The 72,089-nt window shown below is 35.2% G+C and overlaps 1 protein-coding gene across 4 annotated transcripts; it reads right to left on the bottom strand.

The window, feature by feature from the left end:
- Window positions 1–14,546: 14,546 nt before the first annotated feature.
- Window positions 14,547–40,962, bottom strand: LOC129872354 (uncharacterized). 4 transcript variants are annotated; one of them, XR_008762552.1, is made up of 9 exons: window positions 40,623–40,962; window positions 39,394–39,541; window positions 38,736–38,927; window positions 26,061–26,189; window positions 25,693–25,862; window positions 23,040–23,170; window positions 19,891–20,139; window positions 19,756–19,816; window positions 14,835–14,922 (listed from the first exon to the last, which is right to left on the bottom strand). XR_008762552.1 is itself a non-coding variant. In XM_055947334.1 (7 exons), the coding sequence occupies exons 1-7, from the start codon at window positions 40,795–40,797 to the stop codon at window positions 14,845–14,847; spliced, it is 1,023 nt and encodes a 340-aa protein (XP_055803309.1). In that variant the 5' UTR covers window positions 40,798–40,959; the 3' UTR covers window positions 14,547–14,844. The 4 variants fall into 4 exon arrangements, 1 of the variants encoding a protein (XP_055803309.1); XR_008762551.1 differs by having other exon boundaries at window positions 14,837–14,922; window positions 19,751–19,816; XR_008762550.1 differs by lacking the exons at window positions 19,756–19,816; window positions 19,891–20,139 and adding an exon at window positions 14,547–14,626 and having other exon boundaries at window positions 14,703–14,922; window positions 40,623–40,959.
- Window positions 40,963–72,089: the final 31,127 nt, after the last annotated feature.

Raw genomic sequence — 72,089 nt, 5'->3', positions numbered from 1 at the left:
TGTGATTCGGTAAAGATTCAAAGTAGAGGTGGAAAGAAATATATACTAGTTATTGTGGATGATTATTCAAGATATACTTGGACTATGTTTCTAAGGTCCAAAGATGAAACATATGATGTGTTGATGATATATGCCAAAATGATTCAGACGAAGCTAAATTACAAAATTACAGGGATCAGGTATGATCATGAGACTGAGTTTGAAAATGCCAAGCTTGATAACTTTGGTGCTGAAAATGCCATTTATCATAAATTTTCAACTGCAAGAATACCTCAGCAAAATGGTGTTGTTGAGAGGAAGAATAGAAAACTGATTGATATTGCCAGAAGTATGCTTATTGATTTAAATCTTCCAAAGAATTTCTAGGCTCAAGCAGTTAACAAAACCTATTATGTGAATAATAGGTATTTTATCAGGTCTATTCTAAACAAAACTCTTTATGACCTTCTCAACAATGGAAAGCCTAAATTGAGTTATTTAAGGGCTTTTGTATGCAAATGCTTTGTTCTAAACAATGAAAAAGATTATCTTGGAAAGTTTGATCTTATAAGTGATGAAGGAGTGTTTGTGGGATACTTCTCCTCGAGTAAAGCTTACAGAGTTTACAATAAGAAGACATTGTGCATTGAAGAAAGTGTTCATGTGATCTTTGATGAAAATGACAATATCAAAGATCTAAGGAACATGGATGATGATGAGCTTGAAGAGCTAATTTAGATTCAGGGAGATAGTCTGAATGAAACACAAGATGAAAGAACTCAAGATCTAGATGTTGTTGAACCAGAACAAGTCGAAGGAGTCAGTAAAGATGCTGAACCTGAAGAGGGATCTAGTTTGTTAGATAATTCTACACCAGGGGATGATGTTCACCTTGAGAATAAAGATTTTGAGAATAAAGATGAAGAAGCAGATCAACAGCCTCAACCCTCGATATCTCAATCAGGGTGGAAACATAGGTCTTCTCGATGCCATAAACCTGTCTGCCATTATTTTGGAATACATGGACAAGATTGTTTTAGTCAAGGATGGAAAGCACTATATGGAATATGGCTAATTTCTTACGTGAGTGTTCAATCATTTGGATATTTCTCTAGGTGTAGGTGTTAGAGGAATTGTGAAGAAATATTTCTCGATGAACACTCTAATGGAATATGAGTGTGTGGAAGGGAAAATAGGGCAGGTTAGCAAGATGTCAGAATTGATGAATTAAATAGACTCAGTTAAAGCATGAATTGGAAGAAATGACAGCCTTGTTGAGTGCCAAAGATGCTGAAATTGTTCATCTCAAGGCTTAGTTGGTGAAGGCACAATATAAGGGACCAAGTTCTGCCCAATTTCAAGACCTCAAGACTCAAAATGCAAGTCTTTCTACATATTCAAGAATAAAATGCTTCAACACCATGAAAGTTCTGTTTATCGTCTTTTCCTTAAGACCCTCACTCAGCAACCCCCATCTTCTTGATTTCCTCCCCTTTGCAAAGCTTGTTCCCTTTACATTTCTTTTGCCATTTATGTCACAATGATTCTTGTTTGTAGTTTTTATGTACTGTTATGGATACTATCTTGTTTAACTTGTTGAAAGGAATTACCCTATTTCTATTGATCTTTTATGTATTCATTTGCTTGTTGATTTATGCTTGTGTTGTCCAAAGTGGCCATGAATTTTCTAAAAACTTGCTTGCATTGATCTTAGTTTACTACTGTCCTTTTTTATGATGTCAAAAGGGAAAATATTATTGTGTGTCTGCAAGATGTTTCAGTTTAGTTGCAGGGGATTGGTGATAGGGGAAAGGTGATATAATGATTAATGGAATATTGTGATAGGGGGAATACTGTTGAAAGGGGGAACCATGCATATTGGTTTGTCATCATCAAAAATGTGGGAAATGTTATTATGTAGTTTTGATGATTTAGCAAACCATGAAAATTCGTAAGGGATTTGATCCCATGCGAGAGCTCGGTTGACCTGAAAGAGATAGCCGATAAAAAGTACACTACATACCCTGCCAAAACTGCTGGTCAGTAGTGCGCTGGCGCGAGTCATTTTGCAGGGTGACAGGTGTCCAACCAATAACATGGCTCCAACTACTGTGTCTAGCATATTTATAACACAATGGCAATTTTTGCATCTAATCGTTATACATAACAGAAGCTTTATTCTCTAAAAGTAGTATTGAAGAACATAAGGACCTGATAGAGCTATCAAAGTTCTTATTTGTTTTAAGAGTCTTTTTTCTTTTCGTATTATTTTAGATCTATTCCTAATATATAAAGGAATCAGTTCAACTTAAGTTTTCTGTAAATCTGTGCCAATATAGCTAGAGTTAGCTATGAAGGCATATTGAAGTCTAAGTCGACTAGGATTTGTTGATTTAGTGGCAATAGAGTTATTGTTTTGAATAAGCATAACAGGGGTATTATAGTGAGAAGGAAGGGATTGTGAGTTCAATTCCTAGATTAAAAGAGGTTGTACTCTTTGATTAGTAGAGTTTGTTGGTAAAATCCTGTGAGGCAAGTCATGGTTTTTCCTCCATTGAGCAAGGAGGTTTCCACATAAAATATTATGTTTGATTTTACTACCTGTTATTTATATTTCCGCTATTTTTATTTTGTTAAGGGACCTATTCCTAACTTGTAGTGGATGCATACATTCTATCACATATCTTGAGAGCACATACCACTACCACTAACTTGCGATCATGAGTCGGATAATTCCTCTCGTTAAGCTGTCTGGAGGCATATGATATAACCTTATCATTCTGCATCAAAACACAACCAAGTCCTACTCTAGAGGCATCACAATAGACAATGAAGTCTCTGTGCCCTATCTCAAATTCAACACCAAAGCAGTAGACAAACGAGTTTTCAAATCCTGAAAGCTTTTCTCACAAGTTTCATATCATTGAAACTTAGTCTTCTTTAGGGTCAACTTAGTCAACAGAGATAATATGGGTGAAAACCCTTCTACAAACTTTTTATAGTAGCTGGGCAAACCTAAGAAACTCTTTATATTAGCTGGAGATGTGGATTTGAGCCAATTTTTCACTGTCTCTATTTTCTTTGTATCCACTCAGATACCTTTCCTGGATACTATGTGGCTTAGGAATGCCACAGATGGTAGCCAAAACTCACCCTTTGAAAACTAGCAAATAACGTCTTTTTCTTGAGAGTCTGGAGAACAATTTTAGGTGATTTATATGATCCTCCTTGTTTCTAAAGTGGATCAATATTTTGTCAATGAACATAATAACGAACATATCCAGGTACTACTTAAATACTCTATTCATGAGATCCATAAAGGTTGCAGGAGGGTTAGTCAAACCATAGGACATAACAAGTAATTCATAATGACCATAACGAGTCTAAAGGTTATCTTTGGAATGTTACTTTTTCTCACTTTCAACTGATGATAGACGGATCTAAGGTCTATCTTAGAGAAATAAGTGCCACCCTGAAGTTGGTCGAATAGGTCATCGATTCTAGAAAGGGAATACTTGTTCTTTATGGTGACCTTGTTCAACTGATGATAGTAAATACATATTGTAAATGAATCATCTTTCTTTCACACTAATAGGATAGGAGCGCCCCAAGGTGAGACACTCAGTCTGATGAAACCCTAATCAATGAGGTCTTTTAACTCCTTCAACTCAGCAAGAGCCATTTTATATGGCGGAATAGAGATAGTTTGAGTATCTGAAAGGACATATATCCCAAAGTCTATCTCCCTATCAGAAAAGACTCCAGGAAGATCATTTGGAAAGGCCTCCGAAAACTCATTCACAACTGGAACTGACCAGAGCGATGGTGTCTCAATAGTAGAGTCTTTAACTCTTAAAATGTGATAGATACATCTCTTGGAAAGTAACTTTATAGCCTTAAGGTATGAGAAACGATTCTTAGGCATTGCTGGACTATTCTTCCACTTTAAGACCGGCTCATTTGGAAACTAATATTTAACTACCCGAGTTCTATGATCAACTCAGACATAACAAACATAAAATCGATAAGCTTGTTGTTGTGGGCTAATACTGCACCAGTTCCTTCACTAGATACATCAATCTACATCACAATTTCTCTGGAGAAATAAGGCAGGGCAAGGACAAGGGTTGAAGTAATGACTATCAGTAGATCTTCAAATGTTGTTGTGACATCATGGTTCCATAAAAGATTATCTTTCTTTAGTAAATTGTTTAAAGGTTTTGCAATGACTCCATAGCGTTTAATAAACCTTTTATAATACCTTATTAGGCCCAAAAGTTCTCTCAAGCTTTTGATGGTGATGGGGTTAAGCCAATTGAGGACAAACTCCACTTTCTGCTTGACCGTATCCACTTTTTGATTAGATATCACATGATCAAGAAAAGTAAATATTAAGGACAAACTCCACTTTCTGCTTGACCATGTCCACTCTTTTTTAGATATCACATGGTCAAGGTAGTCAATTAGTGTCACAACTAAAGAATATTTAATTTTCTTGACAAGAAGTACTTTAACCTTCAGAGTCTTGAAAACGACCTCTAAATGGACTAAATGATCAGGCCAGCTTGGGTTATTAATTAGTATGTCATAAAAAATTACCAAGATCAACTTTCTGATTTGATTATGAGAAATATGACTCATGAGACTCTAAACTGTGGAGGGGAATTTTTTATACCAAATGAAATTTTCAAGAACTCATAATGACTATGATGTATCCTAAAAGCAGTTTTAGATATATTAGCCTCAAACATTATGATTTAATGGTATGTTGACCTTAACTCCAACTTAGAAAAGTACTTTGTCACATGCAATTCATCCAGTAATTCCTCAATAACAAGGATATAAAACTTATCCTTCATGGTTGTATTGTTTAACTCCCTATACTTCTTACAAAGCTCCATGAGCCATCATTTCCATTCTCCACTATAATAGGAGAAAAACAAAGACTAGTATTGTTTCTGATTACCCCACTGCTAAGCATCTCATCAATCATTTTCTCAATTTCATTTTTTGTATTGATGGATATCTATAAGGCCTAATATTGATTGGAGAAGTTCCTCCCTTCAAAATGATCTTGTGATTATGCAGTATGGAGGGGTAATTATGTGGAAACCTTAAACAAATTTTATAACTTTGGAGTATCAACTACAACTCTCCTTTCTTAAAAAAGGGCAGTCCGGTGCATTAAAGCTCCCGCTATGTTTCTTATCATGTAAAATAATGCATAAAATTAATCTGTCTTATATATACACTCCCTCTGTCCCATTTTATGTTGCATTTTTTTCTTTTTAATCCATCCCAAATAGATTATCACCTCACTATAATTAGAAATCATTTAACTTTAAAATTTCTTTTTACCTTTGATGAAACGATTTACAACCACACAAATATTTATGGATTATTTGAGACCACAAGTTTTAAAAGTTTTCTTCCTTTTCTTTTTTTTAATATTGTGTCAGGTCAAACAATAACACATAAAATGAAACAGAGAGAAAACTGCTAACTTGTAAGTTAAATTATGAAAATAATTTTTTAATCTTACAAAATACCTTAGTTTATTTTAAAAAAAACTAATACACACACAAACTAAGCTACCATTTTGTACTTCTTCTTACTCCCTAAATAAGATATAATTATACAAAAGAAGTTTGATCTCTACCCTTTAATGTAAAAAGTAGGAATGACAATAGAGTGGTGAGGATGATGGATGGTGCGGGTTTAAATATATGTGGGGTGGGGAGAATTTAGACATATGTGGATGCAAAGTGAGGCCGGGCGGGTTGAAATTTAAATTTTTTAGCTTTATGAGGATGCGGATGAGGGTGCGGGTTAGGGAGCTTGCAATATTTACAAGGGTATAGGTTCAACATTTCAGGCTATTTTAATATTCTTTGCCTTGTTCTTTTCCTCTCTCGGCTCTGTGTTTCTTTTGCTTGAAGAGTGAAACACTGAAACTTATTATCGCTTGCTTTGTTTTATTTTTGTTGGTAAAATCACTTACTCTCTGGTGTTCTCATTTTTATCAAATTTATGTGCTTAACACCTTTGGCCCAAATTTAAGTGGCATTGTTGAAATTTTGAGATTTAAATTTTGACCGTGAATTCATAAATAGAACCTATAAGTTTTTTAAAATAAAATTTTAAATTTGAAAAGTACATAAATACTACTAGAAATCACAATAATTAACAATTTAAAATATTTTTAAAATATATAAGGAAATTTCGATAAAATCTATAAATGATACATTATTGACTCTAAAAATTTCAACTGTATCACCTAAATTGGGACAAAGAGTATAATATTTATAATCCAAAAAAAATATATTTATTGTTGTAAAATTAAGTTCAGGACAATATAAGTATAAAGAGAAGAAGGCAAGAAATATAGATGAAGGAGAAAAACTTTCTTCTATTCAAGTGTCTCTTACAATGGTGAATAATCTCTCTATTTATTAGTTTAGAAATAACTCCAAAGGTCACCAGGTGAATGCCAAATTAGTAGATACATTGTTATTCCAAAAAGGTTCATATCACCAAGGGAATACACATATCACCAAGGAATACACATACATGAATGTAATAGTTCATGAATAAACTAAATGGACAATCCACTTAGTTCAATTGATTTATAACACTCTCTCTTGGATGTCCATATATAATGTGTCTCGTTAAAACTTTACTAGAAAAAAGCTCATTTATAATATGTCATGTTAAAACCTTACTAGAAAAACTTCAGTGGAAAAAAGCCTAGTGAAGAAAAAAAGTACACACATCTCATAATATGCTTTAAGTGTTGCCTCATTGAAAACCTTACAAAAAAAATCAACTGGTACAAAATCATGGTTAAGGAAAAGAATACAACGCGTATTTCACTCCCCTGATGAAAGCTTCGCTTGATATCTCAGGGACGACGCATTCCAATCTTATATCTCAACTTCTCAAATATTGATATTGGCAATGCCTTAGTGAATAAATCAGCAAGATTATCACTTAAACAGATCTGTTGAACTTCTATCTCGCCATTTTGTTGAATATCATGTGTAAAAGAGAAACTTTGGTGAAATATGCTTTGTCCGGTCTCCTTTGATATATTCTCCCTTCAATTGAAATGCACATGCAACATTATTTTAGTACATTGTGGTCGGTATATTTTTTTCAAAGGAAAGTCACATATTTTCTGAATATGGTGGGTCATTGATCTCAACCAAACGCACTTCCCACTTGCTTTATGGATGGCTATTAGTTCTGCATGATTTGAAGAAGTGGTTAGTAGTGTTTGCTTCATTGAACTCCACGATATTATTGTGCTTTCACATGTAAACAAATAGCTCATTTAAGACTGAGTTTCATGCAGATCAGATGGATATCCTATATCTGCTTAATCAATCATTTCTGCATGGATTCATTGGAATAAAATAAACTCATGTCCATGACTCTTCGAAGATATGTCCTTGACTCCATCTTAATATCTTTTTATTCGGGGAAGAGATGAATCTTGCCAATAAACTCACTATAAAATATTTGATCATGTATAGCAAGGTTCATCGGTGCCCAATTGACTAATATATGGAGTTTCATCACCAAGAAACTATTCATCCTTATTTTGAAATGGATCTTTATTTATGTCAAGCAGCCTCACAATCATTGAGGTACTCAATGAATGTCATTTATCCATGTAAAATCGCTTTAAATTTTTTCTGTATATGTTGATGGATGGACAAATATTCCATTTGTCAAATCTATAGGTTAAGACAAAATTTTGTCTTACCAAAATCTCTCATTTCAAATTCCTTTTTCAAACATTCAATAACTTTTTAAACCTCTTTAAGAGCTATATGATGTTCAAATCATCAACATACACAACTATCCTAACAAATTTAGATTCGATCTTCTTATAAAAATGCAAGGACAATAGGGTCATTTTGTACCCTTTCTTCTCTAATTATTTCAATCCATATAAAGATTTTTGAAGCTTTAATGAACAAGTTTCATTCAAAATTTTATATGCTTCAAACACTTTGAATGCTTCAAGTATTTTCATACAACCTTCATCGTCTAGCTAGAAATGACAATCATTCATAACACATATTCAAGTATCTATTGTCAGACTAAAACAAGTCCCATTGCATCCACCACTTGAGAATATATCTATATTTTAAAATGTCAGGACTTTTGCGAAAAATTCTTTATGCCCCGAGGCACAAACCGTACTTATACTTTCGCATAATGATTCATTTGTATGCCCATTGACATTATATCTTGAATTATGAACGATAAGTCCAAAAATATCACTTTTCTAAGTGAAATAAAATATACTTGAATAGTGCATTTTATTTGGCCAATTATTTATCTGTCCAGATTATATGACAAATTTAAATTCAAGAACCACGTCACCATCTATTACATTAAGCACTACTTGGTATTAAAGATACCATCGGCGTTCATTTGACTCGATTCTAATATGACATAACTTATTGAGATATCTTCATTTTCCCATCATGTCAGGTACCTGAACCTTTGCCAAGATTTTATGAAATGTTATGTCATTGTGCTCCTTTAAAGCACTTGCCTCATTATCCTGACCATCTTGTTCATTTGCTCCTCTTCTTCCTCAAGGAGTATTATATTTGGAATCGATTGGTCTATCACGCTTCAGGCGTACCATAGACTCTATTCTTCAAGGACTTCTCATTGGAGCATTTGCAGATGAATTATAACATAGGTTCTTCAAATTCATTTGGCAATTAATTTGCAATATTATGCAAATGAATTATCTCTTGAACTTCAAGTTCACATTTTCAAACGAGGATCTAGATAATTCATCTCACTCATAATTATCAGTTGCTAATCATCTCTCCCCCTAATGTTAGAAAATTTAATATTCACTCAATCTCATTTGGGGATCCATATTTATGTGTGGTGGAGCAATTAAATCAGATATCACACATTTAACTTTTAGATGAAAATTATTTGGTCTCCGATCTTTAATCAATTATGATAGGAAAACATTGTTCGCTTGATGCGTACATGTGTTGCTACATGTTAAATAAACTCATCTCATACCAAATCTTATTTGGGAGTTGTGCTATCATATCTATGATTTAGCTATAATTGGAGGCCTATAATTTCTGCTAAACCAATCAAGATTATCAACACACTTTCATAGTTTGGAATTGTGTTCTTAATTTAACAATTCGAGCAAACAACCTTACAAAACTCAATTTGTAAATTGACAACAAAGCATATGTGACCATTTCATAGATATAACTATTATATAGTTGTAAGCAGTCCATATGGCAGGTGAACGAACCCACATTCACCCTTTTATAAGTTCTAAAATCTCAGGGAATACAATCTCAATCTTAGTTGGTACAATGATACAATGGTCATTTTATCATAAGAACAAGCAACACAAGAGAATTCTTGAAGAATCTTTTATATTTTCATCATATAGTCAATTCTCAATTACTTTTGCATCACATTTGAATCGGAATGGCCAACCGGTCATACCAAAAAGGGGCAGCCCGTGACCGCTTTGTCACAAAGGTATATTGTACGCAGCCTTATCTTGTATTTCTGCCGGATGCTGTTTCCAAGGCTTAAACCCGTGACCTCTTTGTCACATGACAACAACTTTACTAGTTACTCCAAAGCTCCCCTTTTAAACCGGTCATGCCAACTTTTCTTTATTTAAGTAAACTTCTAGTTTTACCTTTGCATGTGATTCTATCATCATACCCAAGTTTATATACAACAAACAAGAGGAAAATGAAGGTGACCTTTTACATAAATATTTATAACTCATTTCGATTGTAGTAATCTGCAGATATTAAATCTTTTCATAATTTATAGTCTCAATTATAATAATTTTTTATTTTAAATTCCTTCGAAACTTAAAAAGATTCTTTTGAAACTTACTACAACCCCAATATTATTCCTCTAATAGTACAATAGCTTTTTTGAAGCTCACAATTCATTTTGTTTACTATCTCATGACACCATCCGTATGATGAACATTTTCTTTAAGGAGAAAATTATATTATTATTATTATTATTATTATCATGGTCAAAATTATTACAGACAAGACATGTTTTTTGCTTTATTTTTGTTGTACCATAGTTACACAATCACTGACTATTTATGTCAAAATAAAATTTATTTATTTCTCTCAAACTTCCCGTAGAGTTGAGTTGTGGCATATATCCATATTATTTTTATTTTTTTTATCTCAAACCTCCTGTAGAGGTGACTTGTGGCATATATCCAACCTATAATATTTTTTATCACATCTTGACTCATTCACTTTTAGAATGGTCGAACATTCATGATGCTTATCACAAGTCACATTCTCTTCAGGGAATGGACTAATCATGTGTATATGCTTCATAAATTTGCATTATAACTTATTGTCATGCCTTTAAAATTTATTATTTTTGCATGACCCACCTCAACATCATTTTGAAAGGTCAACTGTACCACCAATTTATCTTCCTTTCTTTTGATGGATGATTTATAAATTTATCAAATTATTAGATCGTACAACGACCACGGATCCAATGATCTTTCATGCCATTATGATGATAAATATTACTTTAACATTTTGAAGGACTATTTGGAGAACCCATATTGTTCTTCCTTTTATAATGGTATAATACATAAATATGACCCTTAATTTGGCTTCAGCTGGCAACTATAACCTCTAACTTTACTAATGCACAAGTAGGCACTTTAACTATTCAAAACTTGAACAAATAGACACATTCGTCTTACATGGCATCCTACATGCTATTTTTTGTCCTACGTGGTGTCCTACGTGTATTGTGTCATGTAGGACGTGTGTGTATACTTGTTTAATTTTATACAAGTTTAAGTGTCTACTTGTGCACACTCAAAGTTAGAGTGCATAAATGTGAAATGAGGCCAAATTAAAGGGCATATTTATGTATTATGCCTTTTATAATTACCACAATGATGACTATTATAATTTTGTCCCTCCACACCCTTATTCATATATTCAAGCACTTGTCATATTTCAGACTTATTATTTCACTGTTACCATATTCATGCAATAGAATAAAAAAAATCAATTGGGCGGATTTCAAACTTATCATGTACTGCTACCAAATTCTCTTCAGGAAATGGAGAAAATTCAATGGGTTGAATTTCATGACTTTTCATTAAACATATATTATTTTTGCCTTAGTCATCATTGTATCATCATTATGATGCATTGACACTCAAACTCAATGTCTTACCCATATAAGATGCATTAGGTCATAATTATACGAAATTCGAACCCAATACCTTATCATCATGGTGCATCAAAACTCAAATTGATATCTTACCCTCTTGGTGTGATAGAACTTGAATCTATAGTCTTACCATCAAACATTTTTCATTAGGGTGCATCCATATTTTATCTGATGGCTTATCCTTTAGGTGCGATGGGACTTGAATCCGCCGTCTTACCCTCAACCAATGGTATAATAGACCGAACTACAACATGACTCTCCCTTTGAGTCTTGCAAAATATTTAAATAAAATTCGTAAAATATAATCACTTATGTGTACTAATGCCTTCGACAATATAAATAATTGTAATAAGATAAATATGAAACTTACTCTAAAGATTAGCGTAATGAAAATAATACTCAAACTCATGCTACCAAAATTTTATACCTTCTTCCATTTAAGAAATTTTGTGGAGCAGAGAATATTCAACTAGTAGGAGTATATGTCTTTGGTTCCTGGTCAGTGTTAGTGACATAACACTATTGTATTGTCAGGTATTGATTGAAACTTATTTCTAAATCATAAAAAGATTCTTGAAAAATATGTACACTTGATTTTATGCATATAATATTCTTGATTGCAGTAATTATCATTTTCCTTCTCGATTCTCATAAAACGAGATAAACCAAAACATAAGTTAAAAGAAAACCTAAAACTCAATCTCAGTTGGTTAGAGCCTCCTGCTGATAACGTTTTATAAAATTAAGCTCAGAACAATATAAGTATAAAGAGCAGAAGGCAAAAAATGTAGATGAAGAAAAAAACTTTTCTTCTATTCAAGTGTCTTTTAAAATGGTGAATGATCTCTCTATTTATATGTTGAGAAATCGCTCCAAAGGTCATTATGTGAATGCCAAATTAGTAGATACATTATTATCCCAAAAAGATTTATATCACCTGTAATAGTTCACGAATAAACTAAATGGACAATCCACTTTGTTCAATGAATTTATAACAATTATTTAATACCCTCAAGGGTACAATAAATGTCATATAATCAAGTGGTTTTATATTTTAACATTAGCTCAGTAGCTCCTTACACAGTGAAATGAATAATATGACAGAACAATTTCACTCTATAGTTTTAGTCATTTGCTAATTTAAGCAATCAAAAGTTTGACCTTCAACAAATTTTATAATGTAATTATATCCAAAATAACGCAACACCATATATATCCAGGGAATATCTCATATAAAATGCATTTCATAGCAGGATCAAACTTAAAATAATTTAAAATTTAAATGGAACTTTGGCGGAAATAGTAAAAAGAAACTTTTTACTTACCGGGCGGCGGGGCAGGTGGACGCAGGCTGGAGGGTGGAAGTGCTTATGCAGTGTGCGATAGGGCGGGCTAAAATTTTACTAGTGAAAGAAAAAATCCGCCCTGCTTCATTACCATCCCTAGTAAAAAGAGGTTGTCATCATCTTCCGATACGAAGCGTAAAACATGTTCACATAAATTTTCACTTCATCAGTCTTACTTATTTACATTTTGTTAGGTGAATCAATTGAATTCATTTTATGACTAATTTCAAGTTGATGACAAGAATGTTGAGTCATCAGAAAAGTCGATACCCTTGAAAGAATTAGGGGATAATTTTAAATATATATAATAAACTAATTAGTTCACAGCAAATATATTCATGTTTTATTTACATAGAAAATAGCCAAAATCATAGAAAATACACAATGATTATACAATATAGCTTGTCAAAAGTCATTGAAAGTATACATTGATCATACAATATAGATTACTTATACATGAGCTATACACTGAATATACATTATGATACCTTCAAAAACTGAATATAGCTTGACTATACATGGAATATAGACTGACTATACATGCTTATACAACAAATGACTATTTTTTTGATAATTACTTTTGCTAAATGGCCATGTGGCGTAATTATCCCAAGAACTAGGAGTGACAAAATCAAACTCAACTTGCCCAATTCAATCCAATCCGTTTAAGTTTGATCTGTCCATTCATTAGCTTAACCCATTTCAACCCATAAAAATTGGGTTGATTGTAACTCAAATTGACTCATGAGAAATCTTATTAAAAAACTTTTTTTTTAATTTGATATGTTATATATAGCCATAATAATAATAAAAAATTATTAGGTACTAGAATAGGTTAAAAGAACAAATAAAACAATTAAACTTAGTTAAAATTAGGTTAAATTGAGTCTTGACCCGTTATATAATTCATTTTGATCCAAACTAATTTGAGTTAGAGTGAATCTTGACTCAATAATTATTTTAATAAATTATGATCCGTCTAAACTTGACCAAAATTGAATTGCCGCACCTAAAAACAAGGAAATGATTTATATACGTTCCACTGACTTTTCAGAATTTGACACTGAAGACATGACCAATAAAAATATTGACAACTCACCTTAATTTTTTGACATCACACATGTCACAGAAGGAATGTGTTTTAGTTACTTTCTTTTTTTATGTTGTTGAAACGTCCTCCATTTTTTTTTACTATAGTACTAATTATATACTTTGATCTTAATCAATACGCGGGGAGTCATTCATTTTTTTTTTCAATCAATTATTTGAATTTCACAAGTACCACCTGGTATAGGAAATAAGCTTAGGTAGATTTTCTTCTTTTCGCACTTGAGGGCAAGGGATATATTGATGCAAGATGCTAAGCTGGCAAGTTATTTATAAGTTCTAGTCAGTTAGTTACACAGAGAAGACCTTCAGAATTAGATAGAACAAATTCCTTTTTTTTAGGGTACTCCCGGGAACAGATCCAGTGGAGACGGGGTGGGGCCTGTAGCTCAAAGGATTAGAGCACGTGGCTACGAACCACGGTGTCGGGGAAGACCAAATCACATAATTTCATTATCTCCCCTCTAAGCCTTCTATTTCACTTCTATTTCATTTGCCATTTTTTAGGAATAAAAAAGGATACACAGATAGAGTAGATATAGTTGTCATTCAGTGTATTATTATTAGCATATAAGATCCCAATTGTAATAGTTCATATTCATTGATTTTCATAGTAAGATCTCTCTCCTCTTTCTCATACTTCTCTCAGCTAAACAGTTTCCATTTTCGATTCCTGTTTAGTAAATGTAAACATTTTTCTTATGGATGTGATCTATGTGATAGTAAGTTGTTTCAGGAACATATATAATTAATTTGCATAGAATGGGAGGGACTTTTTCCTTCCAATCTTTAAGCATGATTGGAGAAGAGAGTTTCTACAACCAAACTTCCAAAACACACGGCCACGATTGGAGAAGAGAGTTTCTTTCTCAAGGAGGAGAATGCCGTAAATGATATTATTGTAAGATATTGGTATGACCAAACAATCTCCTTCCAGTTTCCTAGCATCAAAAGACTGCCAACCTTAGCAAACAAAGATATGTTACAACAATATGGTGCTAAGGATCAATTGAATACCTTATCACATTTAGCAGTCGGCATATGCAGTGCAAAGAGAGGAAAGTACATTATATAATCCACTAATTTATTGCATGCACGCCCGGAGTTGGAATCAATGGTTATACAGTTAAAACCACTTTTAGATCTGTACAATCAGGTTTCAACTGTGTCCATTCGCTACTGTTTCTTTCATCAGAAAATTTAATGCAAGTAAAGCAGCTCCTACTGCAGGCTCCACCTGAAGAATTGTGTGACACAAGCATTAAACGTGGTAGAAAAGTAATCATGAAAAATTAAGACGATAACAGTTCCCTGGAAGAAAACAAAGCTCATTCAAGAAGAATTGCAAAAAGGAGAGAAAAAGAAACTTGTATCCTGATTACTTTGTTATTCTTCTGCCTAAGAAACCGTTGATAGATAATGCAGCTATCACAGAGATCAAAGGACAAGAAAAAGTCAAAAGGATTCACAAGATAGGAATTTTAGCTTTTACCCATTAGCTTACAAGAATTCAAGGAATCTCACACACCTAGAGAAAAATCTCATATTTGGGTAATCATATAACAGCACTTTGCAGGAGGCCAAAATAAGCACTGAGTACACAGGCCTGGGTATTGAAAGAATGAGCTCGCCCTTCTTGTTTAGGTTATATTACTAGAGGCACTGTAATATACAAAATTATCAGACAATAGACAAGAAGCAAAGGACAATTCAATAGAGTCTGTCATCTACTAGAATTGTATTGATTACAGTCAAACAAGATATGTCTAACATACGGACAATGATCAAATACACACTAATGGTACATCCTCAACAGCTCATGGAAATTAAAACACCAAAACTCGAAGCAATGCCATCACAGCTTGTGAAATTTGAGAAGCATGCTCCGATGGAGCCAAAGTGAATATTTCAATTTATAAAGAAAAATCAAACAGAGTTGCTTTCAAGGCATTCTGAAAATTAAAAGATTTCATTTTAAAAAGCAATGACTTGGAAAAAGAAAAGAACATTTTTTACATTGTTGAAAACCAAAGGGGCACAAGAAGTTTCAATCATGGTTGCTTTGATATAAAAAAAATACGTCCATAATTCTTAGTATGTTATGTGATGAAAGGGGTTTTAATGCACAGTATATATGCATGAAATCCTATTCGATAGATTGAATCTCTACAATAGGAACTAGTTTTAGCTTATACCTATCTTCTTTTTTTCGAAACAGGTACCAACTTTGTATTCTAAGCCAGTTACTTGGGAGGGATGTACTGAAAACCCCTTTTGACAAAAGTAAGTTTAAAGAGAAACAACAAAAACAAAATGAAACAAGATACAATCTTAACATGAATCAAAACATCTAGGATTGTCTCTGTATATACAGGATATGACTTTGTACACCAAAAACAAAATAGAAAAACACAATTGAGCTTGATCTTCTGTATAATGCTACTTCTATTCTCAAAACATCTGGCATTCCTTTTTCTCCAAATGGTCCGCCAAATACAGGCTGGTATGATCCTCCAGTTTCTTCTGCTCTTAGCCCCAATCCCAGCTAAAAAAGAGTGTCAACAATCTTACTAGGCATTGTCCAAGAGATGCCCCTGAGATTGAGAAAAATCTTCCATAGCTGGCATGTGACCTCACAATGCAAAAATAAGGGTCTTACAGTTTCAGCTTCAGTCCCAAATAGACAACAGTTTGAGGCTAAGGAAATGTCTCTCTTCATCAATTTCTCATGCATTAACACATAGTTCTTAGCCAACAACAAAGTAAAGCAAGCAACCTTATGAGGTAACTTTACTTTCCAGATAAGTTCCCAAGGCTAGATAAAGGTCTGTGGCTCTGCAGAAATCATAATTTTACATCTCAAGTTCACCTTATACTGCCCCTTGGTGTGTCCAGGTCCACCACAAACAATCCTCCTCCTCCTGCAACACTTGAAAAGTTTTGAGATTGTTATAAAGTTCAGTCAGTCTGGGTATTTCCTAGTCATTCCTTAGTCTCTTGAAAGTTAGCTCCCAAAATTGAGGTGACCACATTTTAGCCATTGTCTTATTTGGTGTTGGGCCAGAAGAAATAGATTAGGAAATAAGTCTTGCAAACTCCTACAACCCACCACTTCTCTTTCCAAGAAAGTGCTTTGTTCCCATTATGAACTTTAATAACAGTGTGTCTCTTTATGGAAGGCCACCAAGTTTTGATACACCTCCATAAGGTTACTCCTTAAGTATTTTCGGCTTTGTAACTCAGCAGTCTAGGTCCCCATATTCCATCTTGATCAGACTGCCCCATAGAGATTAAGATTCCTTAGAATACATGTCCACTATCAAGTTCTCCATACTCATCAATGGTGTTCCTGAGGGTTTCTTTGATGCTCACAGAGGGATTAGACAGATTCCTTGCCCCTTGGCTATTCATCCTAGCCATGGAAGGTCTAAAAACCATGATCAAAATAGCAAAAGAAAATGAGTGGACTACAGGTTTTGAGGTAGCCAGAAGTGGTGAAAGGAGTTTGGAAGAGTGTCACCTTCAATATGAAGACGACACTTTCTTTTGTGAAGCAGAGGAGGAGCAGGTTAAGTATCTGAGACTCATTCTAATTTTCTTTGAAGGAATCTCAGGTCTTCATATCAATGGGAGGAAAAACCAAATTTATCCCATTAATTTTGTTCCTAACTTGGAGCTGTTAGTTTCAATTTTAGGAGGTCAAGTGGGTCAGCTGCCCACTCTCTATCTTGGGATTCCATTGGGTTCAAAATCTGGATCCAAAGAGATATGGATGTTATTTTAAAGAAGTGTGAGAGGAAGTTGTTCTGATGAATATCTCAGTATGTCTCTGGGAGGCAAGCTTACTTTGATCAATGTAGTGCTTGATGCTCTACCAACCTACATGCTATCTTTATTCCCTATTCCTTCTGGAGTGGTTCAAAGACTGGATAAAAATAAAAGATCCTTCTTCTGGCAAAGGAACAAGTATAAAGGAAAGTTCAACTTAGTTAAGTGGAAAGGACTGATCAACAACAAAAAACAGGGTGGTCTTGGCATAAAAATCTAAAGAACCAAAGGCTTTAACGCTAAAGTGATCCATTTCTCCCCAAAGCCCATTTGTCGAAGGATTCTGAGAAGAAGCTCCCAATTAACATGATCATATGCTTTTCCAATATCCAATTTGTACAAAACGCCATGCTTGTTTTATGATATTCTTTAATCTACTGCTTAATTTGCAATACGCACAGCATCCATTATCTCACTCCCTCCGATAAAGCCATTTGCTGAGAATCCACCAGTTTATCTATCAACCTTATAAATCTTTCAGTCAAAACTTTTGATAGTAGCTAGTGGAAATTACCTATCAGACTTATTGGCCTTAATACTTTCAGCTCCTCTGCCCCCATCTTCTTGGGAATCAATGCAATATAAGTAGCATTGAAACCTTTCTGATTGTGAAAATCATGTAAGGCCCCCATCATATCTTGCTTCAAAACTTTCCAGCACTTGATATAAAACTCCATGGTGTACCCATCCGGACCAGTTTTGCTTTATCAGTACCACATTGCTTCAGGCAACTGAATACTTCCTGCTCCTCAAATATAATTTGTAGGAAATCCTTCTTTGTTTCTGATATTATAGGATAGTTAATAAAGTCTCTAGTAGGCATCGTCTCTATCTCTGTATAGAGCTTTTCGTAGAAAGAAGTGGATTTCCTCTTTTGATTCGTTCTGGTTTCACTAGAGACTCCTCTTGTACCACCAGATGGTCAATGTTGTTGTTTCTCTTATGTGCATTAGCATTGTTACGGAAGAATCTTGTATTATAGTCTCCTATCAGCCATAGAGCCCTGGACCTTTGTCTCCATGCAGTATCATCATATAGATACCCTCCTAAGTGATTCCTGCTTGTCTCCATGTAGTCTCATCATGTAGAGGCCCTCCTCAGTTCCTGCTTGTCAATGCTCTTCTATCAAGCAAAGAGTCAAGTCATTTGATTAAGCAAATTAGCCCTTTGAATGTTCAGATTCCCTTGTTCATTTCTACTCCACTCTTGAAGTTTACCTTTTAAAAAATTGAGCTTCCGGGCTAAAATGTAATCAGGTTTCGCATGAAAAACAAAAGAATTTCACCAGAAGTTGATTCTGCCTACAAAGCCTTCAGTATTCAGCCATCATTTCTCAAATTTAAAATAGGATTTACCATGTTCCCAAGAACCACAAGGAAAAGATCTTTATCCAATTGAACATAATAACTGCATGAGTCAAACAAAATAATTAACAAATCGACAGGCTTAACGTACACGAGCTTAACACTTGACCTCATGGTTTTTCCCTTATAAAAAATGCACTATCTCATCTTTTAACTTCTCTCTTCTACCTTACCAGTGAGATTATATAAAGTAAGTATCAATTGCCTCTTGTACGGAAAATGGTGAATACCCTACTCAAGGCAACAATGTAAACAAGGCTTGTTGCACTTTGCAAAAAATGACATGTGCCACACTGTTTAGTGTTGAAATCTGAAGCTTACTTGAACTAGTTGTTCTCGTCGGAGAAGGAGAAATAATACTCAACATATACAGAAGAGAACTCTACATAAGTACATATATATATGAGAGGCCTCACTAGTTTTTACATATGTTTTTTGTTCTGCGTGTGTGTGTATGCACACATGCCCATGTTTGAGTCCTTAATCCACTTAGTCAACCCCACAAAAGAAAAACAAAGAAAGGTGTGATGCTGAAAGGCAAGGAGAGAAACTAAGAGAAGAATAAAAGAATTCGAGACAGGAAGATAGAAACATGGAAAGGAAGCAGGCTCAAATTAGCATTGGCAATGCAGCTTATATGCAACTGGGAGCAGAATTAAAGAACAGAATGGCAACATTCCAAGGGCTACAGAGAAGCGTAACTAGAAAATATATCCCTACACCGATAAATTATTAGCTAACATAACAAACCAAAAAATCGGTGCAACTTCAGTATAGCACGTTCTATCTGACTCAAAAACAACCAGCAACAACAACAACATACCCAGTAAAATCCCACAAGTGGGGTCTGGGGAGGGTAGAATGTACGCAGACCTTACCACTACCTCGTGGAGGCAGAGAGACTGTTTCCGAAAGATCCTCGGCTCAGATGCAGCAATTCTAGATACAGAGAAGAAAATATAGTGAGTCACAAGGAAATAGAACAACTTCTATTTAGCTCGTTCCGTGCTTACTCATTTCACTCGCTCTCGTTCAGTAGCGGTTCTTCATTCTTTAGATAGCCGCGTGAGAGCTCTGAAATTCATTCGTGGCATTCTTGCCTTGGCTGCAATCAAAAGGTGGCCTTTCAGAATGGGGTAAAAGAACTTGGGATCATCGATCTCTTCCTTAAAGATTGGGATGAGTCGATGTCGGTCGATGGTGTGAAAACACTTCCCTCTTGGCTTGATTAAAAAATCCTCTCAGTTATAGCGATCCTTCTACTGTGAAAAAATATGCTAGACGGGCTCAATTGGGTGAAATTAGCAACAACTACAACAAAATAATTCAATAATCGCAAACAATACTGGTATCAAACACAAGAACTACAGTAATACAACTATTACAATGGCAAACACCAACCACCCTAATCAAGGCAAACATTACACTGCCTACTAACCTTCTACCCTAATATGTCCTCCACACCCTGCTATCTAAGATCATGTCCTTGGTAATATGAAGTTGAATCATATCATGTCTTATCACCTCTCCCTAATACTTTTTTGGACTACCTCTTCCTCCCCTCATACCCTCTATAACCAAACCCTCGCACCTCCTCATTGGTGCATCCATGCATCTCCTTTTCACATGTCCAAACCATCTCAGTCTCACTTCTCTCATCTTGTTCACCATGGAGGTCACTCCCACCTTATTCCGAATATCCTCATTTGTAATCTTATCGCTCCTAGTATGACCACACATCCACCTCAGCATCCTCATCTCCGCAACATGCATCTGGAGTTTTTGACTGGGCAGCACTCTACTCCATATAACAATGTCGGTCTAACACCAATCTATAGAACTTACCTTTGAGCTTCGATGGTACCTTCTTATCACATAAGACTCTAGAGGCAAGCCTCCACTTCATCCACGCCGCATCAATACAACGTGTGATATCTTCGTTGATGTCCCCACTCCCCTGAATTATGGACCCAAGGTACTTGAATTTGTCTCTCTTGGGGAGATTCTATGTGTCTAGCCTCACTTCCACGCCTTCCTCATGCATAGTCTCACTGAATTTACACTCTACATACTCTGTCTTGGTCCTTCTAAACCTGAACTCTTTAGTCTCCAATGTTTTTCTCCACACCTCTAGCTTAGCATCAACACCATTACGCGTCTCATCAATCAGTACTATGTCATCCACAAATAACATACGGTAAGACACCTCATCCTGAATGTCTCGGTTCAATTCATCCGTCACCAAGTCAAATAGAGACGGGCTAAGAGTTGATCCCTAATGTCACCCCATCTCAAAAACAACTAGCAATAATCATAAATATTATCACGTAAGTCATAACCATTCACATAAGCATTGGTCATGCAGAATCCTGGCCTCATATTTCAATGTGTAAACTGTAAAGTTTTTAGATACGTAGTACAATGTTGTCAAAAGCAAAAAGCGCAAAAAAGCTCTAAGGTCCGTTGGGGCTTTAAGCGCAAAGCGCAAATAAAGCGTGGACTTTGATGAAAAAGGCGCAAAAGGAGAAAAAGTACAAAATATATATGTGTAGTCCAAGAATAATAATTTATAAGCATGAATAACAAATAGATGAACAAAGAAATTAAAAAATAATTACGATAAAGTGAAATATCAATTGTTTAGTGTTGTCTCTTCAGAAGAGGTTCATTGGCAAGGAAAAGTATGTCTTAGAACCTTGATGATGACACTGAAGCGCACATTAAGCAAGACGAAGCGCTCAACACGTTTTGAGCCTCGCTTTAGGGCTTAAGCGCGCCTTTGATAACATTGACGTCGTATGATTTCTACTGTGCACAAACATGCTACTCTCAAAAACTTGGCATCGAAGTAATAACTTGAATCTTGTCTGAAACCCTAAGCAAACATCTCATCTCTTGAATGTATATCCAACATATAAAGGGTTGCCTTAAATCCTTAACCTTACATTGGCATCACTGAGAACAAATGATGTGATAAGAAAATGAACCTTGGGTCTAACAAAACTCAAAAGCTAGATCATGAGGTAAGGATATAAGGAGTCCAAGAGTCTATCCAACAACCAATGTGAGATTCAACACCCCACGACCATGTTTGGACATATGGATTGTGGACAATATACTATGAGGAGCCAACATCGGATCAAACAACAATGGTGATGGGCCTAACTATGATACCATGATAAGAAAATGGGTCTTGGGCCTAACTCAACCCCAAAAGCTAGCTAATGAGGTGAGGACAGCCCAAAACCATAAAAGGAGACCAAGTGCCTATCCCACAAACAATGTGGGACTCAACACGATGAAACAGTCGGCTTAAGAGAATTTATTCAAGTTCCCTCTACGTAAACCTTTGCAATCAGATTACGGTGTCAAAGGAGCAACGAGGGGAGTCAAGAGAACACTTTTTTTTAGTGCAAGAGAAAGCAACCAAATATTGAGAAAGGACATTATTTCCACTATGTAAAGTATTTCCCAAAAATATTTATTCATGCAGCTCCATACTAGGAAGTAGGGAGGTTAACCCAACATTATGAAAGGATCATATGATATCATCTATCCAGAAGCCAAATAAAGGACGGCCTAAGTAAGAGGTAGACCCTTAGCTAATTTTGAAAGAATGAATAGAAGAAGCAAGGAATTAGAAAAGACTGATATGCTTCTTAAAAACTGCTTTTTATATGTAAACCAATCTTTTTATACGATGATATGGTAAGCAAACATCTTTTTCTTTACCACAATATATTTGGAAGTTCCCTAAACAACTTTATTTGTAAAAGTTATGCTTGATAGTACTTTATGTAGTTCCTATACATGTAAATTCTATGTCAAAAAGATTGAGGAAGCTAATTTACACCAAAAATTCTTGGGTATCTAAAATGCTATTCCAAATCTTTCATACAAGCTATGTATTAGGCACTTGAAAGGATTTCAACACAAACATTTTCCTTAATACGTGTAGAATAGAACTTTGGACGCATAACAAAGTAACAACAGAAAGCGGAAAGTATGGAAATATCAACAGAAATATTGAATAACAAGCAAGATTGCATTTTCCCTCCACCAACTTCAAAGAAAACAATATCTAAAACAATCTCTTTTCCTTCCCAATGTTGTTGTGAAAGAATGGACAAGATTCAAATCATACCGAGAGAAAAGTACTAACCTTCGGTCTAATTACACAAGCTCCAGGATAAGTCTTTAAAATAAAATTAGTAACTTCATTCCCTATATTCCACTTCTTGTTAGCTCCAAGTACGCCTCCAACCATAACAACAGGGAAGGAGCCTTTTCCATCTGCAGTTGTCAATATGCACTAATTTGATACCACAAGGGAGATAGGAGAAAGGCAAGGGAAGGAAATTGAAAAGGGGAAAGGAGATAAAATTAAGAGATAGAAAGTGAGACAGTTTTAGAGACAGATTGTAAAACCCTATCAAAACATAAGCTTTTCATCCAGTGTTAATGCAAAGTAGGAGTATATAAGAGTCCTATTTATCGAATAGAGAGCCTTGAACAAGCTAGAAGTCTTACCAAAACTAAGACTTCATATCTAACTACTCCCCCGCTTAATTTATATGACACACTTCCCTCTTTAGTCAGTCAGAAAAAGAATGACACATATCCTTATTATGCAAATATTTAATGACACTTTCAACATTTTACCCGTGTTGGGGAAACAACTGACTTCTGGAATGAGGTATGGATATGAACTGAGAGCCTGCCAGAGAGCTTACCTGATATTTACAATTTAGTCCTACATCAGCACAGAACAGTAGACAGACCAGGGATGGGACATCACTTTCTAAAGAATCCAACTTAATGGAAGCTAAGTAGGGTAACTTCTTTCTACAATCTGTTGGTAACTTGGGGTGATCTGCAGGAAGGGGTTGATAGCCTATAGTGGAATGGTCATACTAGTGGTGTTTATAGATTCAATGTAGCCTACAAAGAACTGAATTAACCCAATCACCAAATTGAAGAATGGCCTTGAAAACACATTTGGAAGACCAAGATACCTTTTAAGTTTAATTATTGTGTCTGGCTTCTGGCAAGAGAAGCTGTTCTCACCCAAGACAACCTGATGAAAAGAGGGATTACTATATGCCCCAGATGCAGGTTATGTGGGGAAACTGCTGAGACAGAGAGACACCTTTTCAGACATTGCAAAATCACAGGTCAAATATGGGGGATGTTTCTGGCTCTCAGAGGCATCACATGGACAATGCCAGGAAACCTATCAGCTACTTTAGCAGGCTGGGAAGAAGCAGGATGGTAGGCTAGAGACAGAGCTAGATAGAGAATTATACCAGCTAGCATATGGTGGAATGTTTGGAAAGAAAGGAATCCTAGATGTTTTGAGAATAGGAGCAAACTCAGTGCAGCAGATAAAAATGAACTGTATTCTGCTCTTTTATTTTTGATGTAGACAGTCACACTCAAAGAAACTGTAGAAATTCTAGATGTACTAGACTCCATTTAGGAGATTAGAATAGCTTCGATTTCTTAGAGTCTTTTTGCTGTAAATATGGTTCAGTTCAACCAAAGTACTGAGTTTTTTTGTTTTGAACATTTATAGAAATATACAAAGTTACCAACTTCAAAAAAAAATCATATTAGGTTCCCACTTAGTTGGCAAAAAGTCCACAAAGGTGTATTCTTCTATGTAAAAATTCATTTATTTTAAGGATAATTTTGGAGCATTGCAATGTCTTTCCGTATTCTTAAACTCCGTGCCAAGTCAAACTACATCACATAAACTGGGATGGAGGGAGTAAAACATAAGAATACAGAAAAACAAGGAAATTGTGATAATGAGAAGAACTCATAGATTAACATCTAATCTAAAACATAAAAGAAATGTATGCAAGTAACTTAAAAATACATAAAAATTAATCTACAAATCTAACAAAAATCTCAAGAACATATGACTACCAATATTCTTATACTTCATAATGTATGCAAGTAATTCTCAATGGAAGGGCAAAAGGGATTGGCTCAGACGAGAAAGGGTATTAGCATAATTCCAAAGATTCCCAAATTAATAGAGGAATCTCATCTTCATTGATTCAAGGCATCAAGAAAAGAATGTCTTGAATGTTGAGGGTTGTGTTATTTCTTGAAGATCAGATGACTGAGTATTTTAATTGGTCATCAAGCTAGGATGCAGCAACGGTTGAAAAATCAAAACTTGTGCTCTGATACTAAAATTGATGTGCTCCACAAAGGTAAGCCAACATTTTCTCATAGTCTTTATCCGTTTTGAAACAAAGTAAAGGGGAGTCTTACTTATAGAAAGAGAGCTCAAAAGTAAACTAATCAAAAGTGAAGATGATAGGAGAAGATGACAATGGCAGGAGATATTAACTGAACCTAAAAGATCTAAACATAATTTATGATTAAAAAAATTAATATATATAACAGTCCAATAATAATATGAAAACCATCTGCAAATCTGGAAAAAATCTTAAAATCTCCAACAGCTCATCTTCTTCACCTGTAGAATTTTGCATTCTCTCTTAGTTTTCTCAGTCACTAAATTAAAACGAGGCGTGTATAAGAGAGTATTAACAGGATTTTTTTGTTTTTGATATGGTAAATAATTTTATTGATGTTTGGACAACTTGTATACGAGAAGTATACCAAAAACTATAGAACCTACATCAATATTGTGTAAAGGAGAGGATAGCAAGGGAAAAGTAGCTGATTAGACATGTATCTCTTACACTGTCATTGATCATCGAGGGTTTAAGTGCATGCAAAAAAGAGCATCATAGAAACATATATAATTAGAATTTTTATAAAAATCAAGGTCAAACCTTCCCCAGCCAAATGTAGTCTTTGGACAACAGCTTTGACACTTAGAGCCAACTCTTGAACTGCATTATGTAAGATCTCGTCAGCAATTCGATCACCATCCTCCGCACAGGATACAACTACTGGAACAAGTGCTGCAATGCGAGCCCAAGATGGATCCGCATAGGTCCACCTAGATACCAATAAGAATGAAATGAAACAGCCAAAATTCTGTTCTCAAAGCAAATATTGTTCAATTTACATCAGTTGTTATGGTGTAAATGTTGCCCAGTGTGGGTTTCAATCATTCACAATCCTGCCCTAAAGGAAGAAGCTGGAGAAGACACTTCAAATGTCCATCAACTTTGACGAATCAGTTTAGAGAACATACCCTATGAGTTCGTCTGGAGAAGAAAGACCTAGTGACTGTAGAATACAACTTGAGAGCATTGTTTGTGGACCTCGACCATCATGAGCCCTCATCACTGCAATCAATGCCTGAGCTGCAATCCCATAGCCACTGCACTAGCAGGAACTGATAGTTATAATCATGTTTAAAAGAGTAGCAAATACACTTGTGGCATAACCTTTATCAAGTACAGTATTTTCTATGTTCTTTCTTCATTTATTCATTTCTTTACTTAATGTTCTCTTTCTTTTGCAACAAACCTAAACAAGTGTATTATCCTGAACAGTGAACACTATGACATGAACACAAAAATGAAAGAACATAAATGGCAGTTTGAAAAAATTATTAGTATTAGTAATCAATTATTAAAGTAGTATTCAGCCCCATCCTTCATCTGGGGCTATTTCGCCTCAAAAACACAAAAAAAGGTACAGAAAACAAACAATTTAAAGATCCTCCCTGCTTTGTGCTACGAGTATCCTAACCCAACTGTAATTCATGGACAAGTGTGAATTTGAACATATCACTATAGTCATCAAGAAATTAACGTACATATATGTGTTTCTCAAACTTATCAAAATCCTAAAACCAGTATTAAATACGACTCATATTTTCAAAGTCAGTTGGACATTTTCTCCTTGTAAATTTTGCTTGAGACGTACTTCAAGAATGGATGATTTAGAATATTGAATTTTTCACTCTTAAAGGGCTCCAGAAAAGTAATCCTTTCCTTTTTCAATAACACATGAACTAGAAACAGGCATCAAAGTAGAATAACGCAGGTACTTAAAAAAACCTTGCCCCTGATAAATTTAGGTGAAATATGGTAATCTGAATTAATTTAATCTGTTGCAGCCCAATTTGGTGCCAAAGCAAAGCATCAAGGGATAGCTCATAGCAATGATGACTTACATTGACCATGATGCTCAGTGCAACGTTTAATTTTCTATTATGCATCCAATGACACCATGTCACGACAAGGGAGAAATGAGTATTGCTCATAATCCACTTCAACATGATATAACCAATCATGTTAAGGAAGATAGACACAATATCATTGAAAAGTTGGACACAAAATCACAATACTAGCCCTGAAAATTGGGATCAACTCACCATGGCCTTAACCATGGGTGTAGTAGGAGCTATTCTGATAGCATCCATGTTGGCCTATTTGCACTAAAGTTGATGGGCTTCAATGAGAAATCAAGATGTTTATCGTGGAGAAAAAGCCCGAAATTGACCCAAGAATTATAACAAAAAGTGGACTAAGTGCTACATATATTTCGTGGTCAAAGTTTTGAGTCCAAGAGCCGAAAGATTGGGCCACATGAAGGCCAAGAGGAGGGCCACATGGAGGCCAATAGGAGCATAAAAGTTTCCTAGTTTAAAGTTCCCTATGTTTAAAATTTCCAAATCTAAAAGTTTCTTAGTTTAAAGTTTCCTAGTTTAAAAGTTTCCTAGTTATTATTTCCATAAAAGTAGGATTTGAATCCCATTCTATTTGGGATAGGTTTTCCCTATACATAGGGGTAGGTTTTATTATTTTAAAAAGACATGATGATTAATATTATTTGAGAGATTTCTCTTCTTTACAATTTACACTTTTGTGTGTGGTAACTATGAATTTATCTTACGAGCTTATAAGCACGATTCTTGAAGAGGTAAGATTAATTTTTAACTTGATATCTTTGGTTCTTGTTCGTAAATTAAAGAAGATGATTAGTCTTATACTAATTGTTGTCTCAAATTTCTTCGAAATAAGGGTCTAGATCACTTTTGATCTAAATTCTTGAATGGACTTTATTAGTATCATAATTAATTTTAATCAGCTAATTTTGAATACTAAGATCAATTAGGGTTCTTAGCACTTTTTTTGAAATTTGGGGATTTTATTCTCGAATTTCACATAACTTTCAATTTCTGTCTTTAATCTATATAATTTCGCTTCCGCATTATTTTCTTGTTTATTCAAGTAACCTAATTCTCATCAAGTGGTACCAGACCCAGGTTCTATCAATGTTCTGTTCTTTTCTTGATAATCTTGAGAGTTTCAAAAGAAAAAAAGTCTTTGTTGTAGTAGCTTAAAATTTAAGCTACATAGCATAAAAGAAAAAAAAACGAAAATTATATTTAAAAAAACGAGAAAAAAATTCAAGTTCTTACAAATTAAGTTGTTTTTAGAAACTTCGAGGTTATTGTGTTTCTTGATTTCCTACATCAAGAAGGAAAATCAAGAATAGGTGAAATTTAAAGTTTTTTGTTCTTGTTACACAAATTGGTCTTTTTCTTGTCTCATCAATCCCAATTCGTCTAGATATTGATAAATTATTTTCTTTCTACATCTTACTTCTAAAAGATTGGTACTAATAGGGTTTATATATAAATCCTGAAGGATCCATCCGAAGGTTGTAATTTGAGTGAAAAAAAGGCTAGAGAGGGTGAGACCAATAGAGAGAAGAAAAAAAATCCAAATTGAGAGATATTTGGTTTTTTTGATATTTTTTAGATGTCTCAAACAGGTAAGGAAATTGAAGTTGAAACTCAAAACAACATCAACTGCATTGATGTGTTGATCAAACGATTGGAGGAGAAGAATGTCACCATAGCTAATTTAAGAAGAGAAAATATTTTTCATAAAAGATGTGGGATAAATGGTAATATTTGCTCTATGATTTTTTTAAAAAAATTGGAAACTTTTTGTATTCCTTAGCATTAAGGGCTATGCTGGCCTCCTCCAAAAACTGTTACAAGAATGGAAAAAGCTGAAAAAAATACTTACAAAGTGCCTATGAGGTCCACTAATTGGAACTCCTCTTCTATATCATGTTCTTTACACCAAAAGCCTAGAGTAGTAATTACTCTCCATTTGATCTTTTGTAGTGTACACTCCTTTCCTTCAAAAATTCTCTGATTCGTTTATTTCCATATAATCCACCAGATACATGTTGGAACTGTTCTCCACCATCTTTTCTAACTCTTGCTGCCTCCCTTTTTGATCCAACAGATTAGGAGGTCAAAAGTGTGTTCTGGCATAGTCCAATACTCATTGGCTATGCTTGTAAACAAATCCCACACCTGCGCAGTTACCTTACAATGCATGAATAGATGTTTGTTAGTCTCCAGAGCCTCTTTACAGAGGAGGCATCTAGATGCTATGTTGATGCCCCTTTTCTGCATTGCCTCATGGGTCAGACAACGTTTCCTATAAACCAACCAAGTGAAGCACTTCACCTTGGCAGGAGCCACACTTTTCCATATTGTGTTCCAAGGTCCAGTGGATCTTCCGGCACTTCTTCTAAGCCCCTAATTGTATAGTCTGTTCACAGAATATACCCATCTTTGTGACGTCCCCATGCTAATCCGTCTGGCTCTAGAGTAGTACCGGGGAATCCACCAATCAAGCTCAAGAGCTCTACCACTTTATCAATTTCCCAGTCATTAAGCAGCCTTTTAATAATAGATTCCAACTTTGTGGTGACCACATCTCCTCTATCCTGCTATCATTATTTGTGCATACTGAGAAAAGACCAGAGAACAGGTCCTTTAGAATCCCATTTCCACACCAATCATCTGACCAAAACTGTGTTTTGTCCCTTCTTCCCACCACTATTTGTGAGTTGTTCTTGAGACTCACCCAAAAGTTTCTGATGGTCCTCCACACCCCAACCCCATAAGTTTCAGTAACTTCACTAGTGTACCAGAAATCATGTTGCCCAAATTTGTGATGTATTATCTCTTTTCATAAAGCCTACTACTCCTGATTGTGTCTCCACAGCCACTTTGAACGAAGGCTCTTATTATGAACCTTTAAATTCCTCACTCCCAATCCCCCATTTCTCTTGCTTTGTTGTACTATAGGCCATTTAACAAGATTGAATCCCTTTTCTATCTTGTTCCCTTGCCATAGGAAATTTCTTCTAAGTGCATCCAAAACCTTCACTACCCTACTAGGGATAGGAAAGAGGGACATCACATAAGTGGGTAAAGAATCCAAAACTGAGTTAATTAATGTAACTCTACCTCCCAGAGATAGGTATTGGGATTTCCATATAGCCAATTTCTTCTCTGTTTTCTCAATAATGTCATCCCAAATTTTTTCGATTTTGTGCTTGGAGCCCAAAGGCATGCCTAGGTAAACTGTTGGGAGCTTCTCTACCTTGCATTGCAAAATACTTGCAAGAGCCTCAATCTGTTGCATCTCCTTAATTGGAAAAATACTGCTCTTTCTCTAATTTACTTTGAGTCCTAAGCATGCCTCAAAAACCACCAGGATCACTCTTAAATAGCAAACTTGTTCCTGCTCAACTTCACAAAAAAAAACACCGTGTCAATCAGACTTTTTTTTCTTCTTCTTATCAAAACTGTCAGTTCCATTGTATCATTTACCCTGTTCTTTAGGGAAAAACCCCTTACCCAATTATTCTGAGAAGGAACTCTCATCAACCTGTCCAGACCTTCCATGGCTAAGATAAAGAGAAAAGGGGATAGTGGGTCCCCTTGTCTTAGGCCTCTTTCTGCTTACTAGAATGGAGAACCTAGTGGTTTTAATGCAGAAATTTAACAAGCTGAGCCATCTCCACACAAACTCCATCTATCTTAGGATGTTGATTAGAAACTCCCAGTTCAAATGATCATATGCCTTCTCAATATCTAGCTTGCACATCAGTCCAGGGATTCCTCCTCTAATTTTAGAATCAATGCACTCACTAGCTAGAAGTGCAACATCCATGATTTGTCTTCCTTTGATGAAGGTCATTTGGTGCTTATTTACTAACTTGCTGATCACCTTCGTCAACCTCTCTGCCAGCACCTTAGCTATGATCTTGTATACCTCTGTGATAAGGCTGATGGGTCTAAAATCCCTTAGCTCATTTGCCCCCATCTTCGTTGGGATTAAAACTACAAATGTGACATTAAAGCTCTTCTCAAACTTTTAATGAGCATGGAATTTGTGGAAGGTTTGCATCACATCATCTTTGGTAGTTTCCCAAAAAATAATGAAGAAGGCCATTGTGTAGCCATCTGGTCCAGGTGCTTTATCAACAGCACACTGTTTTATTCCTTCCAAAACTTCCTCCTCCTCAAAATCTCTAGACAACCAAATTTGTTCTTCTTCTGTGATTGTTTGAACATCCAAGATGTTCAAAGATGGTCTCCAGCTTTTTGTCTCTGTGTACAAAATCTGATAAAAATCCACAACATACTGATTACCACAGGATCTGAAACATTTCTCCATTAATCACTAAGGATTCTCTAGTGTTGTTTCTTTTGTGGGTTGCAGCCATTCTGTGGAAGAACTTTGAGTTCTTGTCCCCATTCTTTATCCACTGAATTCTAGAACTGTCTCCAATGAATTTCCTCATTCCTAGCTACTTCCTCATACTCCATTTCTATATGAGCTTTCAAAAGCTGCTCATCATCTGTTAATGCTCTGTGCACCTGAATGTATTCAAAGCTTCCAATTTGTTCCAGAATGTGTTCTTTTCTGACCCTCCAGTTGCCTCTATTCTCTTTGCTCCACTCCTTGAGCTTCTTTTTTAAGAGGCTCAATTTTGAGGCTAGTATGAAGTCATGACTGCCTGTCAAATTAAAGGAACCCCACCACTCGTTAACTCTGTCTCTAAAGCCCTCCACATTTAACCACCACTTTTCAAACTTGAAGTATAAAAAAAAAAGAGCAGCCCGGTGCACTAAAGCTCCCGCTATGCGCAGAGTCCGGGGAAGGGCCCGACCACAAGGGTCTATTGTACGCAGCCTTACCTTGCATTTCTGCCAGAAGCTGTTTCTAAGGCTTGAACCCGTGACCTCCTGGTCACATGGCAGCAACTTTACCAGTTCCTCAAACTTGAAGTATCATTTTTGAAAAAGTATCATTTTTGAAAGCCTAATCCCCACAAGTTAGTACTATGGGGTTCTGATCAGACCCCAAGTTGGCCAAAGTACTATGTCTAATTTGAGTGAACATCTCATCCCAAGGAAAAGAGTACATGAATCTATCAATTCTTAAAGCATTTCTCTGATTTGCCCCTCCTCTCCATATGTAGGATCCCCCAAATAAAGGAGGATCCACAAGTTCCAATTCATTGATGCAACTGGAGAAATCAGACATATCCCCTGTAATTCTACAACAATTGGTCCTTTCTGATGGAAACATTGTTGTATTAAAATCCCCACATACCACCTAAGGCCCTTCACAGAAGCTCCTCATTGCTCCCAACTCCTCCCATAATTCCTTTCTCTCACTCCTATCACATGATGCATATACTGCAGTGATAAACCAGATGGATTCTTGATTTAAACCATCGAACTTGCAAGTAATGCTCTGGTTGCCACTTCTACTGGTTCCCTTTTCCAATTTCTCTTGTCCCACATTATCAAGATACGCCCCTTACTACCTAAAGATTCCATTCACATTCCTCCTATCCATTTGTTTCCCCCTAATTGTTACAGATACTCACCTACCTCCCCACTAAGTTTTGTCTCCACTAGTACTATTATGTCCACCCCCTCTTGTTGTATTCTACTCCTTACTAAATTCCTCTTAGTATCCATGTTGAGCCCCCTCACATTCCCTGATAATATTTTTAGCTTCATGATAAATGTGAGGCTACATTTCTCCCTCTACTCCTTGTTTCACTCCTGGAAACCTTATCTTTGTACTTGACATCAAAGATAAGATTTCTTACTTCTTTTGGGACCACCTTCTTATCACCTATCACCAAAATGGGTTCTATTTTTGTTAACTCTTTGAGCCTCCTCTGGTCAATTTTAAGCAATAAATTGAAAGCTTCCTTTGTGCACCCCTCGAAAGCTACTCCAAACTCCTTGCTTAGCCTCAACATATTGTTTTGTACCCATTTGTTTGCCCTGCCTTCGACTTCCTTACTACATTCCGAAGCATCACATTGGATGGATATTGGGTCACCCAGAATTGTGATTTGTTTCGAACTATTCTACCCATGTAACTTTGATTTCATCTTCATTTAGTTCTCCCGAAATTTGTGGTGGTACTTCTGCATGCACCTGTGTGTCGACTCCCATTTGTATATAATTGCTAATTGAGTCTTTCAACTTTGTTTCCTCCATCAGATTCTGATCAGTTGAGGAGTATACAGTTTCATGTGTTCTTTCCCAACGATTTATATCGCACATAAAAGGCTCAAGTTCTTGTCGAAATTCCTTTAAAAATTGGGCTTTAAACAGGCCCAAATGGCTTGGTCCAGTGTTTAAGACCAAGTGGTCCTATGTTTGCTCCGAAGTGGACACCTCTGCCACTTTTCCACCCACATGACTACTTTCACCAAAAAAATCCTTTTTTTCTCTATTAGGTTGAAAAGACAGCTTTTCAGACCTATGAATATCTCTGAGCCTTGAAATATCTTTTCCACCCACATGAACTTTCACCAAAAAGCTCCCTTTTTTCTATGTTAGGTTGAAAAGCAGCTTTTTAGACCTATTAAAATCTCTAAGCCTTGAAAGATTTGATAGGTCCTCTCCTCGATACCCACCCTCTTCTCTTTCCTTGCTTGTACACGCTCCTTCGTCAGATTTTTTGCGAAAAGTCACTGGCGATTCTACCCATATAGGTAGAGTGAAGATGGTCTCATCATCGGCGATTTCAATGGAAGCCGAAATTTTTTCTGTCGGACCTTTGACACGAATCCTAGCCCACCGGATTCTGTCTCTATCCAGCCGCCGCATCGATCTCCAATTTTCTTCATTATTGGCCTAGACTAGAGATGTAAAGGCAATCCTAGAACTCGAATCTAGAACCACTCGAACTCATGAGTTTTTGGGAAAGCTCCTATGGTTGGCGACCACCATCGAAGCTTCACTCTGCTCTCTTGACTTCTCCAGTCACCCATCAGGACATGTTCTGCTCTTTTTCTGGACACGAATTCGAAAAGAAATAAAATTTCCATTCATATCATAAACTTGGACTCCATGTATTCCAATCCAAGCCTGTTGAGCCCATCTTCTAACATCATTCCTAGTGGGTGTATTTTCTTATCCAAAGAATTTCCCCAATAGACAACGGTCCAAAAGATCTTTGTCTTCCATCTGGACTCGAGCTTTCAACATTCAGCCTTGTTCTGCTATCTCTGTCTCAGTCTGGGTCCATTTACTTTTCTGCAGAGTCTCTATAACTCCTTTCCCCTTGTTAGCAGCATAGCCTGCCTCCCCCAAGAGTTTAAAGGCTTTTGTTTGTTTTGTACCCCTATTAATGAATGCCTCTATTTTCTTAGCTAACTGCTCCCACCCCTCATTGAATGCACTTTCTGGAACTATAATAACTGCTCTGTTGCTACATTTAACTGAGACTAATGATAAGTATCTCCCACATTGATTGAATTTCAGAGCTATAAAGAAGTTAGTTGAGAAATCCCTGCACCTCTATGACTTGGAGGCTTTCCCTCTGATCACCGAAGCATCTGTTAGCCTTTTGCATACCCAACCAAGTGCTCCCCTGCTAAGAACCATTCTCCTCATGTGGTGCCTAGCACTTTCAACTCAATCATACCATACTTCAGCATTTGATCTAGACTATGTGATGTCGTAAGACCTCCACCCCAGATCTGAAATAAACTTTGTTGTCCATCTGAAAAATAATGGAAAGAAAAAGAATGGTATTCCGGTGGAATTCCACCGAAGGGGAGGGCAACCAAAGTCCAAAAGGGACTTCAGAAGATTCTTGTGAAAGTGGTACTAATGTGGTAAGTTCATATGTTGTGGAGAAGTTGGAACTTACATACATTAAACACACTACTCCTTATAAGAGGCAATGGTTGAATGATTTTGGTGAGCTTAAAGTGACTAATCAATGCATGATTTCTTTCTCCATTGAAAGGTATTCTGATAATGTTCTTTGTGATGTCATTCCAATGCAAGATTGTGTCACATCATGCTTGGGCGCCCATGGCAGTTTAATAGGAATGCAATTCATGATAGGAAATAGAATAGAGTTTCTCTTGAGCTAAACAAAAGAAAATATATACTTGCACCTTTAACCTATGTTGCTCGGACTCTTTAAAAATGTCAATGGGTGCATGTCAGGTTCTCCAAAAGTAGTGTATTTTTGGAAAATCCGACACGGGTGCGGCATCGAAGGTGAAGAGTCCACGCAACTTAGCCTTTAACCCCATCTCAAGTTAATGAAGATCAGAAACATATGAAAGATGCAATGAAAAACTTTGAGAGAGAAAAGAATGAGAGGAGTAAGGGAGTGCATGTTGACATCCCAAGAAAGGAAAAAGGAGAGGATATGTTGTTTGAAGAGAATGGGATGTCAAGTAAGAAAAAAAGTGAGATCAAGAGAAAAGAAAAGAGAGATGACCATGAGATCATAAAGGAGAGGGATGATCGTGAGGTAGAAAGAAAAAAACAAAAGAGTTTGAATGAGGTTATTTCTTATTCTAACTCTAACATTCCTACTTCTTCTTCTAGTTGTTTTGACTATCTTGTAGGTACTCATGGGAAAGTTTGTATTGAAAAACAATCATTAGATGAACTTAATCCTAAGGTTGTTGATACTACACATCCCATTGAGCAAGTGCATGTTAATGAGAACGACAAAGATAAAGAGAGTTATTTTGGACATGTACAAGATAAGACTCATGATAAAAAGCTCAACAAGGCAATTGTGAATCTACCGCCAATGAACAAGAAAAAACGAGGTGATGTTAGTCCTTTGCTACATAAGACCAAGTACGGTATATAAAATTAGTTTATTCAAATTCATGGTATTCCTAAAACACCTAAGGTCTTTTTGGAGGTAATGAACTACACTCTTAATTCTTATATTGGTGACTATATTAATTTTGAGGATGATGACATTTTTCTATATAATAAGTCATTAACTGTAATTGTCAAGTTCAGTACAAGAAAGTTGAGCTCTTTTAAAATTGAGCATGACATAGTTGATTGTAGATTCCCACTTGTTGAAAAGAGGCGTGATGTTTGTGCTAGGACGATTGAGAATGAGTTAGATGATTCTTTCCTTATTCTAGTGTTGAATCGATTTTTGTGTGATAACTTGTTGGAATATGATTCTTTCTATGGGATGAGACATAATTCTTCAAGTCTTGATTATTGTGAGCTTAAAAAGGTGTTTGTTACTAGTGATAAGGAGATGCATGAGTATCATGATACTACTGATCAAATACTCTTTGTTGAACCTATTCATAATTTCTTATTTAAGAATTTGAGAAACTACTTAGAATTTAATGGAGATTCTAACTTGAAATATAAAGGTTCTTCTAACCTTCTTGGAAACCCTTGTATTTATGTGAATAGTTTTTATGGAGAAGAATCTTTGGGAGGTATAATTGAGGATGCTTGGCTATATCATAAAAGTGTCAAATTTGATGCAGATTTTGAATTGTCTTTTGCATACCTATTGGAGTACTTTATTGATCGAACTAAATTGAAGTTGCATGTATCATTTGTAATGGCATCTAGATGAGAACTTTGGTGTGCTTATTCAAGTAGGAGAATTTTCTATTGAGATGATGATGTCCACATACTTTATAAGGGTGTATCTGTACATGCTAGGATTAATTGGGTTAAGTGGACACATGGTCACTATCTTGTTTTATTCCTACCATTGTTGCTTTCGAGTAATGGATGTTGTTTACTAATGCATGTCTTCTTAATTTTGCGAGATTCAAATTCGAGGACAAATTATTTTCAAGAAGAGGGGAATGATAGCTTACATGTCGGCCTACTTGCACTAAAGTTGATGGGCTTCAATGAGAAATCAAGAAGATGTTTATCGTGGAGAAAAAGCCCGAAATTGACCCAAGATTATAACAAAAAGTGGACTAAATGCTATATATATTTCATGGTCCAAGTTCAAGTCCAAGAGCCGAAAAATTAGCCATATGAAGGCCAAGTCCTAGTTTAAAAGTTTCATAATTTAAAGTTTGCTAGTTTAAAACTTTCCTAGTTTAAAAGTTTTCTAGCTTAAACATTCCTAGTTTAAAAGTTTCCTAGTTTAAAGTTTCGTAGTTATTATTTCCATAAAAGTAGGATTTAAGTCTCATTCTATTTGGGATAGGTTTTCCACATATATAGGGGTAGGTTTTATTATTTTAAAAAGACATGATGATTAATATTATTTGAGAGATTTCTCTTCTTTACAATTTACTCATTTGTGTGTGGTAACTATGGATTTATCTTACGACCTTATAAGAACGATTCTTTAAGAGGTAAAATTAATTTTTAACTTGATATCTTTTATTATTGTTCGTAAATGAAAGAAGGGGATTAGTCTTATATTAATTGTTGTCTCTAATTTCTTCAAAATAGGGGTCTAGATCACTTTTGATCTAAGTTCTTGAATTGACTCTATTATTAGTATCATAATTAGTTTTAATCCGCTAATTTTGAATAGTAAGATCAATTAGGGTTCTTAACACTTTTCTTGAAATTTGGGGATTTTATTCTCGAAATTCACATATCTTTCAATTTCTGTCTTTAATCTATATAATTTCGCTTCCGCATTATTTTCTTGTTTATTCAAGTAACCCGATTCTTATCATATTCAATACCTCATTGAAAGCTAGGCACGTGAAATATGGCATTTGTGACAAGCTTGAGGGAATCCAGAGTTACTGCCAATTTGAGATGCACATGGAAACTGAATGCATTTAAATATGAAAGTAAAGTTGCTAGGGCAGAGAATAACAGTTCTCTGGTATCTCTTCCTATTCCTTTGATCATTTTTATCTCATTCACTTGTCAAATCAAAGTAGCTATAACCAAATTCATCGGTCAACCAGAATAAGGAGAACAGAGTATCATTTCAACGTCCTCAACTAAGATGCACAACTGGTAAAAGGGTTAGTTCAAGTGCTCCAACAGGAAAGGACTAAGTTATCCGATTCAGAACATATTCTGAATGAGTTTGGATTTAAATGCAACCTCTGACTTCTGAGCAGCAATAAACTTACTAGAGTCTAAAACATTGAAGTAAAATAATCTATGAGGACGCAAAGCTGGAATTTTGTACCAGTTCTAGTATAAAGTTCAGCTCTAATCAAAAGTGAATCTCTCATCTATCCAAATCGCTTTCTATATTCACAAAATTCTTTACTCATACAACAAGTCCAAGGTTTCTAGTTTAGACATCAGTTGGCAAAACACGCGTAGCATGCTACATGAACATCTGTCACTGTGCAACAAATCTGAAATTGAACTATTATTCAGAACTTAATAGCATCCTCACCAATGGTGCAATTTACTATACTTGCAGCACAAAAAGCTACACCATTAAACTTTACCATGCATAAGGATACCTTTTTAAGGCCACCTGATATGCCAGAATTCGACATTAGCAGAAGTATATTTTCTTATGAGAAAAAAGGCAAAAAGTTTTAAAAAAAAAACGACAACAACAACTAATATCTTGTATATATTTGCAGACTATGTTGCTCGGACTCTTCAAAATTGTCAACGGGTGTGTGTCGGGTTCTCCAAATGTAGTGTATTTTTGGAGAATCCGACACGGGTGCGGCATCGAAAGTGAAGAGTCTGCGCAACTTAGTTTGCAGAATATATTTTTCCACATATTCATCTTCTTCAGGTTACGGGGAAGAGGAAAATGTAGAAGAATACGTATCTTTATGGGGGGAAAAAATGAATACGCACCAACTTTACCTCCCCCAATCACCCAAAACAGGCCCTGCACCTGAGGCCCGAGCTTCTCTTCCATCTTCAGTAAATCCATAAGAAATGCTTCCAGTACCAGCTATTAAAACACAACCATGAAGTTTTCCCATCGTGCCACTTGCTAGAGCAGCCACGGCATCATTCTGAATATACAACTTAACATGACTTGGGAATGTGCTCCTGTAAAAATTATCATAGTTTTGACAATTATTAGGTGAAACATATAAACATTTTGAATAAATTTTCCACATATATCGTTATCACTAGTATAAATTATTTTGCATATCAAGATCCGAATGCCCCATAATTTTGGAACAATTAGCTCAGGGTCCAAATGCCCATAATTTCAAAACAATTACAAAGCTCCCAGGGCTTCAAATCATTGGCAAAGATAGTACAATACAGGATGTAAGGTAAGAGCACATCACGAGTTCAAGTTCTGGTTGGTGGGCCAAGTCTAATATTTGAGTGGGGAAGGGTAGAGGCGGGACCCATTATTCCACCGAGTTTCGAAACTGGAACAGCAGATTTCTCAGTGATTAAAAGCAAATGTCAGCAGCCTAATATTGAGACTAAGTTCAAAAGTTGCATACAGTCAACTCCACAAGCAAAAATATCTTTTAACAAATGAGTGCAGGGAGCAAACCTCAGCCAGCCTAATATTTTTTCCTGATCCTTTGAATGGTTCACACCGGATAAACCCAAACAAACTGCTTGAACAGCTGATCGTTTGACACCAGCACCAAACAAGGCTTCTGCTATAACCTTTTCCAGTGTTTCTCTAGCTACATCTTCTGTAAACATGGACCGAGAATGATAAAGAAACTCATATTTATTAGGAATCAAGAACATTTATGTCTTATGATAGTAGTTCAACCATAAGCAAAACACTTCTAGCAGTTGATTTAACAAACTTCAACAATTGAACAACAGCTGAAATCCACAGACATACACAATATTATTCTGCTCATAGCATTAAATTTGCATCCAATGTGGATTAACTTGCAATGATGACCATTCATGCTCAAAATAATCCAAAAAGCATGTTTAACAAATGACATAATAATTCAAGACCTTGGACTTATGGTCAAGTACAAATGTCCTACTGATTACATATATAAATTTTGCTTCTGATTTTGACCTACTTAATTCCGCTATGTGAGCTTTGCCCAGCCCAGTCAGTCCCAAGTGCAGATAAAGAAGGATGGTTGTGGCAGGTGGACAACCAGCATATATATAGCCTAACTATGATGAATCCTCCGAATACTCAATTTATTTGGATTTGGAACATCCACCCACGTGCAGACGACCATAGATTGGGCAATGGATATCAGAGGTCCAACAAGGTACCCACTACTCCCAAAAGGAAAAAGATGTGTCTGTCAGGTTTGGTTGACCTCAACTAGTGTGGAATTAAGAGATAGTTGATTGATTAGTATGAACTAGTTCATTTCTTTCTAATTTCTTCCTCCTGCCCCACCCCGGAAAGCACACAGAATAGTTGGACTCTAGATTTTAGATACCAAAGAACAAAAAAGTCTTTGAAATTATTCTTTTTGAATAACTAACAAGCACCCCAGAAAATACAACATGAATGAGAAACAAGGAAGCAAATAAAGCAACCAACATAAATAAAAAAGTTTTCCCTTTTTCAGGTGAATTATATCAGGCTCATTCATATATTCAAACCCTTAAAAATACAAAAGGAGTAATAACGTGTGAGTCCAAATCACTTAGTGTTTACTATATAAATCGTTTTGCTTGAATTGACCTGCACTAAATTATAATTCCCAAGGAATTAAGGGGTTGATGAAAATGAGAATTGTCCAAATCTGACAAGTAAAAGATATAGATAGGTAAATAAAATTTGTATACCTCCAACACTATTAAAATTGGAGCAGCCGGTAACGGCGCGTCCGAGAATTGGAAGAGGATCAGGGAGATTATGAATGCCGGAAAAGGGAAGAAGTGGCATGCAAACACATACAGTGGAGGTGGTGCCGCCATCTACCCCCAAGATCACCTTCCACTCATCAGATTCTAAACCCATTTACAAACCAAATGGTATTTCGTTTTCAGTGAAGAATTTGGAGAGAAGCGGGGAGGAAGATACTTAAGGATAATATACAATACCATGAAATTGATCTAATTCTTGAATTTATACATAATAATTGTATTGTATGGTGTGTTGTGACATCAGTTGACTTCGACCAAGCCTGCCAAAGCTTATTCTTTACGGGGCTGTTTCTTGCCCATATTACCAAAAATAATGTATTCATTAATTTTGTCATCACCGTTAAAGACTCAATTATTCCCTCAAAAAAAAATTTACATTTTTTTAGTTATAATTGTTGACAATATCTTTGAAAAAAAAAATATTTTTATGTAATGCATATTATTTTTAATACACCAAATTAAGAGTCTGTTTCGCATTGTTGTTCGGAGCCCAAAAACACTTATTTTGAGACAAGATGTTTGGCTAATCAATAAAACTATTTTTTAAGTGAAAGCAAAAGCAATTTTTCTAATGTTGGGAAGAAGTTAAAATTTTCGCTTCTTCAAAAAAGCAAAAGCAGAAAATTATTTTTTTTCAAGACCAAACTATGTTTGCCATATATACCTATTTACCAATATATCTCTTATATTTATTTGTGGAATGATTTTTAAATTTATTCTACTTGATATTTTTAATTATTATATTAATATTATATCAATATTTAATTTTTTATTTATTTATTTATTTGTGTATAATATTGATTGAAAATAATCTTACTATTAGAAGTATATTGATACTTGTTATTTTTCGTAATTTGACTCTTAAAATCACTTTTTTTTTAAAATTAGACAAACACAACATGCTTATCAAAAATACTTTTCAAATGAATTAGCTAAATATAAATTATTATTTTTCAAAAGCACCTTTCTATTAAGCTATTTTTAAAAAGTACTTCCAAAAAATAAATATTTTTTGGCAGCAAAGTCAAACAGGCTCTAAACAATGCATAAGAAATAATCTATGTATAATTAATAAAAGTGTTACTAATACACTCTATGTAGCATTATTTTTATACACTCTACCAAAAGATTTCAAGGTCTCATTTGTTTTTTTCATAATCTTGACTTTAAGGTCTCATTTCTTGGGACACTAAGGACTCATTTGTTTTCGTTAAGATTAATCTGCATGCATGTCCAAATGATTAAGATCTTGTCTTTAGATCTGAATGCTAAGGGATCGTTTGGTTTGAACACAAGTTATGTTGGGATATTTTATTTCGGGATTAGTTATGGTGAAATTATTTCTTATTGATTGTTTGGTTTGTTGTATTCAAAATAATAAGCATTAATACAATTTCTAAGAATAAGTTAATTATTTACAAAAATACCCTCCACTTTATTTAGTTATTTTTATATTTTCTTTGCAAGCTTTAGTTATTCATTCTTAAAAATAAAATTTGCATCTTATTTAGCTTAAATATTTTGTGTGCGCATTCTCATGATTGTACCTGTGTGATTAAAAATAAAACTTTCATCTTATTTAACTCAAAAATAAAACTTTTATCTTAAATGTGTTAAAATAAAAAAGAATTTATTATATATATATCACTTTATTTAAGCACATACTACTCTTAAATTATAAAATATTAAAGTTATCTTCATTTTTAATTGATATATAGAATACAAATTTTCAAGTGACTAAAAGAATACTTAATAAATATAAATATACATAAGAATTAGTCAGATAAATTCAACGTATAATATATTCATAAATAAAGCTTATATTTATATAATATAATTTTTTAATGAGAAATATAGAAAATTATCATAAAAATAAGTAGTGAAGGTTGTGAATATTATTATGCAAGGACTAGCATCCCAACATGAATGCAATGACTCATAAACATGCATAAACCATGAGACTTTACATAAAACATGACTTTAAAACCACATCATGCATGCATGCACATGGAAGACTTGGGAAAAATTGAATCATATAAGTCTTAAACAATTTAGCATGAATAATTTAGTACCTTAGGCTTGAGTAGAGTGAAAGAGATGAGGGTATCATCTTATCATATCCGCTTCTGCTTCCTATGTAGCACTTTTGGCTTGGTGATTCCCCCAAAGGACTTTGACGGATGAAACTTCCGTGTTCCTCAATCTCTTGACTTGCCGGCCAAAAATTTCAATTGAAACCTCTTCATAGGTTAAGTTTTCTTCAATATTCACTATTTCTAAAGGTACAGTGGAACTTGGATCACCCACACATTTCCTCAACATCAACACATGGAATATCGAATCAACCATAGCCATTTCCAATGGCAACTCTAACTCATAAGCAACCTTGCCAACCTATCTCAAGATCCTATAAGGTCCTTGTCACGACCCAAGCCTAGGGCCTAGATACGACACGAAGAATGAGACACCTGAGGGTACTTTATCCAAGCCTCTTAGCATTTATTTATTTTTTCATAGATAATGACATTCAATAATAAGCGAAAACATTAAAAACCTTTCTCTTTGATTCACACAAGTGACAATTGACCTTTTACAAGTAGAATTCATCATTTCATAAGACTTCTTTGATCATAGATATTGCTTTCATAAACATTCGTTTGTAGTCAAAATATTTTGATACAATCTTCATTGAGAACATAGTGACACTAGATAGGTTCTATTCAATCCAACTTTCAAATCATTAAAATCAATGCTAGCATGCATGAGAGTAATGGAATGCATTAATTAAGACATCTTTAAAACAACCCACCACTACACATTAAAATCCTTTTCATGCTTTCATATAGATCTTGATAAATCAACCATTCCATGAATTAGGAATCAATATAGGTTAAGATAGATAAATAAACTTTAAATATTTATTAATCCATTCATTTGAAATCATAATATGAAAACCTATAAAATCCACAAATTTGAAATGAGCTATTAGGTTTAGAAAAATACTTGGGCTCCATGGGTCGAAGAACCCATGAATGAGACCCACATACCTTGGAGAAGAAATCCCTAATGCATGCTTTAAAAGTGGGGACTTGAAGACTTGTGATGAAACCTTAGCTTTCCTTGGTGAAGAAGAAGATCTTGAGGGGAGCTTGAGAGGTTAGGGTTTTGAGTCTTAGAAATTGAGTGAGAGTAATGAGTTAGGAAAGTCATAAGGTCACTTTAATGATAAAACACAGAGAAAGACCAAAATGCCCCTCTTAAAAACTGGCCAGGACTAACCCTATGACTGGTCCTTACGACTCGTAGGACTATCTATGAGTTGTCGAGGGGAGAATAACCCTGAGGACTGACCCTCAAAAGTTTATCTACGAATTATTTTTAACAGTTGTCTCCTTGAAGATGAGTCGTAGACTCGAGTGATTCAACAAGGTCTGGAAAACTTACAAATTGATGCCTCTGAAGTTTTTTGATGAGTCGTTTCTACGACTCGTCTTCTATTCTACAAGTCATAACATGGACTCGTAGACTTCCTTCTTCACTAGGTCAAATTTACAACCTCAAATCTCAGTCCTACGAGTCACTCCTACGCGTCATAGGTGTTTGTATGACTCATAGACTTAGTCATTGAAGCTCATTCAGTTTTTCACGACTTTCCTTTATTTTGACTTTTTCAACTTATGGGGTCTTACAATATCTCCACTTTGGGAATATTCATCCTCGAATGAGGTTTAATATCATGACCCAAACCTAGGGCCTAAACGGGACAAGGCGATGTAGGGACTAAGGGGCTTCATATTTAATAAAAGTCAAAGACAACATGACATCTTTTTCTATGTCCAACCATACCTTCTATATTAAAGACATGGCGGGGGCTAAGACATATCCCTAACTCACCTCAAAATAAGTGTCAAGAAATGCCTTAATAAAAGTCTTAATGTTCTTCATAACATAAGCTTAGAATAAAAAGGATGTTGTCCCTAAAATATGGGAGCTCACCACAAGCAATCTTCAACTAATCCGAGCTAGCCACGTGGAGGAGGTCGAGGAGCGACGTTGGTTCCTACATGGTGATATCATGTAGGAAAAAGTATGCATTAATACTTTGAATGTACTAAGTATGTGAGTATGCTATGAAATAAAGAATATAAGAGAGACATGAGTAAGAAATATGCATAAGTGAATGCATGCATTAGACATCATCATATGAAGCCTTAAAACATTCCTTTTGTGGAGAAATGACCATAACCGACATTTAAGACCATGCGAGCTATTACATGAAATCCAACATAACCCCCTACATTGGCATGGGGAGACTACTTGCCGGATAGAACTTCGTCAACTTAAGCATTGTATAACTTTAGTCATTAAATCATCATCTTTAGAAGAGCTCATTAAAACATTTCATTTAATTCAAATATGTGAGAATTGTCCTTTCACATTGAATCCTTTTTTTGGCTAAAAGCCCTTTCATCATCATTCAATCATTTCACAATACTCCCTTAAATATAGGTATTTGCTTCATAAACTTCCATTTAGAGTTAAAACGTTCAATTCAACTTCATTGCAACATAAGAAGACAAGGTGGGGTTCATTTCGTATAACTTTCAAACACATTTAATGATTGAGAGTGATGGAAATGCATCATATGAAACATCTTAAAACAACCCACCATATACACTTTAAAACTACATTTTAAGCCTTCATATAAGAACCTTGATAAACCATCCATTTCATGTCATTAAGAATCAGCATAAGTCAATATAGGTAAATAAACTTCAAATATTCAAGAATCTATACATTTGGAATTGTAGTATGAAAATTCATAAAAACTCATCACTTGAAATCGAGAGTCAATATACATATATATCAATAGGAGTAAATAAACTTAAAATATATCATAATCTATGCATTTAGAACCAACATGTAAAAGCTCATAGGATTTCATCATTTAAAATTTAAATACTAAGTTGAGAAAATATTTGGGCTCCATGGATGGAAGAACTCATGGATGAAAACCCACATACCTTAGTGAGGAACTTGAAGAGGAATTAGAGAAGTCTTGATGTTAGGCCTTCACTTGGGAAGCTTGAATCCTTGAGTTTGAGAGAAAATGTATTGGAGATGATTTGACAGAGAAAAGGATGAAGTTTAGGATTTTGGGGAGGAAAAACACAGCAAAAATGATCCTAAAGGCGTCCAAGTTCGTATATATGTTATTAGGTAATTTTCCAAGATGCCCTTCATCAAAGAAATATGGAAAATGGGCTCAAAACCCTGCAGGCACGATAGTGGCGCACCGCGCCAAAGGGCAAACTACTGCAGCTAGTTTCGGGCGCTCTGCTGGCGCGCCAAGCCCATAAACTGCTGCAGTGGTAGTCTTTGGTAAAATGATCATAACTTTTGACTCTGAACTCAGAATGAGGCGAACTTGGTGGAGTTGTTAAGAGGACTCAAATACCTTTAATTTTATAGGTCATGGAATACCTAATTGCTCACATAATAGGAGATATGGGCATTTGAAGTTGACCTTATTCGGAACTCGTACGAAAACTTAGCCGATGAAATTTCTTTAGACTTAGCTTGGTGTCAGGGATCCCTTATGACCCTAAACCACATCGAATACACTTGATATACTTAGGAATTTATCCTAACGCATATATAAAATTAGAATTCGATGAGTTCAAGTCTATATGCCTTTGAAGAATGGTTCGGGTTTTGGCATAGAAATTTTAGAGGTGTTACAATATCTCCTCCTTGAGAACATTCGTCCTCGAATGAGATTCAACTAATATAGGAAAGACATGTAAAAAGGGACTAGCAACCCAATATGAATATGAGGACACTTTAAAAAAATTGCATAGAACATGTAAACTTCATACTTAACAGAAAACATAGTCCTTAAGAAAAATTAATTTCATGAATCATCCATGCATATGAATGACATATGGAACTAAAATGTAGAAGTTTAATCAATTTGATCATGAACAACTTAGTACCTTCAGGCTTGAGTGGAAGGAAATAGATACGGATAACGCTTCATCATGTATGATTCTGCTTCCCACGTAGCACTCTCTACTTGTTAATTCCTCTATAACACTTTGACAGATGCAACGTCTTTATTTCTTAACCTCTGCCGGTCTAAAATCCCAATCGATACCTCATCAGAAGTCAAATTCTCTTCAATACTCACATTCTCCATTGGCACAATAGAATTTGGATCACCCACAACTTCCTCAACATTGACATATGATATACCATATGAACTAAAGCCAACTCAAGTGGCAAGTCTAACTCATATGCTACTTTTCCAATGCGCTTCAATATCCTATAGGGTCCTATATATTTGGGACTGAACTTCCCTTTATTACAAAACCGCATTACCCCTTTCATAGGTGAAATCTTCAAATACACCATATCATCCACATCAAATTCAAGCTCTCTCCTCCTAGTGTCCAAATAGAACTTTTGAAGACTTTGAGCTATTTGCAATCTTTCTCTTGTGAGACTTACTTTCTCCATTGCATCAACTACCAAATATGTACCAATCAATGCTATTTCACCTACTTTAAACCACCCCACCTGAGACCTACATCTTCTCCCGTACAAGGTTTCAAAAGGAGCCATTTGGGTGCTAGAGTGATAACTATTATTGTAGGCGAACTCAATCAATGAAAAATACTCATCCCAACTTCCTAAAAGATCAATCACACATGCCCTTATCATATATTCCAAGGTTTGGATTATTTTTTTCGGCTTGTCCATCAATTTAAGGATGGAAAGCGGTACTTAGCTTGACTTTAGTGCCAAGACCTTTCTGAAATGACTTCCAAAAATATGGATTAAATTGAGTACCTCTATTCGTTATAATTGACAAAGAAACACCATGAAGTTTCACAAGTTCATGAATGTACAACTTAGAATAGTCTTTGGCACCATAAGAAGTCTTGACTAGTAGAAAATGTGCCGATTTGGTCATTCGGTTCACAATGACCCAAATAGAATCATGTTGTCTTCTAGTACGAGGCAAACCTGTGACAAAGTCCATATTCACATCTTTCCACTTCCATGTAATAATTTCGATTTGTTGATCTAGACCTACTGGCCTTTGATGCTCAACTTTTACTTGTTCATAATTAGGACACTTAGCCACAAACTCCGCTATGTCCTCTTCATGCCATTCCACCAATACACCTTAGGGCCCTCTGGCTCTATGGGAAATTTTATCTCAAGAGTACTACCCCTTACTACCATATTTAACAAACCTCGAGACCTAATAAAAAATACCTAATACATCGTACATTCACCCCTATGCCATCAACACTACATTTAAGCCTAGTTGTATAACCACTCTAATACAATCACTTGAAACCCTTAACAAGAAATTATCAATAGCCTACTACAATCACTCACATATGTACTACCACATATTCAAGCCTACCATTCTAACCACTTTATGGCTCACTTGAAGTCAACATCACTTACTAATTATTATTTCTACCTTAGAATCTCTATATCCTCATTGGTATTCACTCCTACCAAAGGTCACACCACTATGCTCTTACCTATCTATTGCACACAACGAGTTCTCATCTAACTCTTCCTCCATGTCTATAACTTTAAATGGACCAAGCATACCACAATTATCACAATATGGAACACCCACTCTTCCCCTAATCTTTCCTAACTCATCCATCGAGAGCTATAAACTTTACTCAATATCATTTCTCTTAGGCCATATACATTGAGACACACAACCAATCTTGGTAATGAAATACTCCATCTCCCCCTTGTAAGAGGACCCTGATCTTCTCATCAACCATCAATTTCTTATGCACTACCAATCATAATTTCGGACCATTTCAAACAAAAATACCACACTCATTAGAATCACTCAATCTTACCCCCAAACAATCCAATCGGTGAACATCTTTAACAAACTTTTTCTTGTCATCTTCCCCATGAACAACACTATCCATAAACAATCGACTAAGAGCATCAGCTACAATATTTGCCTTACCCGGATGGTATAATAAACTCATGTCATAGTCTTTTAGGATTTCAAGCTACCTCCTTTGCCTAAGGTTCAAATCCCTTTGACTAAACACATATTGCAAGCTTTTATAGTCAGTAAACACATCAACATGCACCCCATAAAGATAATGACGCCAAATTTTTAATGCAAACACAACCGCTGCAAGTTCGAGATTATAGATTGGATAGTTGCTTTTATGCACTTTAAGTTGTCTAGAGGCATAGGCTATAACCTTACCATGTTGCATCAAGACACAACCCAAACTAACACGTGAAGCATCACAATAAACAACAAACCCATCCGAACCTTTGGGCAACATCAAAATAGGAGCCGACGTAAGACAATCCTTTAATATTTGGAATCTTTTGTCATATTATTCCGACCATTAGAATTTTGCCTTCGTTTATGTCAACTTAGTTAAAGGTGAAGCAATAGATAAAAACCCTTTAACAAACCTTCTGTAGTATCCGTCTAAGCCTAAAAAGTTTCTAATGTCAAAAGGAGATAATGGTCTAGGCTAATTCTTAACTGCTTCCATTTTCTTCGGATCTACTTTAATCCCATCACGGAACACCATATGGCCAAGAAATGCAACTTCCCTCAGTTAAAACTCGCACTTACTAAATTTAGCAAATAATTGCTTTTCTCTCAATATTTGTAAAATAATCCTCAAGTGACCTCTATGATATTCCTCATTTCGAGAATAAATCAAGATAACATCAATGAACACCACTACAAACACGTCCAAATATGGCTTAAAAATATGATTTATCAAATCCATGAATATAGCAGGAGCATTAGTCAAATCAAACGATATTACTACAAATTCAAAATGACTATACCTTGTTCAAAAAGCCATTTTTTGAATATCACACTACCTTACCCTCAATTGATGATAACCGGAATAGAGGTCAATCTTAGAAAAGTAGCTTGCTCCTTGTAATTAATCAAACAGGTCATCTATCATTGGAAATAGATATTTGTTCTTTATGGTGACCTTATTCAATTGCCGGTAGTCTATGAACATTCAGAGTGACCCATTTGTATTCCTCACAATTAACATGGGAGCACCCCATGGTGAAATACTTGGTCTTGTAAAACCCTTATCCAACAAATTCTTCAATTGTTCTTTTAACTCTTTAAGTTTTGCCGGCACTATACGATAAGGAGAAATAAAAATAGGATGGGTATCGGGAAAGAGATCTATGCCAAAGTCAATTTCTCTTTCGGGAGAAATATTGGGTAAATCATCAGAAAACACATCGAATAACTCATTACCTATAGGGACCGACTCAAGAGTAGGAGTTTTGGAATTGATGTCCCTAACTCGCACAATATGATAAATACAACCTTTGGAAATGGTGATCTTCTTGGAGCCATCTTTCTAAAAATCTCAAAGAAAGACCGTTAGGAAAAAGAAGTCCTATGGTAAACTATATAGCACGATATGGATCATGAAAAAAGTGAGAATTCCTAAAACGCCTCATATCCTTCTACTCATAGGTATGGCACGCTTCACACCCATGAATAAGACTCTACTTGACGTGGTATATTGGACTCTGAGGACCATTTCACAACCTTATGCTCTAATACCAAGATTTTTGTGACCCAAGCCTAGGGCCTAAATGTGACACGGCGAATGAGACACCCGAAGGTACCTCTCCCAAGCCTCTTAGCATTCATTAAACATTTCATTGATAATGATAAACAAATCAAGTGGAAAATAAATGGGATGTAGGGACTAAGGGACTTCACATTTAATAAGAGTCAAGGACAACATAACATCTTTTTCTATGTCCAACTATACCTTCTATATTAAAGACTTGGCGGGGGATAAGACATGTCCCTAACTCATCCTAAAAATAAGTATCAAGAAATGCCTTAATAAAAGTCTTAATATTCTTCATAACATAAGCTTAGAATAAAAATGATGTTGTCCCCAAAATATGGGAGCTCACCACAAGCAATCTTCAACTAATCCGAGCTAGCAATGTGGAGGAGTTCGAAGAGCGACGTTGGTTCCTACATGATGATATCATGTAGGAAAAAATATGTATTAATACTTTGAATGTACTAAGTATGTGAGTATGCTATGAAATAAAGAATATAAGAGAGACATGAATAAGAAATATGCATAAGTGAATGCATGCATTAGACATCAACATATGAAGCCTTAAAACATTCCTTTTGTGGGGAAATAACCATAACCGAAATTTAAGACCACGCGAGTTATTACATGAAATCCAACATAACCCCCTATATTGGCACGGGGAGACTACTTGCCGGGTAGAACTCCGTCAACCTTGATAATTTCTTTAACTTTGACTTTAAGGGCTAATTATGGATCCACTAGCCTAAATAGCCTACAAGGGCTCCTATGTTGGTGCATAGTTAATGAAACATTAGATTTTACTTAAGGACCCCTTAGGTCGAGTCCCCATCTATATGCTACATTCGGTTCTAGATAAATTCCACAGAATAACATATATATATCATAATAACATAAGTATTGTATAACTTTAGACATCAAATCATCATCGGTGGAATAGCTCATTTAAACATTTCATTTAATTCAAATATGTGAGTATTGTCATTTCACATTGAATCCTTTCTTTGGCTAAAAGCCCTTTCATCATCATTCAATTATTTCATATTACTCCCTTAAACATAGTATTTGCTTCATAAACTTTTATTTGGAGTCAAAACTTTTAATTCAACTTCATTTCAACATAAGAAGATAGGGTGGGTTCAGTTCGTATAACTTTCAAACACATTTAATGATTGAGAGTAATGGAAATGCAATATGAAATATCTTAAAACAACCCACCATATACACTTTAACACTACCTTTCAAGCCTTCATATAAGAACCTTGATAAACCATCCATTTCATGTAAATAAGAATTAACATAAGTCAATATAGGTAAATAAACTTCAAATATTCAAGAATCTATGCATTTGGAATCGTAGTATGAAAATTCATAAAACTCATCACTTGAAATCGAGAGTCAATATACATATATATCAATAAGAGTAAATAAACTTAAAATATATCAAAATCTATGCATTTAGAACCATCATGTAAAAGCTCATAGGATTTTATCATTTAAAATTTAAATACTAAGTTGAGAAAATATTTGGGCTCCATGGGTGGAAGAACCCATGGATGAAAACCCACATACCTTAGTGAGGAACTTGAAGAGGAATTAGAGAAGTCTTGATGTTAGGCCTTCACTTGGGAAGCTTGAATCCTTGAGTTTGAGAGAAAATGTGTTGGAGATGATTTGACAGAAAAGAGGATGAAGTTTAGGATTTTGGGGAGGAAAAACACAGCAAAAATGATCCCAAAGGCGTCCAAGTTCGTATATATGTTATTAGGTAATTGTCCAAGATGCTCTTCATTAAACAAAATATGGAAAATGGGCTCAAACCCCTGCAGGCACGATAGTGGCGTGCCGCACCAAAGGCCAAACTACTACAACTAGTTTCGGGCGCTCTGCTGGCGCGCCGCGCCAAGCCCATAAACTGCTGCAGCGATAATCTTTGGTAAAATGATCATAACTTTTAACTCTAAACTCGGAATGATGCGAATTTGGTGGCGTTGGAAAGAGGACTCAAAGACCTTTAATTTGATTATCCTAGGGTGAAGATCATCGGATGGAAAAATGGATTGAGCTGGCTAATCACTTGATGACCCGGTGGAGAATGGGAACCTAGGAAGGAAGACTCTTAAGATGACATAAAACAAAGCTGAGTTGGCAGCTCTGGAAGTACTGATAGTAAGCGAGTAAGGAAGTGAAACTAGTCTTAAATGTCGCTAATCTACTGCTTCTTAACCAGATCAAGCCCGGAATCTTCTTGGAAATGGGAAGATCTAGGATAGACGACCAACCTCATGAAGAGTTTACTAACGTAGAACTCATACTACGCCGGATTTTATGTTTCAAAGAAGTAGGTGGTTGTTAACAGTGAATAGTAAATAGAGGATTTCCTAATTCTATTATTTCTATATCAATCAAAAAAGCGAATAGAGTTCCATTACATATGGATTGGTGATCTAATCAATATCAAATATGAAAGGTAAATCGTTAAATTATTCAATTAGATAGAAAACTAATTCCTTATATAATAAGAGATATGAGCGTTTGAAGTTTACACTACTCCAAACTAATATGAAAACTCAGTCAATGGAAATTTTTTAGACTTGGCTTGGTGTTAAAGATCCCTTATGACCCTAAAAAATGTCTAATACACTTCAAATACTTAGAAATTGATCCTAACTCATATGTAAAATTAGAATTTGATGATTCAATCCTAAACACCTTTGAAGAATGGTTCGAATCTTGGCGTAGAAATTTTTGAGGTGTTACAATTAACTAGCGTAGAAAGGACAAAGAATGAGGACTAGAAACCCAACATGAATGCAATGACCATTGAACATACATAAACCATGAAACTTTCATACTTATCACAACACATGACTTTAAGCTCAATTTTATGAACATGCATGCATATGAAGGATTTAGGAAAAAATGAAATGTAGGAGTCTTAAATGATTCATGAATAACGTAGTACCTTAGACTTGAGTAGAGTGAAAAACAAGAGGATATCACTTCATCATATCCGTTTTTGCTTCCTACTTAGCATTTTCAGCTTGTTGATTCTTCCAAAGGATTTAATGGATGGAGCATCCTTGTTCTCAATCTCTTGACTTTTTGGTCCAAAATTTCAACCAGAACCTTTCATAGGTCAAGTTTCTTTCAATTTTATTACTTCCAAAGGCACAATGGAACTAGGGTCACTCACACATTTCCTCAACATATATGGAACATCAGGTGAACCATGGCCATTTCCAATCGCAACTCCAACTCATAAGAAACCTTACCAACCCATCTCAAGATCCTATAAGGCCCTACATACCTAGGGCTCAACTTTCCTTTCTTACCGAACTGCACTACACCCTTCATATGTGAAACCTTCAAGTATACCCAATCATCCAGATTAAACTCAAGATCTTTCTTCCTTGTATTTGAATAGAAATTTTGATGACTTTGAGACATCTTCAACCTTTCATTAATGACTCTCACCTTTTCCAAAGAATCAAGCACCAAATCGGGACCCAACAAGGTCATCTTGCCCACTTCAAACTAACCAATTCGAGATCTACATCGTCTCTCATACAAAGCCTCAAATGGTTCCATCCCAATATTTGAGTCGTAACTATTGTTGTAGGAGTACTCAATAAGCGGTAGATGGTCATCCCAAATTCCCTTGAACTCTAAAAAACAAGATCTTAGCATATCCTTTAGTATTTGAATTGTCCGTTCGGCTTGTCCATCGGTTTGAGGAAGGAATGTGTTACTTAGATTCACCTTGGTACCAAGACGCCCTTAAAATGATTTCCAAAAGTAGGAAGTGAATTTGGTACCACAATCTATAATAATTGACAATGACACATCATACAACCTTACAATTTGTATAATATACAATTTAGCATAATCTTTGATGCAATAAGAAGTCTTGACCGGTAGAAAGTAAGTCGACTCAGTCATTCTATAAATAATCACCCAAATCGAGTCATGATGATTTCGAGTATGAGGTAAATCCACTATGAAGTTCATGTTCATATCTTCCCACTTCCAAGTGGGAATTTCAATATCTTGTGCTAGGACACCTAGCCTTTGATGTTTGGCCTTAACTTAATGGCAATTTTGGTATTCGGCCACAAACCTTGCTATGTCCTTTTTTGTACCACCCCACCTATAAATCTATTTTAAGTCTCGTTATATTTTAGTCGAGATAGGATGAATAGAATGTGAGGATTTATGAGCCTCCTTCAATATCAAACTCCTTAGGTCATCCATATCTAGAACACATAACTTACTTTGGTTAAGAAGTACCCATCTCCCACTTGTGAAAAGACTTCTACTTTCTTTCTCTTTACCAGTTTCTTTAACTCCACCAATGTCGGGTCACTGTCTTGTTTTGACTTAACATCCCCCATCAAAGATGATTCAGACCCATTATGAACAAACACACCAATCATTGGAACCACTCAACTTCACCCATAATCAAGCCAACCGATGAACATCCTTCACCAACTCCCTCTTTCCTTCATCAGTATGAGCCACACTCCTCATACACATCCTACTAAGTGCATCGGCAACTATATTGGCTTTATTTGGATGATAATGCACACTAATGTCATAGTCCTTAAAGACTTCAAGCCACCTTCATTGCCTTAGATTGAGGTCCTTTTGAGTAAACATATATTAGAGACTTTTGGGATCGGTTAACACATCCATATGTACCCTAATAGAGTTAATGCCGTGAAATCTTTAGAGCAAATACAACGGTTGCTAACGCAAGATCATGGGTAGGGTAGTTATGCTCATGCACTTTTAATTGACTAGAATCATAGGCTATAACTTTGTCATTTTGCATCAATAAATAGCTTAAACCAATCCTTAAAGTATCACAATATACCACGAACCCTTCCAAGCTTTTTAGTAGAGTCAAATTATGAGCGGAGGTAAGTTGATTTTCAAAGTTTGGAAACTCTTCTAACACTCATTCATCCATGGGAACTTTGTCTTATTTTGAGTCTATTTTTCATAGGAGATGATATGGAAGACAACCCTTCAATGAATCTTCTACAATACCTGGCTAAACCCAAAAAGCTCATATCCAAAGAAGACAATGGTCTCCAATTTCTCACTGCCTCTGTCTTCTTGGTGTCAACCCTGATCTTATCACCGGATACTATGTGAATAAGAAATGCCACCTTTTTCAACCAACACTTATTAAATTTAGCAAACAATTTCTTATCCCTCAAGGTTTGAAGCTCAATTCTCAAATGACTCGCATGTTCTTTTTCACCCTAAGAGTAAATCAATATATCGTCAATGAAGACCATCACAAATATATCAAGGTGGGATTTGAACACTCTATTTATTAGACCCATAAACACCACCAGCACATTCATCAACTCAAACAACATCACCACAAACTCAAAGTGACCATACCTTGTTCTATATACATTCTTGGGAATGTCAGACTCCTTCACCCTTAGTTGATGATAGCCTAATCGAAGATTAATATTTGAGAAATGACTTGCCCCTTGCAATTGATCAAATAGATCAACTATCCTAGGAATCAAATATTTATTCTTAATGGTCACCTTGTTCAATTGCCGATAGTCTATGCACATCCAAAGTGACATATCTTTCTTTCTTACAAACAACCCAGGGGTACCCTTTGGTGAAATACTTGGCCTTATGAATTCTTTCTCCAATAAGTCCTTTAATTGTTCCTTTAGCTCCTTTAATTCCTTTGGGGCCATTTGGAATGGAGAAATATAGATAGATTGGGTATTGGGGCGAAGGTCGATACCAAAATCAACTTTCCTTTCGAGAGCGACATCGAGAATGTCATTGGAACAAACATAAAAAAACTCATTAACCACGAGAACCGACTCAATCTGAGGACTTTTGGAGTCGATATCCTAATCCTCACAATATGATAGATGAAACCCTTAGCAATCAAGTTATGGGCCTTAATACAACAATTAAACCTACCCTTTACCACCAAATCATGACCATTCCATTCAAGAATAGATTCATTTGGGAATTGAAACTCGACTCTTCGAGTTATTCAATCTATGGAAGCATAAGATGCATGCAACCAATCCATTCCAAGAATAACGTCAAAATCTACCATGTCAAGTTTAATTGTAATGACCTCTAAGGTCATTTTTTGTAACGTTCCTTAAAATGCACAAGTGCTTTAAGAAATGCCTTGGGAATAGGCCGCTTATGTAATGTGTTATCCTTAATCTTTTTGGAAAATTCGAGTTCGGAATATCAATCAGGGGGTCAAAACCTGTGAGAAAAAGATCTCGGTGGATTTTTAAGACCCGTATATCAGAAGATAGATTTTCAAAAAAACTATGTGAAATAGAATAGTTCGCCACAGGTCCACGTTGCTGACCTGGCAAGGATTTTCTAGCCTAGTTGGGTTTTTAGTAAGGTCGTTTTAGACTTTTCCCTAATTGTTAGCTAATGAACCTAGACGATTTTAGGACCTAATGCAACTCTATAAATTGACCTAAACCTCTAGTTCTATTCATTCTCCTACAATTCACCTACTCAAATATTTTTCTCTCTACAAAAGACACTCAAGGACTCCATTGAAGACTTCAAGTAAATTTACTCAAGCTCTCCATCAAAACTCTCAAGTTCTTCCAAATTATTTGGTGTTCTCACTTAAGGTATGTGGTTATTAATTCATGGATCCTTTCATCCATGAAGCTCAATCAATTTTTCAAGGTTTTCTATCAAATTAAAGTATGGTATTTTATGGGTTTTATGATCTCTATTCCTATTGCATGAATTATGATTTAAAGTATGATCATTAGTCTATTTTGATATAAATTGATGGTTATTGCATTAAATTGATGAGTTTTTTCATGAATTCTCCTATTTTGATCTCTAGGGTTCATGATGTAAATTATGAGTATTTTGAATTATACATCCAAAGGATATTATCTATATGAATTATGTATGGGCTGATATAAAGTTTATGATCATGTATGTTTTCAAGTGAATTACATGATTTTCAAAGTCAATTGATTATGTAATTGAGTTTTACTCTAAGTTCAAGGTATGAATTTCATACAAGTTATGAAGTAAGGTGACTTAGGACCCTATGTAGTGACCTAAGTCCTAAAAGGTGACTTAGGTCCCTATGTGGTGACCTAAGGCCTAACGATATGAATTATGCAAATATGATTGTAATGATGAAATGACAATTCTCACATTACAAGTATGTTATGAAAATGAGATACTCTATGATTTCAAACCTATGATCATCACTATGATATATGTAATTATGATTTCTATGCTATGCATGTATTCCGTGGGATTTGACTTAACACCGAATGAACGTGAGGTGGGGGCCCTACCAAAAGCCTTAGTAGCAGCCTCATGTCTCATAAACTACATGCTATCATAAGTTGCCTTCATGGCTTGGCTATTGGATCTATATATAGCATATGTATGACCCGCCTAGCGGGGTAGAGTCTACCTTGGCAAGTAGATTCCCCTTTTCTTCGTTGTATGGGGAGACAACGAGATTCCATGTTATATCTCACATGTTCTTATTGTCGGTTATGGTTCCTATCCTACATATGTATGATGAGTATGTTATGATTTTGAATTTATGCTTTTAAATGCTTTGGTTAATATGATTTTCTCATGACTTTACTTATTCCATCTTATCATGTGTTTTACTTGACCTTTGCATTCCATGATTTACGTTGCATGTCACGCCCTCATACTTAGTACATTCTAATGTACTAATGCATACTTTTGCCTACATTGTCTTATAATGTGGGGGTTGAGGTTGAAGATCATATTCGTCCATGTGGCTAGTTAAGCTTTTTTATCCGGCGGTATTTATGGTGAGTCCTCATTTATCAGGGACTAGTCATCGAGTTGGTTATTATTTTGAAAAATTTAGTTATGTTTCATTTTGAAGGTGAGCTAGGGACATGTCTTATCCCCCATCCATATTCATGAGTAGAGGCATCTAGTTGGATAAATATTTCGAGTCTATGTTGTCATGTGATATTCCTCAATTTCTATTCATGGTTTAGACTCTCTTATGATATTTTTGCTTTTATTTTACCTTGTGTATGCTTATGATATGTACAAAAGGCTTGGTTGGAGCCCTTTGGATTTCGATCGCAGTGTTACGACTAGGCCCTAGGTTGGGTGATGACATTTTTTATACTTTAACATGTTTTTATAGTTTTACCCTTTTTCATAACTTCTTCATAGCTCTTATGTGATACCGGAATGGGTGGCACATTACCTAAGGTGTTCGATTGAGTTTTGAGGTAGTTTGGTAATTTTTGAGGCTTAAGGCTTGAAAGAGTTGACCTTAGTCAGCATTCGGAGATTTGGGTGTCGTATGAGAATTTCGATGGTTCCATCTCCTTTGAAAGGTCCATTTTGTTCTAGAAGGAAGGTTGGTTTAGGTTTTGGAGTCTCCATTTTGAGTTTGAATGATTTTTCCATTTTAATCGTAACTTTTGGCCAGGTTTGACTTTAGTCAATATTTTGAGTAAACGTGCTCGGATAAAAATTTCGTCAAGGCAGTTCGCTTTAAAATATCAAGTTTGTTCTAGAATGACCTTTGGTTGGGTTCCTAAGGTGCTCTAAATGAGTTTTTGGCCATTTGTGCATTTTAAGTGTTTTCTTTAAAAAATCTTTGACTTTTAGTCAACTTATCATTGAAACGACCATCATTGGGAAATCCGTAGATTTCATTGAGTCTGGAATGTTGTTTCCATCAAGGTAGCATAATTTTTTTGCGTCAATGAGATTCAGAGCCCCCGTCGAGGAACTTTTTCATTTTAGTGAAATGCACTAGCACAGCTACTGGTGCACCTGAAATTTACTCTCCGCATTTGTGGAGGTTTTGATGTTTGTTCTCTGCATTCGCAGACAAGCCTCCGTTTTTGTGGACAAGCCTCCGCATTCGCGGAGAGTCACCTGGCTGACCTCCGCATTCGCGGAGCTTGTCTTCACGTTTATGATGGCCAATGGGGGGGCAGCAATGTGGTCTTTTAAGACCCATTGCCATCCTTTTTTCGTTCATTTCCAACATATTAAACATGATTTTTGGGAGCTAATATTGATCAATTTCGATCATTCTCATTTAGATGCATTGGGATTCTTGTGGGAACGTTCTGAAACCATTTCTCATCCTAAAAATCTTGTAAGTTTTGCAAAATTCTGTTGTTTCTTGCATTTTTGACTATTCTAGAGCATAAAATTTGTGGAGTTGTTTAGAGCTCTTCCTGTAACACCCTAATTTTCTTTTAAGAAGAAAAAAATATTTTTTTAGCTACATTTTTGGGTGATCTGACTTCGAGAGGCCATAAACCCATTAGCATTTGGAAATAAGGAAATACTCCTAAAATTAAAGTTGTAGATAATTTAAATACCTTTCCAACCATAGGTCATGGGATCATATTTGACATCGGAATAAAAAAGGTATAGACGTTTTAAGGCATAAAGGTCAAGCTGGGTAGCGATTTTGGGTCCAACCCGATTTAAGTCGGGTCAGGCCCATTTTCCCTAACATTTAAAGGATAAATTCAGCCTATCTCTTCATTTTCAGACCATAACTTTCCATAATAATTTAGAGGGTGAGAGAGAGAACTCCTAGGCTAAGAAAAGTCATTTTTGACCTAAATTCGAGTCCCGAATTCCAAAGCTCATGAAGAGAAAGGTGTTGCACGTTGCATTGCCTTCAGTTTAAGCTACAAATCAGATAACAAGGAGTGTGTTGTCATGATTGCTGCACACCTAAGGTAAGATTGAGGTTTTTTTCTGGTTAACAAGCTTGTTTAGAGATTTAACGGATTAAAATAGAGGAAGTAGTGTTGTAAATTTGGTTGTTGCTTTATTGAGACTTATGGATTAGGGTCTATTTTTGTTGGATTAAATGGGTGGAATTAGTTAAGTTATGATATAGAATGATTTTTTATATTGTTGTTGATGTTGTTGATAAGTTGTTGTTGTCGAAATTGGGGGAATAAACTTTATTTTGCAAACCCGTTTTTAGATGGGAATTCTGTTAGTAAAATTAGTACAACTCCTTGTATAAAGCTTTGTTTCGAGTGATTCAAGATTTTTTGAAAAGATATTTCATAGTACTATAACTTTCTAATTAGGATCTAAAACCCAGTTTTATTTTTATCTTCTCGAAAAAGGGTGATGAAATATAGGGGAGGTGTTGCCCAGATTTTATTTTGAAAATCCTACATGGACTGTTGTTGGTATTTTGGGCATATCATTTTGTACAGAATTTATGTAAGGGTGATTCAAAATTTTATGTGACCCTAAGAAATATGTCTATAACTTTCATTAAGGCCACAAAGCCTATTTCCCCCATTTACCCCTTCGAAACTGAGCAATAATACAAGACAGTAGGCTCTCCAGAATTCATGTTTTGATAGTTTGGGCTGATTTTTATTGATTTCATGTTGAGTTTTGATATGATGAGACTTTTAAACTTAAGTAGATATTTGATTTTGTATTTAAGATATATATTCTCTTATACAAGCTAAGAGGAACGGTTTGATGAAGTGAATTTTGGTTGGTCTATGGCGTAGATGAATTGAACTCCTCGAGTTGTTGTAGAACTTGTTATGTGCTAAAATGCCAAGGTTTGTGTATAAACTTGAACTTGGAATATTTTATTTTCTGAAATTTGAAGTATTTTGATGGGTTATTTCCTTACTCCTTGTCTTGTATTATGGTATAACTATTATCTCAAGTATTGTAAAACTTTTGCTAAACCGCCACTTGTACGAATTGCTTGATCATTTTGCATTCTTATTGGGACTTTTTCCTTCTTATTATCGTGACTTGTCCTCGATATTGGCATGCCTCTCGATTCGAATCTTACCCATCTTGACTTTGGATTTACATTTTGTCTTGACGATGGATTTTCATCCATTTTCGAGTACGAGTGGAAAGCCACTTTCAACATGGTTCTTGATTCTCTTGATATTGGGTGACGACCCTTCTTGATATGGGATTTGGTCCTTCTTGATTTTGGAGATTCAGTCATTCTTGGTACTGATTGTGCTTAGTTTGAAGGCATGACGTATATATTGGGCGAAATTTATTATTTGACAACTCTTGTGAATTGAATTGTAAGCTTTCTTGATACTTGAGCCTTCGAATATTAATATTGATATTTTGAAACTATTCAAAGTTTGTATTCGATACTTTGATATACTTGTTCACTTAGGATTACTTTTACCTTATTGAGCCACCCGCGACGAATAAGGGAATTGAAGAATTTAATGGCTCCAAGCCCAAAGTTTATACATCACTAAGCTTTATGCTTAGCGATAGTTATTTTCTATCGCAGGTAATGTGCGGGATGAGATATGAAGACGGCCATTTGGAGTAGACTTTTTGGAGCCCTTGTGAAGATCGCATCTGCATATTCATCTAGTTTTGTAAATATTTTGGGGACTTGTATAGGATACATGTGGCACTCATGTACGAAATTTTGAAGGCTTGTTAAAGCAAAACCATATGCTTGTAACCTGAACTAGGTGAAAAATTTTACTATTTTTGGAGTGTTCTTTTAACTCAAGTCATGCATGTACTGGGTTTATACTTTGACTTGTCATATTGCACAAAGAAAGATAATAATTTTGTGATAATTACTATTTTGAGTTTTGTGTATTTTATGAATCCATAATGGTTTTGAATTGGAAATAGAATTTCAAAATAAGTTTTCTAAATGTGTTGACTATTTGAGATTATAAGAAAAACTATCTTTTGCTTCGTAAGTGGCATCCTCCCAAAGGGGATGCTACAAGTGTTGGTATTAGAGCCTAGGTTTATGATTCTAGGACTTTTGTTGTGACTTGTTGGTATACTGTTTCTTTTTGTCACATGTTTTTTTTGTATATAGTGCAAATGTATCATGTACATGTCCCTAATGCAATATGATCTTCCCTTATAAAGGAATCAAGTCGTGGCATCTTCTACTTCTAATAGACTTATGGAAGCCGCTCGTGAGGGTTTAAATACGTCTAATGCCCAACTTCACCTACAAGAAGGGGTTGGAGAATATTTTTCTGATTCTAATCCTCCTAGTATAAGTGGATCTGAAGCGGGAAGTAATCAGGGTACAAGAGTTGGGCCACACCCTCAAATGAGTCATAGTGCTCTTGCTGTTGATCCCCCTTTTCAACAAATGGCTGATTTCTTTCGTCACATGACTAGAAGAGTGCCTGACCCTGATGAAATAAACTTTGAGAAAATGAGAAAAATGGGTGGAGTTGAGTTTGAAGGCACCGTTGACCCTACAGATGCCGAGCAGTGGTTAGAATGAATTAAAAGAGTGTTCAAGCAGTTAAAATGTTCAGACGCTGCCAAATTTAAGTATGCTGTCTCACTGTTACAAATAAATGCCTATGATTGGTGGGTAAGTGTACCGAATACCAGGGCAAAACCTCATGCTCTTACTTGAAATGATTTTGTGAAAGAATTTTATAAGAAGTATATCCCACCTGCTTATCATGATGAAAAGAAAAAGGAGTTCTTAAATTTAGAGCAAAGGATTATGTCTATCGCTGAATATCAGCAAAAGTTTCTCAGGCTTTCCCACTATGCTGGGGGTATTATTAATAACGAAAACGATAAGTACAGGCGATTCGAAGACGGTTTGAATGATTCTATCAGAAAATCTGTAGCGTCCTACAACATGAAAACTTTTGTAAATTAGTTTCAGTTGCTCTTACTTGGGATAGGATCGACAAGGAACAAGCTGGTAGAAATGAACACAAGTTCAGGAAAGCTTATGCAGATTCAGGAGGTCCATCAAAAAGCGGGAGGTTTGACAGTTCCAAAGCTAATACTTTTTGCAAGTTAGCCCAACATAAGCAGAATAGATCAAGTTCATTTAATGTTAGCACTCCAAGCTATGGCCAAGGCCAGACTCGTATACCCACTTGTGCACAATATGGAAAGAATCACTTTGGTACTTGTAGAAGAGCTTCTGGCTCTTGTTTTAATTGTGGGAGCTTCGATCATAAAGTGAGGAATTATCCTAATCCTAACCTCACTTCTTCTCCACGTATAGAAGGCTCGGTTTAAAAACCTGTTACCACTCCCTCTCAAGGGAATAGAGATGCAAGATCTAGAAACATAAAAGCAACAGGTACAGGTGCAGCCAATCCATCTAGTGGGTCAAGAGCTACAACACAAGCTTATGCGATGAGATAGAGGGATGACCAAGATAGAGCAGATGTGGTTGTTGGTAAATTTCACTTATTTGACTTATGTGTTGTTACATTATTTGATCCTGGTTCTACACATTCGTATGTTTTCTCATAATTGGCTTTTCCTAAAAATGTGAAATCTTCGAGACTCGATTGTGGTGTGCTTGTCCAAAGTCCTTTTGGTCAACAAGTTTTTTGCAATCAAATCTATCGAGGTTGTCCCTTGGTAATTCAAAATCTAGTCTTCCCTGCTGATTTAATTAGAATGCCTTTCCAAGACTATGATGTCTTTATCGATATGGATTGTCTTTATAGATACCATGCGGTAGTTGATTGTAGGTCAAAGCATGTGACCTTTAGAGCTCCTTCACCTTCACATATCATTATTCAAGGTAAAATATCATTGACATCTAATATCATCTCCGCGGTTGTGGCAAGGAAGATGGTTAGACAAGGTTGTAAATCTTATCTTGCTCATATATTTGATACACGCCTAGAAAGTCCAAGCCTTGAGGATATACCCGTGGTGTGTGAATTTTCTGATGTCTTTCCTGAAAATCTTTCCGAACTACCCCCAGAAAGGGAGGTTGAATTTCCTATAGAGGTTGTTTCTGAAACTACTCCTATCTCTATGACGCCTTATCGAATGGCTCCAACGGAACTGAAAGAGTTGAAAAATCAATTGCAAGAACTCCTTGAGAAAGGTTTTATTCGCCCGAGTATTTCTCCCTGGGGAGCTCCTGTGCAATTTGTGAAAAAGAAAGATGGGACTTTTAGGCTTTGTGTTGATTACCGGCAACTGAACAAGGTAACAATTAACAATAAATACTCACTGCCTAGGATTGATGATTTATTTGACCAGTTAAAAGGTGCTAGTTTGTTCTCAAAAATTGACTTAAGTTCTGGGTATTACCAACGGCGGGTAAGGGAAAATAATGTCCCTAAAACTGCCTTTAGAACTCGATATGGCCATTATGAATTTTTGGTGATGCCATTTGGGTTGACGAATGCTCCTGCGGCATTTATGGATTTGATGAATCGCGTGTTTAAGCCTTATCTTAATCAATTTGTAGTGGTTTTCATAGATGATATTTTAATATACTCCAAGAATAGTGAAGACCATGGAAAGCAACTTCGAATTGTTTTGCAAATTCTTCAAGAGAAGAAGCTTTATGCCAAGCTTTCTAAATATGAATTTTGGCTCGATGAAGTGGCCTTTCTGGGACATATTGTGTCGGCAGCAGGTGTGAACGTGGATCCTAGTAAAATTCAAGCTATTGTTGAATGGAAACCACTTAAAAGTCCAACTGAAGTAAAGAGTTTCTTGGGTTTAGCAACATACTATAGAAGGTTTGTCAAAGGCTTCTCCATTATAGCCTCCCCTTTGACTAAACTCTTGAGGAAGGCTGTCAAGTTTGTATGGGATGACAAATGCCAGAAGAGTTTTGAAAAGCTCAAATCCTTATTAACACAAGCTCTTATACTGACTCCACCAACCGAAGGAAAGGAATATGTGATATATAGTGATGCCTCTCATCGTGGTTTGGGTTATGTATTAATGCAAGAAGGGAAAGTGGTGGCGTATGCTTCCCAAAAATTGAAACCACATGAATTGAACTATCCTACTCATGACCTTGAGCTCGCTACCATAGTGTTTGCCTTGAAAATTTAGAGGCATTACTTATATGGCAAAAAATGTCACATATTTACTGATCACAAGAGTTTGAAGTACTTAGGTACACAAAAAGAGTTGAATTTGAGGCAACGTAGATGGCTTGAACTCATTAAAGATTATGACTTCACGATCGATTACCATCTGGGTAAAGTCAATATGGTAGCACATACTCTAAGTCGTAAAGCCCTTGCTAGTTTATCGCTAAGACACTTGCCTTTGTTTCTTAAATTAAGAGCCATGAATGCTTGCCTTGCATTTAACTCTGATGGCTCTATTGCTACCGGTTTGCAAGTCAAACCAGTTCTACTTGAATAGGTGAAAGAAGCACAGAAGTTAGACGAGAAACTAGTGAAATTGATCAAAGAAGCTCAAATTGGAGAAAAGCTTGATTTTAAATTAAGGGAGAATGGTGTTCTACTTTATCAAAACAGGTTATGTGTCCCTAAATATGACAATTTGAGAGAAGAAATTTTTAATAAAACACATACTTCACCATATGCAATGCATCCTGGAGGTACTAAAATGTACCAAACCATTAAAGAACACTACTGGTGGAATGGTATGAAGAAGAACATTACAGAGTTTACTTCTAGATGCTTAGTGTGTCAATAGCTAAAGGCCGAGAATCAAGTCCCAACTAGTTTGTTACAGCCCTTGTCGATACTCGAGTGGAAATGGGAAAGAATAACTATGGACTTTGTTTTTGGGCTTCCACGCACTCAAAAAAATCATGATGCAATTTGGGTTATAGTTGATAGTCTAACCAAAAGTGCTCATTTCTTGGCCATCAAGATGGACTACCCACTTGAACGTCTAGCAGAATTGTATGTTGAGGAGATTGTGAGGTTAATGGAGTCCCTGTTTCTATTATATCTGACAGAGACCCAAGGTCTACATCTAGATTTTGGACTAGATTGCAAGAAGCTTTGGGCACTAGGTTGAACTTTAGTATATCTTTCCATCCTCAGACAGACAGCCAATCCGAGAGGGTGATTCAAATCTTGGAAGATATGTTTCGAGCTTGTATTATGGAATTTGAGGGTAATTGGGACAGACACCTAGCCTTGATAGAATTTGATTATAATAATAGCTACCAATCAAGTATAGGCATGCCTCCCTATGAAGCCTTATATGGGAGAAAGTGTAGAACTCCTTTTTGCTGGAGTGAAATTGGTGAACGAAAACTGGTTGGTCTTGAGATTATGCAACAAACTGAAGATAAGGTAAAAGTCATCAAGGATCGTCTAAAAATTTCTTCAGATATACAAAAGTCTTATGCTGATCTTAAGAGGCATGAAATTGAGTATCAAATATGAGATAAGGTATTTTTAAAGGTTTATCCATGAAAGAAGATTATGAGATTTGGCCAAAAAAGAAAACTCAGTCCTCGATTTATTGGACCATATGAAGTACTTGAGAGAGTTGGTCCAGTTGCATATAAATTAGCTCTTCCACCGGAATTAGATAAGATCTACAATGTCTTCCATGTTTCTATGCTTAGAAGATATCACTCAGATCCATCTCATGTTCTTTCTATCGAATCTATTGAGATAAGTTCTGACTTGACATATAATGAGGAACCTATCCAAATCTTGGCCCGTGATATAAAAGAGCTTAGAAACAAGAAAGTTCCTTTAGTAAAAGTCCTTTGGAGGAATCATTCTGGCTATGAAGCAACCTGGGAGCGAGATACATGTGACACTCATGTATGAAATTTTGAAGGCTTGTGAAAGCAAAACCATATGCTTGTAACTTGAACTGGGTGACTAGTTTTGCTATTTTTGGAGTGTTCTTTTAACTCAAGTCATGCCATGTACTGGGTTTATACTTTGACTTGTCTTATTGCACAAAGGAAGATAATAGTTTTGTGATAATTACTAGTTTGAGTTTTGTGTATTTTATGGACCCGCAATAGTGTTGAATTGGAAATAGAATTTCAAAACAAGTTTTCTAAATGTGTTGACTATTTGAGATTATACAAAAAACTATCTTTTGCTTCGTAAGTGGCATTCTCCCAAAGGGGATGCTACACTTCTGGTGCTCGGACACAAGTTCATTGAGTTATTTGGAACCTTGTGATACAGGTAGTTTTTTTATTTTGTGTGTGGGTCCCAATGTCAAATTTTGACCTGATTTTTGTTCTATTTTTAATTATAGTAATATGGGTATCATTTGCCTTGTTTTGATGCATTCTTTGATAATTTGATAAAGTGGCATCATTTGGAGGTAGCCCCAAAAGGAAAATTCCCGGTTTAGTGGTTCATGTGCGGTTTCAGCCTTAAGGTGGGTTATGGTTTACTCTTGTTAGACTTGGCTTGATTAGAATTGGTATATTTTGAGTAGAATGTGTGATTAGTGGCGATTTAGATGTTGATATCCTAGTGATGTAAATTTGCAGCCGAAAATCATTGTTAGTAACTAGTTTTGGTTGAGCCGTTAGAGCCTTAGTCTAGGTGATATCTTGACTTGTTTACATCGCTTAGGATCCTTAGAACTTGCTTCTAGATGATTTGAACTTAAGATGCCGCTTGCTTGACTTGCTTAGTTTTGGTTGCTCGCTTGTTGTGATTTCGATTTATGCCTATGTTTTGTCTACTTTGACATTGAAATATTGGGCTTGTGGCCGTGTTCGTGGTTTACCAGAGTCTCAGGTTAGTTTTTTAATGCCTTGATGGGAGGTTGCCCCGGCTAGACTGATATACAATGTTTGACATGCTACTTGCCTTGATTTATCTTGCTGGTGTTAAAAAACCCTTTTTAAAGAAAGAGTAAATTGTGAGATTAATACTTTTGATTGATGAATAAGTATGAGGAATTTAAGGAAATACCGGTGATATTTTATTTATGGCATTTCATGGTTGATGAGCTCGAGGTATGATTTCGGGTGGCCTTTTATTTACTTTGGGCTACATGTTTATATTCACCATTGATAAGTTTGAGGTGTGAATTTCGGACAGCCCATTGATACATATTCTGAATTATTATTCTGATGTTATTGAGCTCGAGGAAAGATTTTGGGCGACCCCTTTTACTAATGAGCTCGAGGGTTATTCCTGGCATTCTATGCTACCTTTGGGAGATATTAATCCATATCTACTACTTTATATTCATGCATTTCTCAAATATTTTGTGGGTTGATACTATAAATGTGATTATATGCTTGGTTTGATTTACTTGACTACCGTATGATCTTCCCGTACCCTCTTTCCCTGTAATTTTAGGGTTATGTTTCTATCTTATTATTATTAGTATCATCGTGCTGCTTATTATATATTTGATTTTTTCGACCTCGGTCGACCTATGATGCCTATTGAGTACACCATATTTTTGTACTCATACTGCACTTCTGCATCTTTTTGATGCAACTCCCATTTTTAGCTACCCGTAGCGCGCGCCTTATCATTTGTAGCTGTGCCAGATCCGGATTGTGGTAAGCTCCCGACGTTTAGAGACTTGCTACCTTCCCACTTTTTTATTGGCTACTATTTTGTATTTTGGGATAGGCAGTTCTGTATTGTATATACATATTGTCAACTTTTGTACTTAATAGCTCTTGTATAGGTGACACCAGGTCCAGAGTTGGTCTAGTGTTAGTTAATCATTTTTGGTCACTATCGAGTCTTTTGTATATTTTTTATTGTATTTACATATCTATACCTTGACCCTTGACCCGACTTTTCTTTTATTATATTCTCCTTGCTTTCGCCTTCTTATGTTATTAAATTATTTATTTAAATTGAGATTTGACTTCCGCTAGTTTGGGGTTTGGCTTACCTACTCGGAGGTTATAGTAGGCACCATCATGGACCAGATTTGGGTCATGACATCAATGAGATCAGAAGGAATAACTTTGTACAAGATAGACATGGGACAACTCTTGTAGACCTTTCTAGAAATAACCGACTCACCAACTGGGGTAGATACCAAATAGGGTTCTAATAACATTTCAGGTAACACATCAAGCCTATTGGTAACGAATGGAGTAACAAATGACAAGTTGGCACCCGAATCTAGTAATGCATACACATTAAAATCAAAGACCTTTAACATACGGATAACAACATTGGTCGTTTTCTCAACCTCTTGTCTCCCATGTGTTGACACCCAATTTTGACCGACCTATAATTATTTTTTCGAATCACTATCTTAATAGATAAGGTTTTTAAAAATTACTGTCTTATATTATATATATATAAATTTATATTTTTAGTTTTTTACAAATAATAATAATAATAATAAAATCATATATTTTGGCGTTCATAGCTCATAATTTTATTTTATTTTATTTTATTATTATTATTATTATTTTTTTATTTGTTAATATTATTAACATTTTTTTATCGTTTATGAAAATAACAAGCTTTGTACATTCAAATATTGTTTGCATTATTTAGTATATATTATACGTGTGTGTGTGTTTTCTTTGTATAAAATATTACTTAATTAAGTATATTTTACCAATTTATTTATTCATATTAATTTGTGCATATTGCATACCTATTTTAATACGACTTATATGCATATGCATATAAAGTTATTATTTAATTAAGTTTATTGTGAATTTTAGTTAATATGTATGTCATATCTATTTAGTATATACATAAGTATTTCTTTATAAAATATGTTATTTACTAAGTTTTTTTTTTGTAATTTACTTATTCATATTAATATATACGTATTACAATTATTTTAATAGGTCTTATGTACATATGTATATAAAAGGGTTATTATTTAAGTTTATTATACATTTTAATTTGTTTATGTTAACATACCTATTAAACATCCATTTTTAGTACGTATTATATACACGTGTGTATTTATATGTATATACGCAAATATTTATATTGTATGAACATGCATATTTACTTTATATATAATATTATAATTTTATAAATTTATGATTTTACTTATTCAATATTTATTTGATAATTAATTAGATGATATTTTATTTTTACAATTAATTATAATTATTTCCTAATCAAATTTTAATGTAGTCTATTTTAATCTCAATTTCAATCTCAACCGTAGATTGCATTTTTGATCGGACGGCTCCCATTCGTTCTTATTTTTTCCACACCCCAAAAACCCTAAACTATCTTATTCTCTCTCTACCTCTTTCACCTAACTCTCTCTCTACCTCTTTCACCTAACTCTCTCTTTCTATTCATCATCTTCTCAAAAGGAGAAGAAGACAACAACAAGAGTTGTCTTCTCCACCACATAGCCGCCACCGACGGCTCTCCCTCTCTCTCTCCATCGCCGCCTCTCCCTCTCTCTCCCCGTCACTCTCTTCTCCGCCATCAACGACGGCGAAACGCAGCAGCTCCACCAACGTCGCCAACAGCTTTTCCGCGACACCGACAACTCCGACGACAACAAGATATTGGTATATTTTCATTTAATCTTATTTATATTATATATATAAATACGTATATTATGTTTCATGAATAGATCTAAAATTTTATAGTCCTTTTATGATTGTTGTGTATATGATATGTAAATTTATGTTATTGTTGAATTGTTTAATATTGATGAATGTGTGATTATTATTATGATTGATGTTATAGTTAATATTTATATGAGAATAATATGTGTATAGTAAATACGATTAATAAGATTATAGTTGCCAAAGATTTTGATTGAGTGGTATATTGATTATTATATATTATACGGTGTAAAATTTTTTATTTTTAAATGAAATGTGTATAATAAGTTCTTTGCTTGGAAGATTTAGATCTTCTTATATTAGACTCCGTTTATAGATTTTGTTTTTTTAAAAAAAATGTGTTGGGTTGGTTGTCTACTTCAAATGGTTTGTTAAATTTGAGATTCAAAGTTGTTTGTTTAGTTCCTAATCGATTAGTATTACAAAGCATATATCTATTTTTTGTTCATGTTCATGTTCATGTTCATGTTCATTTTAGTGTTCATATTCATGTTCTTACATTTTAATTATGCACAAAAATATAGTTCATTTTTAGATGTTTACTTGCTTATTAATCAATTAAGATTATTATATATGTTTGTGTTGTTTGTTTTTCTGTCCATGTTTACATTCTTGTATTTAATTATATACAAGTATAGTTGAGAATTTTTTACAATAAGATTGTTATTATTCACCATTGTATAAAATACATATCTTTTAATCCGGATGTCTATCGGATTAGTTAATTGATAAATGACATCTTGTTTTCCCATTTGAATTTAGGAAGAAGGTTAAGTTTGTTTTACTTAATATGACAATTTTTGTTGATTGAAGTTTTTAGTGTTAAAAATAATTATAGTAATTGCTAATATGATATAATCATTTTGTATTGTGTCATAATTAATTTTGTCCCTTTATGAAAGTTTAAAGTAAAGTTACTATCAACTTTAAATATTTTAATGTCCCACCACTTTAAGGTTAATGCTCCACTATTTTGAAATGAAACATCTTTTGAGTAATTTGAGGAGTAAATCTTGAAAAGTTGATAGAATTTGATTGATTGTCCACTTATTTGAATTTTTTTTTTTGAATTAAAGTTTTTGACCATTTGTCTTTATGGACTTAATGGCATTTTTACCCATAGATTGATCAATATAAGGAGACACAAAGACACACACGAGAAAGGGGGGAGAAAAAAATAGAAAATCAAAAAAAAAAGAAAAAGGGAGAAGAACTCCAAAACAAAAAGAAAAAGAAAACTTGATAATTGCTTTTAAGTTTCTTCCTTTGCCTCTTTGCTACTTCGACTTGTTTGGATCTCGGATATTGCTATCGCTTTTCATTGACATAAAACTCATATTAACCGGTTAGTACTTTCTTTTCCTATTTTATTGTACTGTCTTTACTTTAGGTTCTTACATATTATATCTTGTCAAA

The sequence above is a fragment of the Solanum dulcamara genome, chromosome 11 (assembly GCF_947179165.1).
Source record: "Solanum dulcamara chromosome 11, daSolDulc1.2, whole genome shotgun sequence".
Classification (NCBI taxonomy): Eukaryota; Viridiplantae; Streptophyta; class Magnoliopsida; order Solanales; family Solanaceae; genus Solanum; species Solanum dulcamara.
Note: the sequence above shows the minus strand (reverse complement) of the source record. Positions and strands in the feature narration are given on the sequence as shown.

Bases quoted from the DNA above. Each gene is read 5' to 3' on its own strand.
- LOC129872354 (XM_055947334.1), bottom strand. From the start codon at position 40,797: ATGGGTTTAGAATCTGATGAGTGGAAGGTGATCTTGGGGGTAGATGGC. The intron at 38,928-39,393 runs GTTTGCTCCCTG...TAATTTTTACAG, and splicing joins AAAATATTAGGCTGGCTGAG to GAGCACATTCCCAAGTCATG. The intron at 25,863-26,060 runs GTATGTTCTCTA...ATTGGTATCTAG, and splicing joins TCTCCAGACGAACTCATAGG to GTGGACCTATGCGGATCCAT.